The 72,089-nt window shown below is 39.8% G+C and overlaps 1 protein-coding gene across 2 annotated transcripts; it reads right to left on the bottom strand.

Annotated features, from left to right (window-relative positions):
- Positions 1-21,991: 21,991 nt before the first annotated feature.
- Positions 21,992-54,117, bottom strand: FAM204A (family with sequence similarity 204 member A). Of its 2 annotated transcripts, none has more exons than XM_082611838.1 (8): positions 54,057-54,117; positions 47,712-47,953; positions 47,081-47,168; positions 46,919-46,949; positions 46,630-46,729; positions 36,556-36,645; positions 22,497-22,603; positions 21,992-22,193 (listed from the first exon to the last, which is right to left on the bottom strand). In XM_082611838.1, the coding sequence occupies exons 2-8, from the start codon at positions 47,943-47,945 to the stop codon at positions 22,142-22,144; spliced, it is 702 nt and encodes a 233-aa protein (XP_082467964.1). In that variant the 5' UTR covers positions 47,946-47,953; positions 54,057-54,117; the 3' UTR covers positions 21,992-22,141. The 2 variants fall into 2 exon arrangements, with proteins under 2 accessions (XP_082467964.1, XP_082467965.1); XM_082611839.1 differs by having other exon boundaries at positions 47,712-47,950; positions 54,057-54,116.
- Between the last annotated feature and the right edge of the window lie 17,972 nt (positions 54,118-72,089).

The following is a 72,089-nucleotide window of genomic DNA, read 5'->3' on the forward strand; positions in this document are numbered from 1 at the left end:
GAAATATTTCCATAAAATGTTTATTTTCAATGTTAATTACACTTAGGTCACCTGGATAACTCATATGTTTTGTTTCATCTCCCCGTGATGCAGGATACACTGCATCCTGTCGACTATGTCCTACATACAGAGTTATAAATGCACTCAATTATTTACTCAATAGGTAGAACGGCACCTCCGTGTGAAGTGCTGTGAGCCCATGAGAGGTATATAAAGGGTCATGGAGAATTAAAGGAGGGATAGATGGCCAACTTGAATTTCATGAAGGCAATAGCCCATCCTCCATGCTTGTAATAGCTGCAGAGCAACTCATGTACAGTGATGGGTGAGGCTCTCCTGGAAGAATAGGGGGAAGGTCCAGGAGTCCAGAAGTGTGAAGGGGGTTTCCAGATGAGAGTGGGTTTGCTGTGGCCAAAGGAAAGGTGGATTATGAGTGATGTGAAAAGATATGTGAATGTTCTTGGCAATAAAATAATATTGACTTTTAATTATAGACTGTGAGACATCATAAAAGGTATGACAGGATCAGAGTTGTGCCTTGAGAAGAATGTTCTGGAAGCAAAGTGTAGGCTGTACTGGCACAGGGAAAGGTTGGGACAGTAAGATCCAGTATGTGGTTATTGAAATAGTTAAATTAAAAGTGAATGAGGGGTTCCATGCAAAGACTTGTGCACAAATTTCATAGCAGTTTTAGTCACAATAGCCCCAAACTAGAAACAAAGCCCTTCAGCCAGAGAATGGTTAAACAAATTGTGGTATATCCACACAATGGAACACTACTTAGTAATACAAAGGAACAACTGTATGTGCAAAACATTTATGAATCTCAAAATCATTACGCTGAGTAAAAGAAGCCAGACAAAAAGAGTAAATTTTTTTAAAATAAATTTATTTATTTATTTTGGCTGCATTGGGCCTTCATTGCTGCACACGGGCTTCTCATTGTGGTGGCTTCTCTTGTTGCAGAGCACGGGCTCTAGGCACGCAGCCTTCAGTAGTTGTGGCTCGCTGGCTTCAGTAGTTGTGGCTCATGGGCTATAGAGTACAGGCTCAGTAGTTATGGCGCATGGACTTAGTTGCTCTGCAGCATGTGGGATCTTCCCGAACCAGGGATCAAACCCATGTCCCCTGCATTGGCAGGCAGATTCTTAACCATTGCGCCACCAGGGAAGCCCCAAAACAGTAAATATTGTATGATCCCATTTATATAAAATTCTAGAAAATGCAAACTAATTTATAGTGCTAAAAAACAAACTGGTGGTTGTTTGGGATACTAGAAGGAGGCTTGGACTGCAAATGGAGCACAGGGAATATCTGGGGTAATGGAAATGTTTCATACCTTAATTGTGGTAGAGGTTTTACAGGCATATACTTCTGTTAAAACTAATGGATTGCACATTTTAAACGGGTGCAGTTTATTATATATATATATCACATTTCGTGAAGTTGATTTAAAAAACTAAGAGAGATTTCCGGACAAAAATGGTGGATGGAACTTATCTACTTTCATTCCTTCCACCATAATACTAAAACCATCTTTTAAAGGCACATATCTACAAGGACAGTAAATAGAAAAAGAGTCATTAGCAACCAAGTTAATAGAAGCTGGAAACAATGAAGAAACCTGAGATGACTGGATCCTTAGGGGCTGATGGGAAAAGCCAAGACCCACTCACTGCACAAAGGGTAAGAAATTCTAACGGCTCCAGTTACCTCTAGACGTGGGGGTGAAGGGAGGTTGGAAAAGTAAGGAGGATTGATTGAAAATCTGTTTATAAGCATTTGGCTTTTTTTGAGGTACACGGGCCTCTCACTGTTGTGGCCTCTCCTGTTGCGGAGCACAGGCTCCGGACGCGCAGGCTCAGTGGCCATGGCTCACAGGCCCAGCCGCTCCGCGGCATGTGGGATCTTCCCAGACCGAGGCATGAACCCGTGTCCCCTGCATCGGCAGGTGGACTGTCAACCACTGTGCCACCAGGGAAGCCCAAGCATTTGGCTTTTAAGCTGATATCCTTCCCCACCCTCTCCCTGGAGAAGACGAACAGGATGTCTTTGGACTGAGAGATATTAGACATGGTAGAGGGAGGGAAAACATACCAGGCCAGGGTGATAAGGGAAGGTACACATGCTGGAAGTTGAATGCCCACCCATTTACTCATTTAGGTCCCAGAAAGCTGGTAGCCAAGACTTCAACCTTTAAGGAGAAAGTGGTGGCATCTATGGAGAATTTGACTGGTCTGAAAGACCTAAAACACTGTCATTGAAATCACAGCCCAGTTAGGTCATCCTACCATAGATAAGGCTGTGGTGTTTGAGCTCCCCTCATGCTCTCAGAGCTTTAAATCAGCATGTCATCTCTCCACTCTTAAATATAACCAGACAACCAAGGATTATAATGAAAAAGAAGAAAACCAAACAAATGAACATAAATAAGCAATTTGGTGGAAACAGATAATTTGCAATTAGAAGTAAACCTCTGAGACCTAAGATACTGCAACCATAAAACAAAAACAGATTACTATAAAAAGGGAAATTCTGAGAATTGTAAAAAGAGCTCCAAGAATTTTAAATAGAGCAGAAATGAAACCCTCAATTGAAAACTTGGAAGATGTTAATATTATCTTAAAAACAGAATGAAAGCAACAACAAAACAAGAGATTCTAGAAAGAGAGGTGGATTTTTTCTGTAAGAAAGGGAAAAATATCAATAAAATATTTTAAGAAAGTTTCCCATAATTGACAAACATTAGTTGGTAAAATTGAAAGGGCCCAGGACAATGAATAATAAAGACCTTGCAAAGACATATCAACATGAGCTTCCAGAACACAGGAGAAAGAGAGAAGAGATTACAAGCTTCCAGAGAGAATGAAAAAAGAAGAAAAATAAAAGCAGTTCACCCACAAGGAATCAAGAATCATGATGCCTTCAGATTTCTCAACAGCAATACCAGAAGATAGAAAGTAATGGAATAAGGCCTTCAAAATTCAGAAGGAAAATTAATACCAACTTATAATTTCAAATTCAGTCTATTATTCAATTACAGGGTAGAATAAAGCAATTTCATTCAGGCAAGTTCTCAGAAAAATTTTTCTTCCCTGCACCCTTCCTTAGAAATGTCTCGAAGATGAGTGCCACCAAAACAAGAGATTAAGAAAGAGGAAGATGTGGAGTGCAGGTAATAAGAGCTCAACATGGGAGGGAGATAAGGGAAATTCCTAGGATGACGATGTGGGGAGATTTCAGAATGATATCTCTGGTCTGCAATTCATAGTTGTTTTTCCTATTAGGAGCTTACAGCCCAAATGGTATCTCTTGTTTATTAAAAGATTTTTTAAAAGCCCAAAACCAAAATCCTAACCTCTGAGGCATTTTTTGTGCAAAAAAAATTACCCAAGAGCTTATTAGAAATGCAGATTCTGTTGCTTCCATTCCGCTGGGGCACCAGGAAAATGCAGTTTGACCAGTTAACTTCAGTAAAGTACAGATGGTTCATGACCACATCTGCAGAACATTTGTCTAAACAATAACACTAACAGCTGAGTAAATGTAAACATGGTTATGGCCTGCCAGTATATCTACTCTTTTCTAAATTGAGATATAATTCACATAAATGAATTTCACTATTTTAAAGTTTAGATAGAGTTCTGTGGTTTTTAGTGCATCCACAGAGTTGTACAACCATCACCACTGTCTAAATCCAGAACATTGTCATCACCCCCAAAAGAAACCCTGTGTCCCTTAGCAATTACTCCCCATACCCCCTTCCCTCCTTGGCAATTACTAATCTACTCTCTGTCTCCATGGATTTTCCTCTTGTGGATATTTCATATGAATGGAATCATATGTGGCCTTTTGTATCTTGCTCCTTTGACTTAGCATAATGCTTTCAAGGTTCTTCTACATTGTGGCATGTATAAGTACTTAGTTGCTTTTTATGGCTGAATAATATTCCATTGTGTGGATCTATGGCTTTTTGCTTATCCATTCATCAGTTGAGGGACATTTGGGTTGTTTCCATCTTTTGGCTATTGTGAATAATGCTGCAATGAACATTAAATATTGATCTTTAGTGCCAAATTCTCAGGCTGCAAGATGTATTTATTGCCATTCTATTGTTTGGGTTATTATCCCCCTAAAATTACCCTGGTCAAAAATGCTTTATCCTTTCCTAACAAAATATTATTTAATGAGATTATTATGACAATGTATCAAAGTTCTAAAAAACAAAAAAATGACAGGGATTCGTGTTTAAATGTTTTTCATAGCAATGACTTTTTGATTAGAAGTTGAAACCAGAGGAAAATCTCAGCTCTAATGAAATGGCTTGATAGATACCCATGATCTGGGTGGTTTACTGTAGTGACCAAATTAATAATTTTTATATTTGCTGACAAGTGTAATATTATTCTAAAATAATTTTGCTAATGGATCATCAACTGAACCATGCTTATAAAATACTGGGTTGGTCATAAAGTGCCTTCAGTTTTTTATTTTTTTTTAATTTACTTATTTATTTATTTATTTATTTTGGCTGCGTTGGGTCTTCGTTGATGCGTGGAGTCTTCGTTGCTTCTTTGCTTCTCTAGTTGTTGCGAGCAGGGGCTACTCTTCGTTGTGATGCGCAGGCTTCTCATTGCGGTGGCTTCGCTTGTTGAAGAGCATGGGCTCTAGGCACGCAGGCTTCAGTAATTGTGGCTCACAGGCTCTAGAGCACAGGCTCAGTAGTTGTGGCACACGGGCTTAGTTGCTCTGCGGCATGTGGGATCTTCCCGGACCAGGGATTGAACCCACGTCCCCTGCACTGGCAGGCGGATTCTGAACCACTGTGCCACCAGGGAAGTCCCAATGCCTTTGGTTTTTTAAATAAAAATAAAAGACACATTTTTCATTTTCATCAAGAACTTTATTGAATAACGTATTCACCATTTTGTTCCACTATCTTCTGCCATTTTTCAGGCAACTTCTTAATTCCATCTTCCTGAAACTTTTTTATCTTTTTGAGCAAAGAACTGTTCCAGGTGCCTTTTACAGTCTTTCAGGGAATTGAAATTTTTTCAATTAAGAGAATTTTGTAAAGACCGAAATAAATGGAAATCTGAAGGTGCAATGTCTGGTGAATATGGCAGATGAATCAGAACTTCCCAGGCAAGCTGTAACAGTTTTTGCCTGGTCATCAAAGAAACATGCGATCTTGTGTTATCCTGATGGAAGATTATGCGTTTTCTGTTGACTAATTCTGGATGCTTTTTGTAGAGTGCTGCCTCCAGTTGGTCTAATTGGGAGCAGTACCTTTTGGAATTAATTGTTTGGTTTAACGGAAGGAGCTCATAATAGAGGACTCCCTTCCAATCCCACCATATACACAACATCACCTCCTTTCACTGAAGACCGGCCTTTGGTGTGGTTAGTGATGGTTCATTTCGCTTGTCCCACGATCTCTTCTGTTCCACATTATTGTACAGTGTCCACTTTTCATTGCTTGTCACCATTTGTTTTAAAAACAGAAAGTTTTCATTATGTTTCAGTAGAGAATCGCATGTAGAAATACGGTCAAGAAGGTTTTTTTCACTTAACTATGTGGAACCCAAACATCAAAGTGATTCACATAACCAAGGTGGTGCAAATGATTTTCAACGCTTGATTTGGATATTTTGAGTATGTCGGCTATCTCCCGCATGGTATAACATTGATTGTTCTCAATTATTGTTTTGATTTGATCGCTATCAACTTCAACTGGTCTACCCGACCGTGGAGCATCCATCACCCAGCAAGCAATCTCCAGCGCAAAACTTCACAAACCACTTTTGACACGTTCGATCAGTCACAGCACCTTCTCCATACACTGCACAAATCTCTTTTTGCATTTCGGTTGTGTTTTTACCTTTCTGGAAATAATAAAGTATAATACGCTGAAAATGTTGCTTTTTTTCTTCCATCTTCAATATTAAAATGGCTACACAAAAATTCACCAATTTTGATTAAGTCTTTTTTTAAACGCACGCTGATATGACAGCTGTCACATACAATCTAACAAAACTGTCTTGAATGAAGTTAGAGACAACTAAGTGCTACTGGAGCCATCTTACAGAAGAAACCGAACGAACCTTTTGGCCCAGCCAGTAATCACTCAGGAGGTACCTAGAGTACATCCTTTTAAATAACTGATGATCATAAAAACATGTACGTGATGACAGTGCGGGTTATTTTGTAGCATGGTGTTTCCCGGTGCTCTGTTGATGTTCTCCTAAAGTGTGTGTCTGCATGGCACCAAAGGACAAAGAACAATCATCCTCCCAAAGAGCCCAGGAGGAGGGTGGCAAGGCTGTGAGGAGTCCAGTCGTCCTGAGATGGGAAGGGCCAGCTCCTCAGGACGGCCGGGGGTCCAGCTGCTGCATTCCTAAGCATGGTTTTCCCACACACTATAGCTTCTTCCAGAACCATTATCCCCTTTGGGACAATGGGGGATCACAGCAGGTGTAAAAGCACCAAGTAAAACTTCTTCAACCATAGAGGGAAAGGCTATGACTAAGTGAAGCTCCTAAGAGTGGATGATGGATGTGCAGAAAGGCAGAGGGCCACCAGCAATGGTCCCAGAGGCTGAGACCATGGTGGAGGGGGCTGCCGCGGGGAGCAGGGGCAGGCTGGGTCCAGGGGTGGCCCCTGCAGCTGGCAGCCCCTGAGATCCCTGGGCCTCCACAGCAAGTGGGCTCGACCAATGTTAGTGATCGCAGGAGTGCTTGGGTCTTCAACACGCTGTGTGGTTGGCCTGGGCTTATTCTACTCCTGACCTGAAGCTTCGCCCCTGACCTCCCCACTCCTGGATTTCTCTTAAGCCTCTTAAGCCTCTTAAGCCAATCCTCTTAAGCCCTAAGAGTGTCACCTCCCCCTCACCAGAGGACCTTGGGCTGTTTCCCGGTGTGGAGCATGCTTCCACGCTCTCACCTCTTCAGAGCTGAGCTCCACTCTCCTGTCCTCAGGGAAGTCTCCCTGGTCCTCCTGCATCTTGACCCAGTCATGTCCACTTATCGTGGCCTCTCCTGGAATTGAGAACTCCTTTACACCGTTTACCCCAGTTACTTTTATCTATTTGGGTGACTCCAATGACATCTTTCTCCTACATTGGACTTTAAGAGGAAAGTGACTGCAAGAGGGAAACCTACATTCTTTTCTTTTTTTAACGTAAAGACAAATTTTTTAGAGCAGTTTTAGGTTTACAACAAAATTGAGAGGTACAGAGCTACCTCATATACCCTGTTCCCACACAGGCATAGTCTCCTCCCTTATCAATATCACTCACAGAGTGGTACGTTTGTTACCAAGGATGAACTCATATTGTCACATCATAATCACACAAAGTCCACTGTTTACCTTAGGGTTCACTCTCCGTGTTGTACATTCAAATGTATAATGGCATATATCTGTCACTGTAACATCATACAGAGTATGTTCACTGCCCCCCAAATCCTCTGTGCTCCACCTTTTTGTCTCTCCTCTTCCCCCCAGCCCCAGCCCTGGTAACCCTTGATCTTTTTTACTGTCTCCAAAGTTTGGCCTTTTCCAGAAGGTCATATAGTTGGAATTATATGGTGTATATACTCTTTTAGTCCAGTTGGAGTTGCATTTAGAACACTAAATGCAGCCTGGAGGAGTAACAGACATCTGAAAGGGGCAGCGTGAAGCCATGTTTCTCTACTGTAGAGGAACAGTGTTGGTAGTGAGGTGGTGTTAGTAGCAACAAAAAGTAATAATGATAATAATGGTGGCTGCCATTTACCATCCATTATATTGTTTAATTCTCATAACAGCCCTGATGAAGTAGATATTATTGCCCTCACTTACAAACAAAGAACACAGGAAAGTTGCCCAAGGTCACACAACTTGTGAGCAAGAGAACCAGGCTTGGAACCTAGTTATTTGCATATTTGACTCTCCCAGGCCCTACACCCGTTCTCATCTCCTTATCTTGGGGTGTGTATGGAAGTGAGAGAACTAACTTTATATGTGCGGCTTTAAGTGTTTGAGCCCCAGTCCATGGAACCAGCCCATCTTCTTTCCCTGAATCCCTTCCCAGGCAGGTCCCCTGAGCCAGACAGTGAACCCACTGGAATTTAAAAAAAAGACCCTATGTGCGTAGTGCATGGCAGGCTACCAGTAACTCCCCTAATCCTGACTTTATACCCTTTTGCTGGGTACCGCCTCATCCTCTTGTAAAAGTCACAAATGTATCTCTAAAACTTGAAGGCACATGGGTTTCTGAACAAAGACTCATACTGTCTCCTTTCAGGTACTTTTCATTTTTATGTTCCAGAAATTGTTCCTTACATAAACAGGAGGTATTTCCCTGTCCCTGCTCAGATACTGTGAATAATATGCTTTCAGCTGTCTGCAAAGCTGATGAGAGCCAGAACTCCATTTCACCACCTCTAACAACCATTCTTTTCTGGTAGAGAAACTTGCCATAGGACAAGCTCTAGCTTGGGGTAGGTCATAGCAGAGCACCGAGAGGGTTATTCAAACTGGATCAATGTAAAAATGTCTGACCTTAAGTTTTACAACGTTCAGAGATTATTGTTATGTCTCCAGTGTTATTTTTGGCATCGGGAAACATGAGGTCAAGTGACGAAATATTTGGGGGAAGAGGTTTCAGTCAACGGTCACTATTTTTAACATCCCACCCAAGAGTGATCTAACCTTTGCAAAAACCTTTACCTCAAATGCATTTTTATTGTTAGGTCACACTGATAATTCTCTGTTGCATTACCTTTCCTGTTTAAAAAAATAAATTAAAACAATCTAAGAAGGGAGATCATGTTTAATGGAAAAGGGCAGCGATGAGCTAATGGTTGCCTAGCAACTACTAGACATTGTTTTGCTGCTTCACTCTAGAGAAGCCAAAATAGCGGCTATAATCCTTCTCTAGCCCCCTGGACAGTGTAGGTATGAGTGACAGTTCCCTCTGGGCCCAAATCATTTTCTTCTTTGTCTTGGGCAGCAGATCATTCTTTTTTTTAGCTTCCAAAAGGAGAAAACTCGCTGCCTAATTCTTGAGTACGCTAAAGCCTATACTTTCATCTTTGCAGAAAATCTATGCCTGAACTTTTCAGGTTCTTCCTCTGGGCAGTTTTACTTAAGTATTTTCATCCATTCCCCATTTCTCCCTTTGAGTTTCCCTGTCAATCAATTACCAACCCTGGTGAAGTATTTTTTGAGGTCAAACAAGGCACTTGACATGATTTAGTTTTAGAAAGTCTTCTCCTGTCCAGTCCTCCTTTCTGCTGCCAGGAGGGTGTTGACTGCCCAGTTTTCTAGGGCCCAGAGAAGGTTGGTAAATCTTTGACCACTGGGTATTCTCACAACTAGAGAATGGAGGGAGAGCAGAAACATAGTTATAGAAAGTATGTTAAGACTTTTCAGGATGATAAGCATGATCAGTAAGACTGAATGAAACTATTTTTACAATAACATTTCCCTGAGCTTATTCAGAACCCACAGATCTATTTTAAGGAACCCAAAATATCTGAAGTGCTTTAAGGTTTGCTCTTCTAAAACACAAGTAATTGGAAGTAGGTCTTATGTGGCCTTGACTAAAGGGATGAAATAGCCACTGTGTTATAGGTTGTCCATACTAGCTTGCTGATTTGGGACAGACAGAGGGGATGGGATTTCTTGGCCTTCTTATCTTAGTGGGCTGGGTACTCTAGAACAGGAGTTTTAAGTATGGTCCTCTATATAGGAAGTGTTTAGGAGATCCAAGAACCACTGGAATCATATCAGAATACAGTGTATATGTTCACATGTGTGCCTTTTCAGAGAGAGGGTCTGTCTGTGGCCTCCAGAAGTTTAAAAGCCAGTGGCAGAGAGGAAGCTGAGGATCTTTGTCAAAAATCTTTTGGTTTCAGAAAAATATACCGAGGACATTTTAAAGCAAAAATGTCTCCAAGGAAGGGAAAATAAGAATTTATTAATTAGCAGGTACTTCGGTTCATTCAGTCAGTCAAAATTTTTTATTGAACACCTACTATGTGCTAGTCATTGTGAAAAGTCCTAGGGATGCAGTCATGAAAAAGGAATGGTCCATTAAACCATGCTGTTGCAGCCAAGGGGGCTGAATAACATTGGTTGAATATATATTATGTGCTAGGGTTTTATGTACAGTAATAAAATTTTTGCAAACAACCATATAAACTTCAAATTATTATCATATTATATATGAACTCAAATTATATATGAACTGAGAGCTTTCTGACTAAAGTCAGTCCTTTATCCACCCCACCTATAGGAGCTTAATTTGGAGAATTTTGGGGGCAGAATCCAGGAATACACTGAGTTGGGGTTTGGGTAGTTGAAAAGCAGCTTCTGCCTGGAGTACAGTATGGTATTGGGTCTGACTTCCCGAAAGATCAAGGGAGAGGATAGAAAATGCTCTGACCATATTTTACACACAAAATTAATACAGTAATATGAGCCAATGGTAATTGAGTGCTCACTGAATGCCAGGTCTCGGGTTAAACTTTCTACGTGCATTATCTTAATGTCCACAGCAAGTTCACAAGGTAAGCGTTATTACTAATGCCACTTGACAAATAAGATATTGAGGCTTAGAGAGTTCCCATAGAGAGTGAGAGTCCAGAGCCTAGATTCAAACCCATTTTACTGTCTTTCTTGTCATCTTTATACGGATATTTAACCTCTTTGGGTCATTAGGAAGCTCTCTGAAGGCTGGAGTCACCAGTTGTATTTTTGCTTCTTCCAGAAATTTGGCACATGTGGGGAGTAATATCAGTAATACTAACGCACACCCAAACATTCATACAAGTATCATCAAGAACTATGAAGGGGCTGAGATCTCGCCCTACTTAAAGTCAGCAAGTCAGCCTGCCACTGTTTCATGAATGCTGGTAGGGGATACTAGACTCCTGGATCAGAGACAAAGGACAATTTATTACTCACAAGCAGGAGCCATTGTCTCAGCACATTTTGCACTGATTCCAATAGTGTGATACTAAGAGGGCCAGATGACACCTGCTCCAGATCTTTATAATGGGAACAGGCATGGCTGCCTTAGCTCCAAAGGAAGACGTTCTTTATCATACTGGACAGTAAGCATGGCCTTCGATCCAGAGGGAGACACTATCTCAATCTTCCAAGGCTGTTTATACACAAACATCCTCGCAAAGATAGTTTGCAACAAAAGGGTAGTTCTGCCTTGCTTGCAAGATGTGAGTAATGCAAGAAACCCCAGAGAGGGCTTCCCTGGTGGTGCAGTGGTTGAGAGTCCACCTGCCAATGCAGGGGACACGGGTTCGTGCCCCGGTCCGGGAAGATCCCACATGCCGCGGAGCAGCTGGGTCCATGAGCCATGGCCGCTGAGCCTGTGCGTCCGGAACCTGTGCTCCGCAGCAGGAGAGGCCACGACAGTGAGGCTCTGCGTACAGCAAAAAAAAAAAAAAAAAAAAGAAAGAAACCCCAGAGAACTGTCTCCCCATGAGGATATTATTTGCTATGTATCAGGATCTGAGCACTTTCATATTCATCAATTCCTTTCATCCTCACAGCCCTGTTGCATAGGTACTATTAGTAGCTCCATTGTTCAGTAGGAGAACCAAGGTACAGAGAGGTTAAGTGACCTGCTTGAGGTGACACAGTTCATAGTGGTAGTGCTGGCATTTGAATCTGGGCTGCTCCAGAGTCCAGGGTGTCACTGCTTCACTATTTTAACATCTGCTGGTATCAGCAACACCTGCTCTGGACACTGTCTTTTTCTCCATGGCTTCTCCCCACACGAGAGCACAGTGGTTCTCAAACTGTGTGTACGTGAGAGTCACTCACCTGCAGGGTTTGTTATACCAATTTCTGATTCGGGTCTGGCCTAGAACTTGAAAACATGCATTTCTCCATCTCCCAGGTGCTGCTGGTCCAGGATCTCACCTTGGGAACCACGGTGATGTTGTCTAGTTTGTTTATGATCTGTCTTTCCCACTAAAATATGGGCTCCATGAAGCTCAGGATTTTTCTGTTTTGCTCACTGCCATATATCCTCAGTGCTTACAACTGTACCTGGAGTATAACAAGCCCTCAACACATATTTACTGAAAAGACTCAGGAAAGAAAATGCAGGGAAGTCCATTTCTTCCAGATTCTGTCATTTGACCGTAACTGTGGAAAACACTCTAGTGCCATCCTGGAGCAGTCAGTGCTTCCCACCACGAGACTCGAGGCAAAGGAGCCAGGACAGGAATCCTGAAGAGGGCGGCGTGCTCCTGATGCAGCGAGGCCATTTACAAAGCTTTTGACCTCGAGGATTGTTGGAGCCACTTCTAGTAATATGTGAATTTCATAAAAATGTCTTCCAAGCTGCAGAGAAACATCTGAGAACTTTAATTAAGCCTTCCGCCATGGGGAATGGAACTTTTATGCACACAGACTTTGGATTTTCTCCTTTTCTTTTCTTTTTGAGCACTGTTGGTAAGGAAGCGAGTCCCAAGTGAGGATTCCAATCGAGTTCTTTGACACGGAACTTTTCTTTTTCTTTTCCTTTTTTTTTGTTAATGAATATGGTTTATGAGTAGAGCCAGGCTTTTTGGGAATATGAGCATTTATATTAATGGAATTAGACTCAGTATGTATACTGAGGTATCCCTCCCTCCCTATGGTTTGTGATAAGACATGCAAGTTTCACTGGCTTGTTTTTGTCTTTCCCATCCCAGCTTACCTGTGTAGGAAGGAGGTGCTACTCCAAGACAACAATCCTTCAGAATTAATGTGCATTAATCACAGAGGAGCTTATTAAAATGCAGAATCCCAGGCCCCACCCCCAGAGAGGGACCCTGGAGTTCACATTTTTAACAAGTGATTCTTCTGCTTGCTGGTAGTGCATGGATCACACTTTAAGAATCACTGGAAGAGGGGTAAAGAGCAAAGGCCTGGCCTGGGCCCTAACCCCAGCTCTTGTAGGCTAGAGAGAGGGACAGGCTTGGAGTTCTCTCTTAACCTCCGACATCTCAGTTTCCTCATCTATAAAAAAGTATAATATGTGTTGGCTTCCTTAGAGGGATGCTTCCAAGAGTATGGAACGTGTAATGAAAACATTTTAGCTTCTCAACCGGCAAGACTTTTATATGATGTATGTAGAATTAAGGTGTTTCTTTGAGGCAGGAGCATATACAATACTGATTCTCAGCATGTTTAAAAGTTTTTTTTCAGTAGAACAATACCATAGTTCCAACGCTTATATTCTCAATGAGTCATGAATATTTAATACGGACATCAAGATAAGACTTCAAATGGTTCAACTGGAAGGACCAGGTATGTATATATTCACCCATCCACCCATCCATCCATCCACCATCCTTCCATTCACATAAAATGTTGGCCTGTAATCCTGTGCCAGTCTAGCTGCATTAGAATCACTGGAGACCTTGAAAATCAAACAAAACAGTTCCAAACCACATGCTCAGAGATCCAGTAGGTCTGGGTTGAACTCAGAAATCTACATAATATAAGCGTTCAGAGGATGTGATTTCCACACCCTGGGGGGAGATACCAAGGAAAACTTGAGAGAATGAGGATATAAGATGAGCCTCAAATAAAGGATGGATTTGGCTAGACAGGGGGAGGGGAGGGGCTCAGCACAAACACAGAGGGGGAAAGCACAGAGGCCCTTCCCAGACAGGGTTCCCGGAAGCAAAAGCAGTGTTAGATAGTCTAAAATGTTACCATTCTAGATGTTGTACAGTTCGGTTTGTGTTTCCCAGAGCGTTTAAATACGTGGATTCACTCACGTGGATTGTTAATAAGTGGTAGGTGAAAAAGAAAAAAGATCACATTGTTAAACAAACTTGAGAAGCATTGTGATCAACAACAGCAGGAGGTTACTGACTTCTCAGAGGCCTTAATGTGCTGATGATATGCACTGTCAAGGTCACAGTGGTGTTAACATGCAGTGTTTCCCAAATGTATTTAACCACAGAAACCTGTTTTTCTTAATGGGCCAAGATGCCACGGAACTTACTATGGGAGCTCCTCCTCTCTATATGTATCAATATATGTACATACATTTATCTATATACTGATATTTAAGCACATATCTTATAGTAGTAGATGGTTTCAATTTCTACCGTGTACTCACGGTTGCAGGCGCTCACGAGTTTTTTCAATCTTTAAGCAGCTCAGTTTTCATACTATTTCAGGGAGCGTTATTAAGGGGTTTCAGTTATTACTGGAATCAATAATCACAACACCTATGATTTCAAATCCAGCAGGCTTCTTTCTACCCAGCACTATCAGGCATCTCTATTTCTCATGTAATCAAGACATCAGGCAAGGTGGGGATTACTTAAACCCTTCTGACCTCAAGTTTACCACCACCACCACCCCCCGTTTTTCCAAATAATCTCCCCCGATAGAGCTGGGCCCATGCCACGATGAGGACTGTGTGTCCTGTCCCGCACACACATCCACACTCCCCGCATCTCCCTTTACTGGGTGGGCCTATCCATCCCCCAGCTGCTGCTTCAGCTGCTAACCGTGGCCGGCTGTCCCTCTTTGAGAGAACTGCCCTCCACTGAGGGAGGCCACTTTGCCCAGGGAAGTGATGCCCCAGGGAAGGCCCACAGCCACTGGCCGACTGGGATAAGGGCAGGAGAGGCTGTCTCCTTTGCCATAAGGGGCCAAGGCTTAACCAGCTCTTTCCCTTCCTCATCGGCTTCACTCTCTCCCTTACAGGTTTTTCCAGACATGCACACCTTTATACGTCACTTTCAGAAGACATCTGAGACACTGCTTCTCAGAAACCTGATCTGAGGTGCCACTTATTGTGATCCAGATTTAAATCTCTGATTTGGCCAAGACGACCAGGGCCTTCTGAAGCCGCTGTCATCTTACTCGACGGCTCAGCAGTGTTTGCTGCTGTTGACACTCCACCTTTTAAATAAGCCTCCTTCCTTTTAAATAAGTCTCTTTCCTGACTTCTGCAACAACCTTCTCTTCTGACCTTCCAGAAGGAAATTCCACATGAACCTTGCCACAGTGGGTCTAAGTATCACCAGCATTGCTAAATGTCTGATTTCACACGACGAAATATGACTAAATTACTAAATACGACCTACATTTCCTGCTCTCTGCTACCTGCCTCCCTCATCCCACATCACCGTCCATAGGCACCCAACCCTCCCGCACCCCTGTGCAAGTAGTCAGCAAGTCTCATCAAGGCTCCCCCCGAACACCCCCGACATTCATGCTCTCCCCTCCATTCCCACAGCCTTGGTTTAGGTTCCCATCAGTTCTTCCCTGGGCTATTGAAATACCCTAACTGACCTACGTTCAGGTTTGCCTCCCAACCCATTTCTCATTATGCGAACATGCATTTCTTGCTTGCTTAATATGAGTTGATGTGTCCTCGCTCCCTAGAGACACAAGTCCAAACTCCCCCACGCGTCTCACTGTCTGTGCGCAAGGGGGCTCCGGCCACCCTCTCCAGCACCATCGTTCTCCGGCTGGGCCTCCAAACTCCCACACGACCCCACTGCTAAACTCCTGGCTGTGCCTCCAACGTGTCAGGCTGCTCCTCCTGCCTGGGATGATCTTGCTTCAACTGGTCTCCTGTATGAAGTCCCAGTTCTACCCTTTTCGACTTAAACTAAGCATCGCCTCTGCCGTGACCTTGACTGACTTTCCACGGGTGGCAACTACATTCTCATTTGAGTCTTGTTGAAATGTGATTCTACTTCAGCACTTACCATACGTTGTGGGAGATGCTCGGGACCTCTACCATGCACATTACCTGGCAATCTGAGCGGCTATTTTGATCAGCTCTGCCAACACATCCAAGTAAAATGCTTACATCAAACCACAAATAGCAGTTTGTGGTATTCAACATCGTGCCTCAGTAACACCTGGCTACTACAAGTCAAGGGCACATGCGATGGTCACACGTGGCAGACACTGCTAGCTCTTTACTAAATGTATTTCCTCCCCTTCCTGGGAAACAGTCTACATTTCCCAGCCTCCCTTGCAGTTAGGTGAAGTAATGAGGTTCTAGCTGGTACAAAGTGAGCAGAAGTAAAGTATTCCCCTTCCAGGCCAGGCCCATCACCTCCCCTGAGTGCTATTCCATGGTTACTTCCCTACCAGTTGACTGGGATGCTGACCCCCAGGGTTGCTAGGAAGAGAAAGTCAGAGAGCTGCTGTCAGCCTGGATCTCTGAATGAGTGCACGGAGCAGAGCCCTCCGGTGACAGGAACATCCTCCTTCGTCCCATGAGCAGGAAATAAAGTTCTATAGTGTTTGAGTCATTGTAGTTTGGGGACATATTTCTTATAGTAGTTAACAGTTCCCTAACATGGGCAGGCACTGTGGCACAGCCATTGTAGTATAAAGGACGTGTTGGTACAGCCTAAGAAAAACTTTAAGCTTAAAATTAGGGAGTATTGTGCAAAACAGCTGCATTCACCCCCTAGTCTCACCCCATCGGTGACCCTCACCTCTGCATGAGTCTAAGAAATAAGGTGAAAGTCAGGGTGTCAATCCCACTCACTGTGAGGTGAGTGCTAAGCTAGTGAGTGACCGTAAGCAGCTGCCCAGCGAGACTTCACACCCTGGAGAGAACGTATACCCACAAAACTAAAAAGTTTACGTCTAAGTTATTTAAGTTATTACATGTAGATTATTCCTTTGTGTTAATAGCCTACCTAAAAATCAAGTTGTCCAAAACATGCTTTATATATGTTTCCCATATGCTTCCCAATCACACTGTGCTTATTCATTTTTGCATCAGCACGAGTTAGTGTCTAACACTGAGTAGGTGTTCGGTGAATGTCTCTCAGATATCAAGTAGGGAGGAATTCAAAGAAACGCAAGGCTTCATTGTTTCACTACTCCTTGTGACATTCATAATTACTTCTAGTATCACTCACATTACAAATGCAAACACTTTTTATTCTGGGCAGTCATAACTGGATACTATCCATCAAAAAATAAAACGTTTATAGCTGAGGCATATGCAGCCTGAAGATGAAGTGATATATTAACTTCTTGATCAAATGTCAGAACTTACAGATGAATATGAAACAGGTATCAATAATTACAGCTTGTACCACAGGTGTTGGTTTCTAAACGTTTCAGTTCAAAGAACAAGTAATAACTGGACAGACACAGCTTTCAGAAATTAGAAGTGGGAAAAGATTACCTCATTCCATACCCGTCACATAGCTGGCCCCCTGCAGCAATTCAGCAAGAGGCAGCCCATGGGCCCTGGAGGAGATGTGGGCTGGGCCTTCTAGAATGACACCAGTAAGGACACAGGAGGAGCCCCAGGCAGGAGCACCCAGGAGCCGAGGCTTCTCTTGGACACTACCTTCCGTTCCCATCTCAGTCCCTTTTATTCTGTGTTTCCTTAAGAAACCTGGTCTGGATATAAAAGGCATGTACCGAAATTCAATTTTTTTTCTAAATTTCCTCCTACTTGGAAAATTCTTATGTTTTACTTGAATCTAAAAAGGGAGTTACTAATATTAATAAAAAGATAATTATCCCTCAGCTAATTCTTGATTTTACAAGCATATCTAAAAACTCAGCGTATTACACGGCATTTAATAGATAGTCCTACCAAAGGCCTGTAGTCGTGTTCCAGGGATCATGGTCACAAGAGCTAGCGGGGCACCACTGCTGTATCTGAAGAAATTCTAGCAAAATGAACACATATCTCCAGAATACTCACAGGAGAGTAGGAGGAGATGCTGTTGAAGAAACTGCACACTTCATTTTAACACGAGAGCGCAACAGTTTGACTCCTTTCTAAGTTTCTTCATGACATCTAGATCTTTTACAGGCTGCCATGTTCTCGACTGGAGTTGAGAATCCCTTTCCCAGTATGTCTTTGTGCTGATTACAGCTACAACGCTGAATGTGTGTGCACGTGCACGTGTGTGTCTTTTAAGGTGAGTAGAGTGGGGGGAGGATAAAATAATAAAAACTAAAGAATGGGGCTTCCCTGGTGGCACAGTGGTTGAGAGTCCGCCTGCCGATGCAGGGGACGTGGGTTCGTGCCCCGGTCCGGGAAGATCCCACATGACGTGGAGCGGCTGGGCCCGTGAGCCATGGCTGCTGAGCCTGTGCATCCGGAGCCTGTGCTCTGCAACAGGAGAGGCCACAACAGTGAGAGGCTCGCGTACCGCAAAAAAAAAAAAAAAAAAAAAATGCAGCTCTACTCATTTTAACAAAATCTACAGAGCATCCCAACCTCAAAAATGGAAAAATGGATCTCATTGTCTCAGTATGCTACTAAGGTCAAGAATAAACAAATTGATAAAAGAATCTTTTGATAGTTCATTGAAATTTACTCCATATAGATTCTACTTTCTAGCAGAAAGTCTCTCACTAATTTAAATCTGAAAACCTAGAAAGATGTTCTGATTATTTCATAATAAAAATCAATTCCTTGAAATACATGCCCTGGGTTTATAACGACTTAGACTTTTCAAAGCATTTTCAGATCCATTACCATGTCAGAAAGCACTGATGCCACGAACACCAATCTACATTTGGTCTTGGAAAAAGATTTTCGTGCACATATTTTGTCCAAATATTACTATTTGTTTCATGAAAGTCAAGGCTAAGACTTTACTAGAGTGTAAATTTTAAGCCAATGAATAAACAGTTGGCTTCAAAAAACATTAAACTGACATGCAAAGCATTTGTTGCTCTGCCAGATACTAAAAATAAAAGCGACTTCTGCCAACATGGAAAAACTTGAATTATTTTGGTTGGTTCTGAATTTGACTACCAGGTTTCACTAAGTTAATTTTCCAAAATGGGGCCTGATGTTAATATTATACTCGTTTCCTCAAACATTACCTCTTAAAACAAACTACTCACAATTGGCATCTTATTTAAATATTAACCTCATATATTTTTTATAGTTTAGCAGGACATACCTTTCTAAAAATGTGATATCTTTACCTGACAAATGAAAATTTGAACATCTGAAAATCAACCTTCACATTTTAAAAATTAAGTTCAAACCTGTCTTACCAAAGAATAAGCTAAGTTATTAAAATATTTAGATAACATTTTAGACAATAGGTATCAGGGAAATCAGATTTTAAAGGTGAGGTTTTAAGCTGTTAGTCAAGTTCAGGTAACATTTTATTCCTGTCCTTGGTCTGCTCCTCCCTTAGCTGTCTCTCTAAAAAACAATAAGCACGTTTAAAATATGGAGTTTTGAGATTTATGATCAGTTGCAAAAACCTGCTTAACTACTGATTTACAGTTTTGGCCAAGGTATTTAAGTCTGTCATCAGAACTAATTACAGCAAACCTGAGATTATATATTCAAACTCTTCCTTTGGTGAAAGAATAGAATGTTCTGCTGAAAATCAGAAACATCCTGAGGGCTCCCAAAGAAGAATGCACTATCAACTTTACTTCTCAGAACCAGTGCTGCAAAGCTCAAAATTACTGTTCTTTAGTAAAGTGTTTTAGCCTGAAGTACTCAAACAGTAAACTGTAGTTACATTAATGCCATACCCATGGCCTGAAACACATTAATCTCAGTTAACAATACCTGACGTTTACATTACTAATCTAATTCAGTCATTCTGGTGGTAGTAAATGCACATGTTAAAGCTTCAGGAACTGAAGTTATTACTGATCCAAAAAGAATCTTTATTTCACTGTGACCAGACGGAGAGGACAAATGACTACACTTTGGGGGCAACCTGGGTTTTCTAAGAATAATGTCCCCATTTTAATGCTTTCATGAGTAAAATGTCTAATTCAAATTAAAACAGATTAAAAGTAAAGTGTTCCCAAATGACATGCCAGCAGGGTTAACCCAAGAAAACCAGTCCCTTCCTCTCCCTCAAATCCTCTTCCTCTCCCACCCCCTCCTTGGCTGCACTGTTTTAGAGCCTTTCAAAACCCAGGCCCCGAAGAGTGGGGCCTTAGGCGTCATGGCTCCTCTTATCAAATGAATCCCCTGCTACCTGATTCCACCATAATGCCATCTCCTCGGGGAAAACCTTCCATCCACGTGGGACCTCTGAGTGGGGGAAGTGGGCAACCGCTGGCCCCAGAGCAGGCAGAAGAGTCAGGGGAACTCTGGGTTCAGGGGCTCCCAAATCAGACCCTAAGGGAGGCCACTCTGGCAAGGCCTCAGCACGAGCAGAGTGGGGATGTGCCTGCAGGGGTCACTCACTGCTCTAAGGAAGTGGATCCGGGGGAAAGAGGGGCAGAGACTGCAGGGAGATGCCTGTGTTGGGGCCCTAGGCATGAGAATACTCATACTACCTGCCTGCTCAAAGTGAACATTTTTCATGTTTCAGACAAAACCACTGGATTGTGTAGTGGATACTTCCCCCATGAAGGATTTTTTTAGAGGAAAATTTCCTATACTCTAAGTCTGTATTCACCTATAAGGAGTTTGAAATAAGATGCTGTAGCTAAGCAGGGTGTGATTATATCCACAGAACCCAACAGGGAATATTAAATCATAAAATGTTAGATTTTCCAATATTTAGTCTGACTATCTCTCCATTATGAATTCTATAAGAAGGTACACAATCTCCTAAAATCTTGCTTTCTCTATTATACTGGCTTTTGTCACCTAAGTGGAAGCAAGATATTATTTTTGTTCTCGTAAATAGCAATTAGTTGCTCACTTATTCCAGAACACAGAAAAAAAAATGCCACCATAAATAAGTAAAATTTGATTACTGTTTGTAAGTCTAAAAATAACAAAATAGGGCTTCCCTGGCGGCGCAGCGGTTGAGAGTCCGCCTGCCGATGCAGGGGACGCGGGTTTGTGCCCTGGTCCGATCCCACATGCCGCGGAGTGGCTAGGCCCGTGAGCCATGGCCGCTGAGCCTGTGTGTCTGGAGCCTGTGCTCCGCAACAGGACAGGCCACAACAGTGAGAGGCCCGCGTACCGCAAAATAAATAAATAAAATTAAAAAAAATAATAATAATACTAATAATAATATCATCATGACTCATTTTCTATGTTCCTGAATTTATGTTATCAGCCTAGAGAAAGTCTGTATCGGACAGCTAGAAACCTCTGATGAAGGCTGAAGAAGGGAAGAGACCTGATGAAAAGCACAATTAGCAGTTCTTTACCTCCACTGAGCACCAGGAGGAGGTGCCAAAATACCTAGGCCTACCCAGAAAATCACAACATCCAGCTGTGGTCTTGTCCACCAGCTTGTGACAATTTCTCAAAGCCCCTTCTAGTTAGGACTACGAAACACACTTTCAGTGAAAACCACTTCCCAGGGCACCAATCCCCTTTATCCTCATTCATTCACTCAGTCTCTCCAGGAGTAACGGGGAAGAGGAATAAAAATAATCAAACCATGTTTGTTCTTAGAAGGTTCAGAGTTACACTGTCTTGAGTTATAACTGTCTAATACTATTATACCAATTTCTCTCCTAAGAACTATCTCATAATTTAAGGAATGACATGGCTGAGAGAAAGATTTAGGAAGACACTTCCAGGCAGAACACTTGAATTTAAATCATCCTCTAAATACTACATTCTGTCCTTTTTAAAAACTGTGATATTTAATCTGAAGGTACACAAAAATTAATCAATTCCTTTTATTATGTGACTGTGAAATATCAACTCTACTGTCTCCAATAAAGAACCAATAATTACTTTTATAACATTAAGATAAAGTCATTTATAAAGACAGTATCTTTCTTGCACTTATGACTAATCCATTATAAACAAATGCCAATCTTAAAAACACAGCTCCAGAGTAAGTGCAGTTACACTGAGTACAGATAAGAAAGTACAAGGAGCTCATTGGCTATGCTACACCAAGTGGATGAAAAGTAAAATTGATTTTATACTGGAGGTCTATATAAATAAATAAATAAAATCCTATCTTTTTTTTTCCTGTATGTATGCTTAGATTTCTTGTACAAATAACAGAATGCTCCATTTCATTCACTTCAGCAGGATGAGCTCTTTAGAAAAAGACTGAAAAAAAGATTTGATAATCAACTTCCAAATTTTATGCTTATTTTTTTCTATTTCCATCAATTCCCCGACATAGTTAACATGAACAGGAAAATCTTTTCAGTAAATTAAGCAACTGAAGACTCAAGTGAAGTCTCAAAGGTCTTGAAGAACTCTGGCAAGTCACATATATCCCATGTTGCTTTTGGTTTCCCACCTCTTCTTTGCTTCAAACCTAAAATGAAGAATATGAAAATCCCAATTTATTTCTAAATACTTTCCTGAAGTAACATGTTTACTAAGCGCCAAAGTAAAATAAATTTTAAAAAGTTTTCACATACTCCATCAATTACAAAATAAACATCAAACAGGAGGAAGAAATGCCTCCGTATTTATAATCTGATAAACATTCAGCAAAGATACAAAGAATAAAATGAATAACAATTACACACAAACTGGATTCAACAAATATATCACAGGATTTCTGTAATTCCTATGAATTTAGTAGAATTACTAATTTAAAAAATATTGAACTCACCCCCAGGCAAGTTTCTTCTTTTTTCGAGCAACCTGTGAATTTTCAGCATCCTTTTTGGCTTTTACAAAGTTGTGGCAGGCAATCGCTTTGGCAATTTTTACACCAAGCTAAGGGTTACACAGGAGGAAAAGTGAAAATAAATATTCTAGCTGATACAAGAATTACAGTGATACAAATACTCGAGAATTTGTGGGTATGAAACCCATGTCAGCGTTGCTTTAGACATGCTAAGAATAGAAATTCTTATGCTCGGCCCCCAAAACCACCGAATTACAACAAATGCAAAGATGTAGCTAGCCCCTATTCTCCTAACCTCCCACAGACCTTTATCCCAGCTGTACCAGCCTCCCAGTCTCCCAGATGGAACTCCTTCCCACACTAAGGCCCGTCGAGGGTCCACGAGGGCTGTGGATGAAGATCTTGAAGCGCTTTCAGCATTTCAGTAGGCCAGACAGGAATTTACCCCGATAAGGCTGCACAGGCTGACAGAGACATCCAGTTTCTTTGCTCTGGGCTAGAATTACAGAAACTCAGTATGGGTGTACCCATTATCTCACGCTGATCAGAAGCTCAGATTGGCAGTCATAGATGTGATTAATAAAACACAGGAAAGCTAATTACTACTTCATAAACACAGTTTGTGTGATGGGCAATTGCTTGTCACTCACTGATAGAAAAAGGAATACAAGAGGTGCCAAGAGGCAAAAAGGCGGGGCACCAGGACCACAGTACCGAAGTGTTCCCTCTGCCAGTCGCCCGTGCGTGCATGCTCCCCCCTTACACCCATCTGCCCCAGTGCTAGAGGTTGAAGCAGAACAAAGCCTCCTCTCAGCCCCACCCCCGGAAGACTTCTCTAACTCAACCCAACAAAGTCTTTATTTCTGTATTTCTCTAGCCCTTCAGCTTCTGTGCCATAACCTATGGTACAGCTCTCTGGCCACAGAGCTGTTCCTCAGCGAGCGTCTCCAGGACAGGCATGGTAGTCCCCTAGTTTTGGTGGGCTCTGATTTTAAAAACACCCACCTATACAGATGGCTCAAAAGTATCTGTTAAGAACCCAGGTTAAACAACAAAGGCTAAAAATCTCTTCCTGGTATTTCCTTCCTTTTCTCTCTCTGTACACAGCCTACTGCATTTCAGTAGCCAGCAGACTTGTGGACGAGAGGCAAGGTCCCAGAAGCTACTCTCAAGTCAAAGTATTACAGCCCAAGGTTTAGGGACCTGCTGGCCAACAGTGAGGCACGGCAGGCGGTCAGGGGCTTGTGTGTAAGGAGAGAAGCCGACTTAGGAAAGTGAGGTTTGACATGCCCGACACTCCTTTCAGCTCATCTCGCAGAACAGTTTCCTTTAGAATGAAACAAACAAGCAGTCATCAAGCACTGACTGGGGTTTATAAATGAGAACAAAAAGAGATCTGATTTTTCAGTCTAGGAAAGAATACACATAAAGAAGGTAAGTAAATGGAAGCAATATGACAAAATGGAAGCAATATGACCATCAAGCCAGCGTGCTGAGGTAGTCGACACCAAAAGGAAAGCCACTGAAGGAAGGAGGGTCGATTGTGACTGTGAGCCCACCTGGGAAAGCAGACCAACTCGGAGCCTTCCTGACACTCAAGCCAACACTAGCAGCAGAATCTTCTTTCACAAGGACGACATTCATTCAACCAATATCACGCGGGCACAGATGCATTATTTTGCCAGGCACTGTTGCAGGCGCTGCAGATACAGCTGTTAAAAAGAGGGCTTCGGGGGCAGGCGGGGGGGTGGGGGGGTGGGCAGCTGGGGAGAGGGGGTTGCCAGTTACATCTGACCGCTTCAATCCCGGACCTGTTCTTTTGGCTCTCTTTTCATTTCTAGTTCTTTATTACAGAAAAGTTCATATAAGTCAACTAAAAAAAAAGGTTAAGAATCAAAAGGGCTGTAGCATCATCATCTAAGGAGAAAACGAAGCTCTGGAAGAATGCTCTGGAATCATGTATCACGAAGATGGATTTCCTATAGACTGAAACACCATTCATTTGTCATAAACGTAAAAACATCAAGTTATGCCTGTCTGGTTAGGCCAGTCAAAACTGCAGTAACAAACAAACCCCCACATCTCAGTGGCTGAACTTTTATTTCGTGTTTCACTTAATGTCAGCTGTGGACTGGCAGGTCTCTCCATCTTGTGGTGCCAACATCTCAACACGTGGCGTTCAAGGCGCTGTGGCAGAGGAAGAGACGGCCAGAGGGTCTCACGCTGGCTTTTTTTTTTTTTTTTTTTTTTTTTTTTGTGGTTCGCGGGCCTCTCATTGTTGTGGCCTCTCCCGTGGCGGAGCACAGGCTCCGGACGCGCAGGCTCAGCGGCCATGGCTCACGGGCCCAGCCGCTCCGCGGCATGTGGGATCTTCCCGGACTGGGGCACGAACCCGTGTTCCCTGCATCGGCAGGCGGACTCTCAACCATTGCGCCACCAGGGAAGCCCCCTTACACTGGCTCTTTAATGCTTTAGTCCAGAAGCGACAAGACAGCGTTTCTGCTCAAAGCCGTCTGGTCAGAACTACTCACAATTCCACCTGGCTGCGAGGCGGCTGGCCACAGGGGTGCTGGGGGACATCAGGGGAGCACTAAATGCACCTAATGAACTGTCTACTGTCATAACATGCAGCTTGCCGCCTGGGTTTAAGATGTATGCTGGGTCTCTCCACATTCGTGTAGGATATTTAGTCTCTTCTCTGTCCCCCGCCTCCAAAAGATAAAACACAGAACTCAGTATTTGCCTGTCTAATTATATTCCTATGTTTTGGATAGCATACGCAAACTTGAAATATGATATAGTTTTGCCAGGACCACCCCCTAACAAAAGTTCCGCTCAGCTAGTTTATCTTATATTTAAATTGAGCCTATGCTTTTGAGCATGAAACAAAAATGACCTGAACTATATCTGCCATGTACCATTAACCCCATGACAAAATTATTTCCTAAAACTGTTGTAAATTAAGATGCAGCTTACATTTTTAGCTTATTGAAATTTCCCAGTATGGATTTTCTGGTTTGGGGACAGACAAACCAAACAGCGTCTCAGTGTGTCTGGACACTGACCGTGGTCATGTGCTTTAAATGGGGACTCTTCAACATGGTCATATGCCCTTACAATGTAAAAGATTTTAGTTTTCTAGCAACACGAAGGACAGACCCGGCACAGACAGCAACACAGTGAAGAATGAGAGCACATATGCCACGTAAGACATAATATAAACTTGTTAAAAAGAATTCATTACAATGTAAGAAACATGTATTTACATGAGACGGCTCCATCGCTTTGTAGACTAATTCAATATGGTAAACGAGTAGGTACGTAGGCAATACCTGCAAGCAGACCTGTTTGTAGGAAAGGTATATTTGCTAACTGTATTTTGCCTGGGGTTAGGTTCAATGAAATGTTCTTTAACTGATAGACATTAAACAAGCCTGGTCTATGCATTTTACAGAAAGAATCTTTTAGCTTGTAATGATGATGAAAAGTCTTATCAACGTTGTGTCCTTCCCATGCTTAAAATGAATGTTTCACTTATTCCTGTGGAGAAAGTAAAAAGAATGGACATATTTGGAAATATGAAAGGATCATGAGATCTTCTATAGAAGAGACAGTTGAGAAGAAACATGTTTTCTCAGGCAAGATGACCAGCCCAAGTTCCAGAAGATAAAAGAATACCGTGCTACGTTTCCGTATTACAAACAAACAATATAGGCCCACAAGAATCCCCCTTTTGCTTCTCTAAAAAGAAAAATGCATCTTCGTGCCCAATGTAAACATCACAAAAGCTTGGTCAATGGTTTTTATATTAAAGAACGGTTTCAGGTCATCAGATAACTATAGCAACACAATGTGGGAAGAAATTTTTTTAACCGAACAAAAATATATACAGAATTTCTTGTATGTGTAGCCAAAGTATCAGCATTTTCCATATAGAACATCCAATATTTTGCTGCATTTTAATTAAGGTGTCTAAACATTATCACAAAGAACTGAAAATTGGTCAGAGCAAACGGTAAGGAAAATTAAGCTCTAAAGGCTTTTTATCACCATATTTCAGGAACCAAGGGTGTAAAATGTTCTAATTTGGGATATATTAAAAGCCATAAAAGGTCTTTCAAAAAGATTAATGGTACTTTGCTTGGATTTAAGATAAGGGCTTTAGCTGGTTGGAAAAGCAGGGCCCTGGCTGGACCCTTGAGGCATTCATCTTTACAGCCACTTGGAAGATTTGTAAAAGCGTCTGCATAACCTCAAGCAAATGCACCCAGCGACATTTTTTTAATTCCTTTCAATTTTACAGGTTTAGCATGCGTAAATCATATTGGGTTGTAAAATAGATATAATGGCACATCTTGTAACACAGTAGAGATTTTTAAAAGACAAACTTGCAAAATAAAGTTCATTTTTCTCACTAAACCTTGCCCTACTAAAGTATGCCGATAATCACTTGAAGCATCTGATTCAAACAGCTTAATCTAGCATCACTGTAAACTTCTTATCCATTTCATAAAATACTTTACTCATCTTTGAATTACTAGCTTGTAACAGATTTATGAAGTTTTCCTCCCTTCTGAACACTTTCAAGGCACTTATTTAAAAATACCAATTATCATACTTTAACTTTTGATGGAATAATAGGTCTCTATGAAAAAAATATTTACGCCATTCTCTTTTGTTCTTTAATTAAATGAAAACAGATGTTTTCTGAAGTAAAGCAGAACCATTACTGGAGCACTTAAAGTGTTAAGGTCTTTAATTTCTATATCAGTTTGGTCGACAATTCATGATTGTCTTTACTCGAGCTCAACATTAATGTCAAGCAAGTTACCTAGGAGACGAAAGAGATCAAAGAGACAAAAACCCCTCCAATGTCTGATTAATCAAGCCTGCAAACAGCTTATTTCTTTTCGCCTGCATGCAAGTATGAAAATGAGATTCTGGGAGCCGAACACTGTGCAGATTTGTTCATTCTTATCAGAACAAAGCCAGCGGCAGCTTATTTCATGGATCATTGGCACTGTCGTCAGTGCTACACAGAACGGGTGACAGCTCCTCGTTTTGAGGCTTGAACAAAATTAGCAAAAAGTCGGCACAAATTAGCCTCTCATCTTTTTGGTAATATGACATTATTCATTTACTTTTTATCCAATTTTTAATTTTTTCCTTGTCAGCTATCCCTTTCTAGTGTCTCCTGCATGGCATCACAAAATGCCTTCTTAAAAACAAGCAGAGAAATAGCCAAAGTTGAAATAACATGCAAAGTCCAAAAAGCAAAGAAGAAAAAGCACTTCCAAGGACTGATGATGCTTTATTTTTTTTTTAGTAACTTTCAAAACTTTGCAAAAATATTAACAGCTCAGAACACCATGCAGTTAAGGAGTTTTATGAAATCGCTAGTATATTTCAATAAAGAAGATGATGTGGCTAATGTATTTCACTCAAATCACAATTTAACATGGCAGGTGCTATAGTAAATTCAGGATGTCTCCACTCGGAGTGGTACCTTTCTCTCCACAGTCATACCTGAGATGCCAAAGCTCTGAGGACAGCAAATAAGCTCTGCCATATCCAGTCATTTAAACACTGACTGTAAATCAAGTCTTTTTCTCTCTGTTAGAGGAAACAGCCCAATTTCACTGTCATCTTAAAATGTGCACACACAGGTTTGCATGTTTGTGTACTACTTACATCTATGTTGTGTGCACAACTGTACAAACACCTATTATTTATTTTTATACCTACAACTTCATTATCAGTTAAATCCAAATGGTTTTTATTTCAAAGCATAACCCAACAAACCCTGTTTTTAAAATACATTATAAGATATATTTGTATAGACATATTACATGTGTGTGTGTGTGTGTGTGTGTGTGTGTGTGTGTATGATTCACCTTGCAACTTATAAAAAAATTTTGTATTTGGTCCATGAGGTTGAGAAGATAGACTTTGATTCATATCCTCAACTCTGATTTCATAGTGGAATAGTTTATATAACACCTGGTTTAATGATGACTGTTAAGGCTTCAAATTATACGTAGATTACAGTATTCCAAAGGGGGGAGAAAAGATGTTATACTGTTGAAATCACTCCTGGATAGAGACATTTATATTCAAGCAACTTATTCCATTCATAAGGGAAAAAAGCATTAAAAAATTAACCATAAGCTGTTAGATGCTTTACACAGTCCCCATCAGAAAGACAGTTTTTTTAAAGAACTGTAGTACTGTTTTCAGCAATTTCTTTATCTCTGTTCTTCTAAGTAAGAAAGCTTATTAACAAGCTTTGAACTTAAAATCACATTTACAATAATGTGCCATCAACAGTTTTATAAGCTAATTAGAAAAAGATTAATTAATGACTGGCTGCTAATAAAATGGCAATCATGAAGAAAGAAACCATGGGTGCTAAGCTTCAACTACCACCAATTAAGAGCTAATTACAAACAAATTATATATGTGTTTTGCTGTGGGCTTTAATTTACTAAAATGGTTTTAATTAAAAGAGAAAACATGCTGATTAATTGAACTGCAGAAAAAATCTACAGTATAAACTGTGCTTTGTCTGTCTCTTTAATTAGACTTGTAACATCTGAATTTTTTTTAAGGTTTGTTAAAAGCACAGATAAACATAATTAAAAGAGAGCATAAGGAACACCATTCTAGGTGATCACCCAATCATACCCCAGAGGTTAAAAGAAAGTGTCCTCAGTGCAATGAGATCTAAAAAGCACACCTAGAAGCCTGAGAGGAAAACCCATCCCTCAGTACCATTTTTATTTTTCTCTTGAAGTTGGAGCATTTCTAAAATGCTCCAACTTCAAGGCTGTACACCATTTTTTATAGGAAAGAACATATCTTTAGGTTCCACGTAAAGGAATTCAACTAAGCCTTCCCTCACCTGGATAGGCATAGCTTATTTTCCATACGATGTGCTAATTGTTCATCTATATGAAATAACTGAATTACTTTTAAGAACTAAGGAGAACAAGGCTTCAAAGAATTAAAATCTCCATTTAAAGGTCCCGCATACTATGCACAGACTACAAAATGACACACAGAGGAACATCTAAATTAAAAAACCACTGAGAAATAACCAAAGTTAATGAAAGTGAGTCAGTTCTAGATGACCCTAAATGGAAGCACACACCCCTCCCTCCGCGGCAGGCAGAGCGCAGCCGGCTTCCCCAGGTGGCTGGTCACTGCCAACTAGCAAGAGCCTGTTCAGTGAGGGCTTTCTCTCCCTAGTGTCCTAGATTCTCTCCCAGTGCTAATCAGTGAAATATACCACAAAGAAACTGGTCCTACACTCTGCTAACTGGAAAGAGAAAAAGAAAGAAAGAAAGAAAAAGTAAGGGATGGAAGTCAGCGTAGGAAAATTTCAAATAGGGGCATAAAACAAATTTTGCCAGAGTTTGCAGGCATTAGATGACTTTGTATGAAATAAGATATTCTTCATATACACCCCTGGTACTAGCAAAAAAGGAAATCTCCTTTCTGTAAAAATAAAATGTTGAAATGGAGATATTTAATTTTAAATTCTTAATATGTACAAATGAGTACTATTTAATTTATTTTTACTTTGTTCACCTTACCTTCAGTGGCTAGAAAACACAATAATTAAGAAAATAGAAAGTACCTGCCAGCCTTCTTAGAGTCATGGGTTCTAATGATAAATTCTTACCATAGCTAATTGGAATATATGTTCAGCTTCATACCTGAACAAATCGTTTTACCTTTGCAATCATGGCTGTTAAGATAGTTCTAAAAGTAGTCACAAAACCAGGAAGAAAATAATTTTGCTCTCCGGAATACAGAATAAAGAGTTTAGAACCACAAGACTTGCTTCACTATAATATCTTTCAATTTAGCCTTTCTTTTTGTATGTGATGCAAACACCTTTCCTAAAATATCGAAGCTCTGAAAACAGCACTGATGAGAAGTAACTTCAAACTGATCAAGTTTGGCAGCATCTCTATCTCAAAAATGTAAACAAATGTTTCAATTCTGAACTCTAGATATGAGAATGCTCCAGGTACTTTGATGGATAAATCTGTCAAAATTGTACTATTTGGGGCAGGGTTTTTTTGTAGCGGGGGGGCAGTGAATTCAAGCTCTTATTCCATCAGACAACACAGCATGTACATCGACATAAAATAAATAACCAAAATGAAAAGGGTGAATTGTAGCCAGAATCCTCCCAGGGAAGCTAAAGCCTAACAACGAACGGTACTGGGAAAGTTCTGAATGCTAGGGCCAGGTGCTGTAGTATCTGAAATATTTCTGAGAAAGGACCACTTCTCACATGTTAACATAAAATACAGACGCTATTTCCGTGTGTGTGTGTGTGTGTGTGTGTGTGTGTGTGTGTGTGTGTGTGTGTGTGTGTGTGTGTGTGTGTGTGTGTGTGTGTGTGTGTGTGTGTGTGTGTGTGTGTGTGTGTGTGTGTGTGTGTGTGTGTGTGTGTGTGTGTCCCTCTCCAATCAGAATGCCTTCAGATTTTCTAGGAAATGGCTCTAAAAATAGAACTTAGGCAACAAATTAATAATCTGCCCAAATTTAGAGAGTATTTAATGTATTGAGCTAGGAAAGAATACAACTCAATAAATTGAAACATTAGTTTCTAAAAAGGCCATTCCTACCTTTGTTATTTAAATATTAACAAACTATTACTATTTCAACATTATTAAGTTTACCTATGTTTGGAATCCAAAAATCTAGGTACTATATTTAATAAATTTAATAAAGTTAAAATTAAATGCTCAGTTTAATTCATACTGCCAACGTAATATTTATCTATATCTATAAAAAGAATACTATCAAAGTGAGATCCTTTTTTTAAATCATTTTATACTTGTGATACCTTGGTTAGGTTCTAAATAAATACTATACTTAACAGCACTAAAGGCTGAAGTCATTGCCTTGGGTCTCCATTCAGAAGTTGGAGCAAAAGAGCTTTAAAATGTATCATTTTGTATCATTACTCCAAACTGAAAGGTTCTGGCCTTAGCAAAGATGGTAGCAGGTTATAACCAAAATATCTCAGATGTGAATATTAAAACCTTGCAAATTATTTTTTTAAATGACTATTCTAAGTTATACGAAATGGTTATAACATTACAACATGAAGTATGTACCGATGTTTTCAAGGAATTAAGTTTAGCTGGTGCTGCCGAAGTCTGTCCTATTTGAGTCACTTACAGAAAAGGCAACCTTTAAGGGCATGAGGTATACAAAGCGCAAACCAAATTCACAGGCCACCTCCCTTCCCCGCTCATTTCTGCCCTGACATTGTACAGCTATAATTGAAAGCAATATATCTAGCTCACGTAGGTGTGACTCATTCGATGGGAGAAACTCACTGTCTGCTGCCAAACCAAGCTGGTTTTTATCTACAGCAGGCTAACACGAAGACGCCTAGAGAAAAATTCTCTTTCCAAAATGTGAGATTCAGCTGAAGTGCAGCTTACTTTATTAAATCTAGGCTTTAGCACTTAATTTTGAAATACTTGTTTCTCCTGGTTTCTACAAGTTGGTATGATCTGAATTGTAGCAAAGATGGTGTGCCAGAAAAGGCAAGTACCAAAGGATGGCATTTTCGGGGATCACTATCAATGAACGGAATGTCCTTCCAATTCAGGCCTGAGGTTAACAAGCTACAAATGTGCTCAAACACCTGTGTGCATGTACGTGTGTGAATGTACTCGTATGATACACATACACATAAATAGTATTGTTTAAAAAAAGAACTTTGGTTTTCAAATTAGAACAGTTTCATCAGTAGGACACAAACCCAAGTGTACTTTTCCACGTTAGCTCTCCTCCAAGACTGTTAACAACAAAGAAGGATTTCATCAGCAGGAGGGACAGTCCCAGAGCAACCACATTACTACACGGCAAAACCGAACTTGACAGCACAATCTAGGTTCCACCATGTGAACTTGAGCCATCCCCCAAACCAGATGAAGTACGTCTTTAATGTCATCATTAATTTAAGGGAAGATGATCCTGGAAAAACATGTGCTTGCTGTGTCATAATGCTAGTGCACTGACAGCTTTGTTCTGGCATGCCAGTTTGTTCTGTTTTGTTTTGCCCTGTTCTGAGGAACTGTTTTCAAGGCCCATTCTCAGACATGGCTCTTCTTTTGGCTTCATTTTTCTCAATACTGATGCTGCCCTATTGGTTTCACAGGCTTATAAACGTTAAATATCAAAAATTAGTTTCACTTATTATGGTTGGAGAAGGCTTTAAGAACTCTGGGGTCTGTGCCTCTGAGCAACGGCTTTATCAGCAAGTCCCAGTCACTGCTTCTTAAAAAAAACAAAACGGTACTGATTAAAAACCCATATACCTGATTTCCAAAAGGACACCTACCATGCACATATACATTTAATTCATAAAGGGTTTCTGCCCCAAACTCACAATTACTTACTTCGCAAAATCCCATCTTTCATATCCACAGTGATTCGCACCAAGGAGATAAACATGAGAATTTAAACCTCAAACTAAACTATTTATTCAAGAATTCCATCTTGATTACTTTAGTTATTCTTCGCGGGTGTTTAATTAACACGGCATCCGTATCTCTCCAATGTCTGTGTCTGACCAGCAAAAACTTTCCAGATGTTTTTCCACTTATACAAGTAAAATAGGGCCCAAATTATTGTTTTTCCTCTTAATCAGAATTCTTTAACCCCACACTACATAAATTTCTTTTACTAGGACAAAGCATTATACTTGTATGGAAGTAAAAAGAACACTTGGGAAAAATGTTTACTATCCTTACAAGTGCTAAAAATAGTATAAATTTCTAAAGCAATCTCATTCATATGTCATGAAGTGTGACAGGAAATAACTCTTAAAATGGAAAATACCTAGCCAGTATTATGCAATTCCCATTTCTAAAATAGCAGTCTGACAAAACAAAACACAGAAACTTAATATTCTCAAAGGAAACACAGGGCTTCCCTGGTGGTGCAGTGGTTGAGAGTCCGCCTGCCGATGCAGGGGACGCGGGTTCGTGCCCCGGTCCGGGAGGATCCTGCATGCCGCGGAGCGGCTGGGCCTGTGAGCCATGGCCGCTGAGCCTGCGCGTCCGGAGCCTGTGCTCCACAGCAGGAGAGGCCACAACAGTGAGAGGCCCACATACAGCAAAATAAATAAAAATAAAAAATAATTAAAAAAAAAAAAAGGAAACAGATTTCTGAGGCCTCGGAGGCACTACTTCTGTTTCCTCTGACAAGCAGCTTCCTGCAGCAGGGAAAGGAGAGCTCACGCGTGGCCAACTGATGAGGCAGACAAGGAGGGAGTGAACACGCAACCCTGGTGGACACAAGGCCACTGCAACCCCAGCCCTCCCAGCGCATCACTTAGGGAAACTATATCCAATTCCCAATTGACCAGGTTACTGAGAGATTTAATATAGATACATAAAAGATTCTAGAATCTGGTATCTCACTGAAGGCACATTTTAGATCTGATTTGCCAGGTAAAGGTGAAAAGTACAATCAAATAATGTTTTCAAGATCTTACTGCAATAATAATTGTCTTGAGCAGGAAAACAATCAGCAGTGAATACTAAAACTAGCAAGAAAAGAACAGTGAGGAAAAGCATATTAACAGAGTCTCAAATCATCTCCCACCTCTCCATGCGATACTCATTAATTATATAGGGAAGAAGAGTAACGTTATAGAGGGGAAACCTGGAGACACCACCTTACCCAAATAATCAAAGGAACATAAGCAATAAATTGGACAAATAGATATCACATGCCTCCTGATATCTTGCACTGAGAAGGACACGGTATCATTTCTGTGATCTTCCTGCCAAAAAATGCATAACCTGAATCTAATCATGAGGAAGCATCAGACAAACAAAAACTGAGGGGCATCCTACAACATAAGTGGCCTCTACTCTCCAAAAATACTAAGGTCCTGAGAAACAAAGACAGACTGAGGAAACATTCCAGATTAAAGACGACTAAAAAGACATGACCAGAAAAGAGAAAATTTTCTTTTGCTATAAAGGAAATCAGTGACATATTTGGTAAATCTAAATAAGGTACATAAATTAGAAAGAATGGTAAAGCAAATGTTAACTGTTAACGTTTTGCAAATTTTGCAACTTTCTGAAAGTTTGAAATTATTTCAAGATAAAAGATTTTTTTAAAAAAAATCAAAGTGTTCAACTCTTAAAACTTTAGCATTACTAACTTTACCTAAAAGGAACACAGTGCCTGCAGTAAAGTAAATGCTTCTCTCTAAATTCCCCTGGCCTCTGGTATGGGTGCTAAAAAACAGAAAAAAGACAAAAAGAAAAATAGCCAGCCATGGATGGATCACGGGGAGCCCACATTCTAACGTTATAGACCAGGGCTTGCATTACTCTTTCTTCCTTTAGCAAGGCAAAGATCTGAGGAAACTTGGTGACTGAAGAAGCCACTACAATAACCAACAGCTAACACTGAAATCCTACTGAGTTTGTGGTACTATTCAACACACCATCAAATTCACTGCATTCAAATGTAATACCTGAATCTTTCTACTTGGAAAGAGAATAATAAAATGCTATTATACTCAATGAATGCTATAATCAATGAAATCAAAATATGGTTACTTTAAAGATGAAAAGAGCAATTTTCAAACTGAAAGCACAAGAATATCATAGGCTAGGAGGGATGAATGAATCTTACTAAAAAAAAAAAAACCCTTTTTTAAAATCTCACATTTTTGAAAGGCCACATAACTGCCATTTATTCTGCTTCTTACCTAGGTCCCAAACTCAAGCTCACAGCTTCCTAATTTTCTTTAGATTAGCCATTAATAAATGCATATACATATACATAAACATTATAAATGGAAGTATCAATATCTAATGTGACAACTGATTTTAAGGCTTAGGGGGGGAAAAAAGACAACCTGTGAATCCCTAAGCCTTGCTTCTGAACTGGTTTTCTCCCCTACATGAAAGTATAAATCCCATAAGATACTTGTGGCCAGCAACCAAAAAGAGAAAACAAACAAGCCAACAAACAGCCACCAATGGTAAATGGTTTTTTTTTTTTTACGGGCTCATGGTAAATGTTTTGACATCAGAGGATGTAAGAGTGGAATGGTGTTTCCATAGAAGAATTTACTGAAATAGTAATTTCACCACTAGTCTCAGTTTAGAAAAAATGTTCACCAGCAGGTGAATAAGAAAGATCAGTGCACGTGCCAAGAGTTTACACAGGTGACCGATGATGTTCTCTATGTAATTAAACACCATGGAGTAGTTATAGTTTAAGAATGAGGCGAAGAAGGTAGGGATATATTAAAAAAGAAAGCTTTGATAGAGCTTTCTTCCTAGAAACTAGGACAAAAAAGACTTACAAAACAACGACAAAAAAACATATGCCAATTATGAGCTCTTTATGTGTGACTTTACCTAGCGATACCTGGCAGTCATTCCCAGTTGGAGGAATATTCCTCCCAGAGGGTGCAAGTGAGAACCTTCTGATGCTTTGGTACTTGGAAAAAGAATATTCAATATACCTATTAGTTTTATACTATAGACTATAGGTTTAAAAAAAAAAGGCTGAAAATTCTTTAGGGTTGAGGCAACTACTTAGAATATGCAGTAAGAAAGCATTCTGGGGAGCAAGGGTTAGGAACATGTTGAGAGATGTGACATTAGAACACACGGCTGCCCTCAGGGAGAGTTAAACTGAGTTAAAGATGCAAATGGAAAAATAAAGCTAGCCTTTTAATCATAACTGGCAAAAAGCTCTCTGAACTAGATGAAATCTAGGGGTTGAATATTAATCATGGATTATTTCCAGCATAAGATTTAGATCAGAATAATTTAATAACTTTAAAGACAAAAATAAAACCCAGCATTTCGAAATAAAAGGTGGATTTAAGAGAGAAGAAAACGGACAGAAAGGAAAATCTTAGGTCAAATATTTGAATACTGAACTTACTCATGATCACAGAAAGAACATACGCTCATTTTAGAAGATCTGGAAGCACAAAAGAGTGCCACCAGTTGGGCTGACTCACCTCTCGAGTAGCTAGGTGATTGCTGAGTTCCTCAGCCTTCTCAATGTTCCACTCTTCCACAGCCTGGTCTATGCTCTTTTCAAGGCCCGACTAGAAAGAAAAGAAACCTAAAAGTTAGAGGCAAGAAAGAAAGGCAAACATTTGCTAGTAAAGCCTATGTCACAGGACCACACCAAACACATTACATACTTAGACTATTTAATTTTCACGATGATCGTATATGGTAGTTGGTACCACTCCCATTTACTGATGAGAAGGTGGTTCAGAGGTATTAAACGACTTAGCCAAGGTCAGATCACTTCTCGAACTAAGAAAAAGGAGATGCAAATCCAAACTTCTGTGACCCTAAGGACTACGCTTTCCCTTAATAACAATATAATGCTAATGATAATAAGTTAGAAGTTATGGCATGCTTATTATGTGGTACACCCTGTGCTCAGTACTATAAGAAAGCTCATTTAATCCACATAACAACTCAATGAAATTACGCCGTTACCCTGTTTTGAACATGAGGAAACAGAAGCTTAGACTCACTAATTTGGCCAAGGTCACGGCGTCTGTAAATGTTAAAGCCACCATCACATGAATCTAGGTTTGCCCAGAGCCTGTATTCTAAACCACCATTTTCCTCTGCCTCTTTTCACTATGGCCTATTCCTGTAACTTGAGACTTTCATTCAACAGGCCCTCCTAGTCTCTGACGACGGGATGGGTATTCAGTTGGATATTAAACATGGGAAGAAAGTTATATATAAGAATGACTGTACTTTCCTATGGAAATGTTATTTACTAGTTGAAGATACTTCAGGAAATCACAATTAAAATTTTCATGGGATCACCAAACAGACTGTGTAGGATACATCATACTTTATGGAAAGATGCTTCTTAGAGTTAAATAACTGAGTTTTAGCTTATGGAAATAGTTACTAAAGAAAATATAACTTTCTTAAAATAGTCTAATATATGTTTCTTAGAAGAAAATTTTATCCCAACAATGGCTTATCTAGTGTATCTTCCACATTTTCAGTTAATGGACTTCTCCCTCCTTAGCCTAATAAAGGAGTCCAGGGAATGTCTCTTCCATCAGTGTACTGCTTGATTAGACCAGTCAACTGAGAGAAACTTTGCTCCCATGTAGCCTTTATTGAAACAAGATTTTAAAAATGCCCACACAGGGCTTCCCTGGTGGCGCAGTGGTTGAGAGTCCGCCTGCCAATGCAGGGGACACGGGTTCGTGCCCCGGTCTGGGAGGATCCCACATGCCGCGGAGCAGCTGGGCCCGTGAGCCATGGCCGCTGAGCCTGCGCATCCGGAGCCTGTGCTCCGCTATGGGAGAGGCCACGGCAGTGAGAGGCCCGCGTACCGCAAAAAAAAAAAAAAAAAAAAGAAAAGCCCACACAAAATCTGCCTAAAATGATTACGAAACAAAGACCAGCAAGGCTGTCACTGATGTCTGTGTTAAAGTGAAGACTGTTCTTCTCACGAACCCTTATTCGACAACCCAAGGGGCTGGAGGATGATTAGGCTTCTTTTACTTGCTCCCGACTGGAGCCTGAGACTGGCATTCAATAGCCTCTCAGAGCCTCAGAGCCTAGGCCATGCTGCTCTACTGTCCTTTTCCCATTCTGGTCCTGTGATCACCCACCAGTCTTCAGAAATTTCTCTTTTTTGTATTTCTGCAAAATTCTTCTCCTGATAGTCCAAACAACATCCTGGACTCACTCTTCCAACATCCTTCATTTTCAGGGCCTGCTAAATAACACCCCACCCCAGATTCTATACTCAAGGCCAGGGATTCTCCAAGTGTGGTCTGTGTACCAGGTCAGGTCTGCGAGTGATGCCAGTCTAGGAACTGAGCTTGTGCCAGTATGCAAATCAATTACATGACTACGCATAGGTCTGTCTAGCTGACTTTTCTTAGAGGAGGAAGGGTATGGGATGGGGACAACAAGACTTTCTCAAAGAAGGAAGCAGTACACTGAGTTACACTCAGGCACAAGTTCTTTATTTCCTGGAAGCCCAATACTCTGAATACGCTTGCTCTAGGCCATGTAAGAGCTTTACGATCTAGGATTCTCTCTAAACACAAGATTCTGTCCTTCCACTGACCCCAAGTCCCCGAAGCCGGTGAACCGGCCTTGTCTTCGTTTGGAACCCCATGCTCTGTCGCCATCGTATTTGTTCTCACAGTCCTTCAGCCCCTCCTGGAGTCTCCTATCCTGCCTCTCTGGCCTGCAACCCATGAGTGACCTTTCCAAACTAGACTCTAGGCCAAAAGTTCTCAAAGTCTGAGTCTGGACCAGCAGCATCAGCACTACTTGAGAACTTGTTAAAAATGCAAATTTGAATCAGAAACGCTGGGGTTGGGGCCCAGAAATTCATTGATTCTAACCAGGCTCAAGTTTGAGAGCCACCGACCTAAGCAATACCTTAGGCAACTAAGCAACTTTCTCCAACATCACATCTTGTTTTGGTTGCTCCCAACCACTTGTTTCCACTACTTTAACATCTAGGTGTCCCAGCAATGTCAGAGAAACTCAAAGGACTCAATTCACTGGCTTTACTAAATGCTCTTTTTCCAAACTCAGCTGGGTGGGCTCTCAGCTCTGCCCTTGAAAGTTCCCACACTCCTTCAAGAAGTTGTTGCATGTCTTTTCCATTTTTTCAAATACCCTCAACCCTACCTCCTTCCTTTTCAGCAGATTATAACCCTACCCCTACTTCATGAGAGGCTGAGGCGGTGGGAGAGAGGGGAGACGATAACCAAGGGCACGTATGCACTTTCTATAACTTCCTCTCACCCGCTTCTCACTTACTCTGTTCTTCCATCCTTACTGCCTCCAAGAAAGAATCGTCTCTCTTCCCAAGACTTATCCCACCTCCTGTGCTCAGCATAATTCCACCTGCTTACATGTTATCCAGAACCCTTCTCTTTCAATGTTCTCCTCTCTCTCTCTTTTCTCCATCTTTCTCGCATCCTATAAATAAGCCTGTCCTCCCCAATCTGGACCAGGGGCTGGAGGAGACGACACAGCTCACCTCCCTCCAACTGATTTCTTCTCATGTCGGTACTCCATCTCTCTCGAAAGCAGTGTATCAGTCGTCCCGTGTCATCTCCCATCTCCTCCATTCCTCCTGTCCTCATCATTCCTCTGAAACTGCTCCCTCCACAGTCATAAATGATACCATTTGTCCTCCCATCACCTCTTATGTCAACTACATCCTCATTCTCAAAACTCTCTCCCCAAATGTCTAACTTAATTCTCCTTTGATGCCCCTTATCTCCTCCTGTTGTCCCCCAATTATAGCCGTCCTCAAGGTTCTGTGATTGGCCCCCTTTTCTTCTTACTCTTCCCTCTCCTCAGTATTATACTCGATCCTAGGGCTTCAATTATTTCTTATAAGCTGCTTTGTATCTCTAAATAATTCAAAACATCTGACCTCTCCCCTGTACGAAGACCTGTGTCTCCAGCTACTTGCTAGTTACCTTCATGTGGAAGGCCTTGCAGAGGCAGGGTCTTCAATGTTTATCATGTGGAAAAGCAAGCTCATCAGTTCCTGCCCTGACTCTCCTTCAGAGGTGACCACCCCTAGTCACCCCGGAGAGAATCCTCCGTTATATTCAATGCCTCCGATCCTTGGCTCTTATTTTCGCTCTGTTTTTGTAGTGTTTCTCATGTCTCCCTTCTGTGCTTCCTCAGGGCCTCATCATCTCTTGTTTGTAAGATTTAAACCCTCATCAAACTAGTCTTCTGTTTTCCTAAAGCAGATCCCGTGTCATTACCCAGCTCCAAACACAATCACTTCTTTCCTCGTTTTGAATAGCACCCAAATCCCTTCACAACAGGGTCCCCAAATGCTTTCTCAGCCCCATCTTGGGCAAGGCTGTACTTCCTATTCTCTGGCCACATTTACCAGTCTCTTCATACTCCCTGTGCCTCTGGATGAGTTTCTCTTTGAAAAATCTTAACCACCCTTGTAAGTCTCATGTCGAATGTTACCTTCTCTATTTCTGCAGGTTCCCTCATGCCTATACACCCGCTGACCCCACTGCACCCTCCCCGATGCCCAGTACCTAACCGCGCCCTGAGTGCTGCCAGGCCTGCAAGCCACGTCTCTCTCCGGCACTTTCAGCTCAGCAACCTAACAGCATCCATTCTCAAGCCTGTCCTGCTTATTCCACATAATAGCTCTGTTTGTTTCCCTCTAATTATTTAGGCTTCCTGAGATTATTTAGGACCTGGGTGCTGTATGCCTTTACTCCAGGCCCTAGAATAATGCAGATCTCTTTTTATCACCAATGCCCAGGAACTAAACCAGCGGTCTGCTTATTTAGCGAGGCATTTCGCTGCAGCAACTGGCTAACTTAACTCCCTGTGGTTGCCACACAGCCACAGCTTACAGTTAATGTCACAAAGTGGAAAACAAGAACATTCCCCTTTTCTGGAAACTTATATGAACTGCTGGGCTGATAGGTATAATTTTCACTTAAAAATAAATTAACTAAAATTACAAATCTCTCTCTCCACCATCAACTAACTCCCATTCCCCCAGCCATTCCAAGCGGCATCTAATATAGCGGAAAGAGTGCTGGACCAGGAGTCAGAGGACACGGTCACAGCGCCTGGTAAACTCATAAGCCTCAGTTTCTTTAAAGAAAATGAGAGAATCAGCTTGGATGACCAAAATTCTCTCCTAGAAATAAAATCCGAGAATTCCACTTACATGGTCAACTTTGTTTTTAGCTCTTTTAAAAGTTTTTTTTTTATTTCAACAAAGTTTCGCTACGCATGACTGTTTCTTTTTTTTCCTCCTTTTTCTTTCTTTCTTTCTTTTTTCTTTTTTTTAAAGCAATTTATTTAAGTAAAATATAATAGTTCTTTTTGGCTCTGAAAAGTTTCTGGTTCCATAGGCACACCCAAACTCTCTGCTTCTATAAGAAGATACTAACATTCCAAATATTTTCAAAATGCTCACGTTAAAAAAAAAAAAAAAAAAAAAAAAAACCCGAGGTATAACATTTCCATCACCTTAAGACCAAAAGTTAATAATAGTTTAAAAGAACATGGTTGTTGAGGTCAGACCTGGGTTCAAATTATAGCTCCTCTACTTACTGGCCAAGAAACCCTGGGTTTTGTCCCTAAACCTCTATAAGGCTGCAGTTATCTCACCTGTAAAATGAGAATAATGCCACATTCTTTGCAAAGTTATGGTAAAGGTAAAAAAAAAAAAAAAGTAAAATACCTAGCAAAGTTTTTAGATCATAGAAGTCATTCAATAAATAAGCTATTTACATTATGTCTATCAGGATACCATTAAAACAAAAAGAAGGTTCAGCTCTATATTACTACAGACCTCATTATAGTTTGTCAAGGGCTCAGACCCAAGTATAAGACCCAAGATTTCAACTTTGAGTCAGTAAGTAGTCTCATGAAATAAGATTTGAGTATCAAAGCTTTCTAAAAGTCTTAAGTTGGACCCCAGAGTAACCTTTATTGGAATTATCTAGGGCATCTTTCATACCACAGGAGTGGCAGGGGGCACAGAAGCACCGCTGATACTCTGCAGGTCCTCAGCATGCTCCTAAGATGCCTTCTGGCAGGAATCGAAATTTAGCTTAAGATATACCTCAATACAGACAAACTTAGGGATGGCAATTTGGTCCCAGGTGGAAAATCATCTAAGGCCAGTATCTGACAGGTTCCCATGAGGCAATAAGTAAGCCCTAATTAACAGTTTTGTTGCAGATGTCAAGGCAGTACTATAAATATCTAAGAAATTTACGGGTATTAGGTTTAACCTTAAGGACTAACCACCCATATGTGTGTAGTAAAATCTCTTTGAACATACCGATTAAAGCTCTTAACGTCAAACTGGAACAATATATTTCTAGAGAAATTTTGCTACTAAATATTTATTCAGATAATATATTCAATTTTCAAACCTTAATACAAATGAAGTGTCCACTCGTTTGTTGTTCTATGATTAGACCTAAATACCTAGGGGAAACAATCAGGTAATCTCTCCATAAAGGAGGAAGAAAAAAAAGAACTAAGAATTAAGTGCTACTACTTTTACATAAAAATCACGCCTACCTAAATTATTTGAATCAGGTAAGTAAAAAACTAAGTTGGACTGTTACTTCAGAAAAATCTAGATTTGGGACTATTTTACTTTCCAACCTGCTCTGTTTTCTTAGACAAGTCATGCTAGGCTTCAGTTTCTTCATCTGTATTGTGAGAATAATACTGGCCATACTACCCACCCGACGGGGATCACATAAGGATGACAAGAAAATGGTTTCTACCTGATCCCAGGGGAACAACATGGTACCTCTACACCCCACCATCCACCCTACCCATCCGACACCCGCCCACTCAAGGCAACCAGCCTGTGATCTTTGTATTGGCACTCCATGTAAGATTCTAGTAAGAAAGAGTATTCTGCTAAAAAAATAAGTTTGAAAAAAGCTGTACTATACAATAGCAGCTTCCTCTCATAAACAACTAAAAATTATGAAAGACATTGTGCAGTTACTCTCAAAATTATTAAAAGTACCTCTGGTTTTTCTTGCCAAAAAGAATCCATTAAGTATACATAAAACTACTTTCAAAAATGACTGCTGACTAATCAAATTGATTCAACTAAAGAATACTTGAGACATTTATAATGAAATGAATGAGTAAAATTTATTCTAAAGAAATTCCCACATAAACACAAAATAATTGTTGTGATTACAGAATTATTGATAAGTGCCAGGACTGCTGCCAGAAACACAATTATAGCTGTATTTAATACAAAGAACACTTTAAAACAGCTTTGGATGTTAGGAAGATTACATTTTAAAAATATAAGTCTCTCTGCACTGTCAGGGAAGCAAGTGACAGCAGGGCTGTAAATACACATCCTTGGTTGAGCAACGGCTTTGGCTTGGCAGTGAAGAAAGAAAGAGAGAGAGAGACGGTGGGGGGAGAGAGAGAGAGAAGGAAGAAGGAAGGAAGGAAGGAAGGAAGAGAGAGAGAGAAAGAAAGTAAGAGAAAAAGAAAAGAAGGAAAAGAATAAAAAAGAAAAAGGACTACACGACAGACGTAAGAAGTTTGTTTTGTTGTACCATTCTTGAGAGTTGAGTGATTGAGTGAAAAGAGACTAAAAAGGGTCTCTGAGATATAGTAACAGATCAGCCTCTGCTCCAGAGAAGTAAAATAATGCACTAGAAATCCATGCTAGTTTTGTCCATACTGCATCATGGATTTTCATGATCCTCTCTAGATTTCTTGGGCAGTGCTATTATCTGCTGAACTTACATTTATTCTTAGCATTTATCTTGGTGCCCCCAGTGTGGACATTCTTTAATGTCTATTTACTCTGTTGGATTCACAGTAGAGACTTTAGCATGACAGCAAAAGGGGTGCATGTGAAACAGTGATCCCAAACCAAAGAATGAGTGTGAACCTGCTGGCATGCAATTAAGCTGAACTACCAAGAGAATATGAGATAATCTGGCTTCACCAAATCCTTCCTTTCCTCTTATGCTTGCACTTATTTATAGAATATTAAGTGCTGGCAACATCCTGGGCAGATACAAGCCTGGCCAGCAACAGTTTCCTTGTTGAGGTGATGCCATGACTTTCTTGGGCAGATGTCATTCATACAGAGGAATGCCTACCATTTGGAAAAGCCAAACTTATAAAACAGATCAACAGGTGATTATAAAAGGATTTAGAGCGGTCTTCCCTTAAACAGAAATTCCTTTTTAAAATGGTGTTTGACTTATAATTCTTTCTAGAATTCGTCTAATGTACAATGCGAAACAGAACACTAGTTCCTAAAACTGAGTTGTTTAAAAGATTTTGCACATGGAATCCTAGTATCCTTGATTAAAGTTACTCTTCACAAATTCCAAATTTTAGACAAAGAATATAAGTTGCCCTTATCTTGCCAGTATCAAGAAGGTACAATTTCATATATGTAGGGAAATAAAAATATTCTAATACAGATAGATTGTAAAAAAATGCCTTCAAACTTTCTACTTTTTAGAAAGGCTAAAATCTGAATTTCATAGCTTTAACTTCACTAAGAAACAATTCAGACATTCTAAAGTCAATACAGTTATGAGAAAACACAACAAATATTGTAAACAGTTGAAGATCAAAGACCACCTAATTCACAAATAAAATTTTTAAAAATATTTCCTATGAGAACCAACATTTAACCATTTCTTCCCTCAAAAGAACAATCCAGTCAGAGGTTGGGACTCTAAAGCAGGTGGGCCAGAGATGGCCCGTGGACCACTGCCATCAGCATAAGCCTCCTCCGTCATGCTTTGGAACAGGTCTGGTACAGTCAAGATCATCCTCCTCACAAGATCCCTCCTCCCAGCCCACCAGAATCACAGGAGTCAAGAGCACAGCAATCACACTTTAAAATGCTTACCAGCCCCTTGGGCAGTGAAGCTGGAGAACTGAGAATGGTGCAATAAAGCCTGGGTTTTAGTTTCACCTCTACCAGTGCTCTTTCTTTGTAAGAAATTTAGCATTTCTGCACCTGCTTGAACATTTGGAAAAAGGAGATTGCTCAACAGCTCTAATTATTTGCAGCAGCAGGTGATCCTGGTTCCAATTCCGCAGTGTTCTAGGGATTAGGTGACATGAATTCTTGGCAAACTTGGAATCAAAAGGTTTGCATGTAACACTCTGTTGTGTCAGTTTCTTACTGCATGTGCCCTCAATGAGGCAATTCCACCCAATGACGGGTTTAAAAATCAGAGGTTTTTCATAAGAAATATTGATTAACCAGAAAATGGTGATCATCTCTATACACAGTAGTATACAGCAATGATCCTGTCTATACATGCAGGATACAATATCCTTGGGCTTCAACCAGCAGGCCTCTGTGCCTCTATCCCTATGGCCCAGAGCTCAATTCTCATGCTCCTGGAGTCTGTCAACATTCCCCTAAGTGAACGTATAAGTTATTCATTCATTCAAGCCTCTACTAAATATTAACGCCATCTATAGACTGACAACTCCCAAGCATGCATCTCAAGCTCAGACTCTCCTCGAAGCTCCTGCCTCATTTTACCAACAGTCTACTCTATTCCTGTTTGCTGGTATTACCCATGCCCCAAAATTAGCTTTGGATAGGCCCCACTCTAAATCTTCTCCCCTCCAAAGCTTTCCCGTCTTTGTAATTCACATGACTATTCACACCATTGCTTAAGTAAAACCCTGAATGGTTCTCTCCCGTCCTCATAGTCCTAAATCTCCCCACCACCTCATAAGCAATCAGGAGGCAAATACTGTTGACCCTACTTCTACAGTGTACCTCATCTCTATCCACTTTTCTATCTTCAGCAGCGCCATTCTTGTTCAAGCCGCCATCATCTCATGCCTAGAAGAGTCTCTTAACTGTCCTCTTCTCATCTGCTTTTGTTGCCCCAAGGTCCATCTTCCACATAAGATGCAATCTTTTCAAACATAACTTAGATCACATCACTCCCTTAACTTAAAACCCTTGAATGGCTCTCAACTGCACTGTGACTAAAACCCAATTCCTTACCTTGTCCTCTAAGGTCCTACAGAGTTTGGTCCCTGCCTGCCTGCTTGCCTGCTTGCCTGCCTGCCTGCCTGCCTCTCCAATCTTACCTTGGACCACCCACCCTCCTCCTCACTGACACCATCCAGCCAGGCTGACCTTCTTACGGCTGCTCAAATGTTCTATGATGACTCTTCCACCCCTAGGATCTTTACCCAGGTTATCACCTCTACACTAGCATTCCTTATACAGATGGTTCCTTCCCATCCTACGGTCTTAGTGAGATGGCACCCTCTAAGAAAGGCCTTCCCTGACCACTCAGCTAAAGTGGGGCTTCCATTTTAATTTCTTCACTATACCCTGTTCGTTTCTTTCTTAACAGCTTTTTTAACGATTTGTAACTATATATTTACTTGTTTATCTAGCATCTTGCACACATTAACTTCTTCACTGAACGAATTAATGAGGAGAAACACCTTAGGCAAGGTTAATTACAAACATTTCCCACTGGCTAATATAAGATGCAATAAAAAGATCTTACCTTTTCAATTTTTTTCCTTTTAACAGGGGGGTCAAATCTATCGCTGACTCCAAAATACTGAGTAAGCTCCTTCCACTGGGTTTCTCTTGAGGACTGTTCACTGTAAGAAGAGAGACAATAACTTATGTTTTACACAAAATGTACTCATTTGTACATTTACTGTCTTTAACTGGTTACTACAATTATACTACATTTACTAGTCCTTACGTTTCAGAGGTAAGTAGTTCAACTATTTGTACAAGTTCTACAATACTATCTAGGACAGACAGGTATTTTAAATTCCACCTACCTTTGAGATTCTTCTTCATTCTTCAATTTACCTGAAAAAGAATTCACAGTGTCAATACCTAAGTATTCTGTTATTTCAAAATTATGGTTATTAAAAATTGTTGAGCTCAATTGGTCACAATTTAATATTAGCACTATTGACAATTAACCTAAATTAAAACACCTTTTCTGGAGCGTTTTCTTTTTTTCTTTCTGGATCTTGAAGTTGAGGTTTTCTGTTCAGAATGTTTTGTATGCAGTTCTTGAAATTTCTACATAAAAGTAAAAAGAAAGAAAGAGAAGCAAATATGCTTTGAAGCAAAGCATACATCTGAAAAATAACATTTTAAGTAATAAAAAACTATAACATTTATAAAAATATACAAATTTTATGAAACTAGTTCAGTTCTTCTTGAGATACTCTATTGTCTGAGACTTTCACAACCTGAGTTTTTATCTTCATTTATTTCCAAATAAGTCAATCTGATAATCTGAGGGTAAAAGTCAATGGCTCATAGACAGCAAAGAGATTAAGACTGAAACTCCTCATGTATTTTGTTAGACCAAGTAGCTAATCCTACTGTTTTTTTTCCTTCCTCTTTTTATGAAAAACAAAACGAAAATGAACATAAGTATCTGAGTGGCCGGTGAATTGGCCACAGACCCACAGAGTAATAAAAGTATTCTGAGTCAATCTTCCCTACCTATTTACCTCCCAAGAACATATACATTCTGACCACAGCAGAGACACACACAGGACCATGCACAAACACACAGGTATAGGCTTTAATAAGAACACATCAGAGAAAACCTACATTCCACATATTTAAGGGAATTCCAGAGGGACACTCTTCATATGCATTTACATTTGCCTCTGCTTCAGTTTTTGGTCCATCTGTAGGGATATCTGAGACCTCTGTGTTTGTAATGGTCCCATCTTCTTTACCTTCTTGTAAGTTAAGTTCAGAGCTCCCTACTGTGGCTTCATCATCAGAATTCAACTCAACATCACTTTCATTTAGGCCAGGAGGTAGTAGCCCACTCCACATCTTTTCTGCTAAAGGGAAAAAAATGAATTAAGACACAAAGTAGACATGGAAAGAATTTTAAAACCATTAAAAGATACCCCAGGAACCTAATAATTATACCAATGGTTTGGGAACAGTCTATCTAGACTTTTTTTTAAATTGGTATAAAGTGGGATGTACCCTCCATATTAAGATAATTTAAATATTTTGCTTGTATAAATTTTTTAAAAGTGTATTTTCAGCAAGTTTGTTACAAGACACACCTACAGATGAATGACTTAATGACAGCAGAACCTCGATTCTCTAATATATGGATAATCTTGTCCAAAGAAAAGAGGAAATTCAGTAGAAGCATTCACTGCTCAAGAATGTTAAGAGTCTAACAATATACACTGCAGGCAACTTAAGAATTATAATACTATATTTCAAGCTGTAACAGTTAGAGAAGAAAATAAAATTGGATGTTTCGCCTGTATTTGAATGTACGAAACTTCAGGGGACTTATTACCTACAGAGTAGGAAACGTATTACTCAAAGGAAAATTTTTAAGCTATGCAGGTAGTTTGAGAAAAGTATGGTGGTAAAAAGGATGTCCTAGCTTTACATTTTATACTGCTTGCTAAAGTAATACGAAATGGAGTATAAGCCTAACAATTTAACAAAAACATACAGCTTTTAAAAATAATACTGTATTTGGGAAAAAGTTAAAGTTCAGGGTAATTCTTATCATTAGTTATACAGCCCATTGGTAGAGAGAACCATTAACTATTGTTAAGTCTAATAAAAATGATTTTTAAAAATTGAGGTTGTAATCATTTGCTAAAATTATAATTGAGTACATTTTCACTATTAATCTCCATGACACAGTCTATTTTAGCATACGTAATGAACCAAAACCAGTTCATTCAAAAGAGGCATAGAATACAGAAGGTGGCTGTACTGCTCAAGATTTACTACCAACTTAAAGGAATAAAATAGAAAGATGGAAATCTTTTTTGCTAACCTTTCTGCCCCCTATTGCGTTAACCTAGTAAGAAAACCACCAGCATTGTCTCTGAGACAAAGTATCGCGGGATTTTGCATTACTCTGAATAATGGATGCCTGATAACTTTTAAGGACCTCCTCCCAAGTCCAAAGAATCAGCTCTCACTTTTCACAGTTTGCGTCCAGCCTCATAGCGGCTGGCTCTCTGAAACATCCTCACCAAAACATTCTCTTGGCTTTTTAAGAGGAAGGGTTCTAACATCTAATTACTCCAACTGTAATCCTGACTCAACCATATATGAGTGGTATGAGGAAATCATTTTTAACACCTCTGACCCTCAGTTTTTTCATCTGTTTTACAGGAATAACTATATTGCACACAGGGTAATTCTGAGGATGAAACGAGGTACGCTATTGAAACGCTCAACACAGTGTTTAGGAGGTTCTGGGGACTTGGTCAATGCTAAGTCCTTTTCGCCATCATTATTATTACTTCTGTGGCCATGTACGGCATTTTTATCATGTCAGTCATGGGTGGCAGCGTCCATAAGGTAGCTTTGAAGCTTCTAATGTTTAAGGTGCATTCACTTAGCAACTGATGCAAGTCATTTACTTCCTTGATTCCCACAGTCTGACTGAAGTTTCCATTAAAAATGTTGATGGGGGGGGGGCTTCCCTGGTGGCGCAGTGGTTGGGAGTCCGCCTGCCGATGTGGGGGACGCGAGTTCGTGCCCCGGTCCGGGAGGATCCCACATGCCACGGAGCGGCTGGACCCGTGAGCCGTGGCCGCTGAGCCTGCGCGTCCGGAGCCTGTGCTCCGTGGCGGGAGAGGCCGCAGCGGTGAGAGGCCCGCGTACCGCAAAAAAAAAAAAAAAAAAAAAAAGTTGATGTCTTTTTCTGAATGGAGCAATAAAACCAGAAACAAATTACCAGGGAGATAGTGGAACCTAAGCTTCAAGGCTCTTATTTTTCACAGTTCCTCCCAAAGCACTATACCTGATTTTCTATATTTTTAATCTGTATGCCTTTTTTTTAAAGAGGAGACCTCAAATGACATAAGCTCCAAGTCCTATAAACCCTGGATCCATCCCTAAGTCTGGCCTGAGGATTTTAAAAGTTGGAATGGAGGTTGTGTTGAGATATTCTGTTAGCACAAAGGACATAGTATAAAACATGCCAATATTAAAAAACAGGTGTTGTGCTATTAATAAAAATATTTCTACTGTTCTGAGAAGCAGGGGGAGGGGAGTGATAATAAGCTCCATCATGACTTTGCCACTGGCATATAATATACCTTCAGTCTCACTATCCCATTTCAGGACTTAAGGACAGTAACAAGTTTCAGAGCTAGCTTTCTTAGCACCAATTGGGGTTCTACGTTTGAAGCCACTGTTTCTCTTCCTTGTCCATAGCATCTTTCGCATGCCCACTGTGTGCCAGGCACACTTCAAGACATAGGAACAGCAGTATACAAAACAGGCAAAAATACCTAACCTCATGGAACCAACATTCTATACAAATGGCAAGCTTCTGTCCATCAGCAGCCAAGTACCACTCAGCCCAGACTTCAGTTGTGACGCTCAGATGGGCACAGTTCCTCCACTGGGCCACTGCTTCAGTATCTCCACAGGGTGAGTCTGTGCTCTGGGCACCCAAATGGGTTTCTCCTTGGGAAGCAGTGCCAGTTGCCGTGGACAGGGCATGCCTTTCCTCATCAGCCCTTAATCATTTTTTATCACTTTTGGACTTTCTCAAAATCATCTATTTTTAATAAGTTCTTGCTGATGTGGCATTAAGAACCGTCCTCAGGATGCCACTGACGGGTATGATAGTTTCTTGTGTGTGCCCACAGGGGGAAAAAAATTAAAATAACTTTAAAAAGTGGACTCTATGTCCAAATCCATAAAACAAGGCAAAGTTCAAATAAGGTATGTTTCTGAACTTAATTCCTAAGTATCTGTAAAGTGATGTGCCATTCTCCTCTGACCATAAAACACATACACACACACAAATACCAGGGCAACTTGGTGGCCACAGACAAATGCAGATTATTCACTGAGGAGCCTGCAAAGTGAAACTGCCCACCTGAACAGCAGCTTGGCTGCAAATCAGCCAATATGGAGTGGCTGCTTCGTGACTTGTTTTAGGCTTACGTTCCAAAACAGTCTTTCTACTCAAAGCACACACATGTTATTTATACATTTGTAATTGTACTATGGTACCAACTGGTCCTATTAGGCCCCCTGTTACTTCTGTTGGGTTCCTCTGGATTGCGATGCTCTAGTTCTTTGAAGTGTTGCTCACCTCATACCTTTCAGAGTGCATTCCTTCATTTTAAAGCAGATCACGCCAAATTACCCTTCACATGTGGAAATTACTCAGCCATTCTCAAGAGACGTGGCATACCAGAGAACAAGAAACAAGTTTTTAAGTGTAGATTATAGCCAGATCTATATAACAGTCCGTGTATCAATACATAAATTTTCACGTTTTTAGCCTGCACGTCAAATATTTTAGTTTTATCATTTAGCCCCAAAGAAGATGTAAATCATTCAGAATCCCTTTTTTCTCTACGGTTTTGAGTATCAGCCTCTCCGTTTCATACTGGAGAGATTTTTCCAATTCCACAATTATTCTACAAAAAAAATTCTGTGTATGCTATGCAGAACACATCTTTAGTCCAGGGCTGACATGATTTATGATGAACAAAAAATATTTACGTATCATCCTCGTCTCAATGGCTTGGGCTTTCTTTTGCCCGTGGAAACCGAACACAGTCACTACACTTAGCACACCTGGGCAGATGGCAATGCACCTAGAAGAACACGACACAGCTCAGCAGCTCCTCAGCTTAGGTTTTCCCAAAGTTTTATGAAGACCGTAATGGAGGTCTCTAAGCTAATTTCAGTATTCAAAAAGCCCAATATATTTTATTATCCCTCAAACAATATCATCCACCTTTAGGTCAGGAGACTTAAATTCAATGAAACATTATTCTTCACCACACATTCATTCATCAGAGACTCTGATTGGTAGCTACAGACCTGATTTTTATTAAAAAAAAAAAAAACAAGAACAAAAATTAATGAATATAGTTTAGTGGACACAATCTTTCAAAATATAGCATCCATGGAGGTATCAAATTATAATAAAAGGGGTTCTAGGTTGTGAAAGGATTGGGAACCAGTGGTAGAGCAGAGGAAAAAACACTGTTTTGAAAGTCAGAAGATGGGTTCCTGGTCCTGAACAACAAAATTGTGGGGAAGCCACTGCATCTGTCTGGATCTTCATTCTTAAGCTATAACATGAAGGGTGTGATCAGATCTCTGGGATGTCCTGCTGCTCTAAAATGTTTCTTTATGGATCTCAGATGCCCAGAATCACCTCATTCTTTGCTGTAACATTCCATCCTCTCACAGTCAGAACAATACTAATTAAACCTCAGCACCCCAGAAGATAAGGGTTCTCTCCTAACCCAGCCACCACAGGCAAGCCTGCTAGTTTTCAGTAAGACTCTGCACTTCAGAGAGAACACCTAAAAGATGCTCTGCAGAAAGGGAAAGAAACACCAATTGTGACAGAAGAAACAGAAACAAAACGAAAAACAAAGCAGGTCACCGCTATACAGGGCATACAAACAATGTGACAGGCACTGTTTTACCCTTAATCCTCACCAATGACCCTTCCACTAGGAATTATTATCTAAACCTCTTTTACAGATGAGGTAACAGACTCACCTAATGCACTGTAATCCACTTACCTTAGGAAAACAGAACTCTATAGCTTGAAAACTCTATAGAGAACAACAGACTTAAGTAGTAATATATTCTTGGTGACACAGATTAGAAAATGGGTCTGAAGAATGTCTCCAGCCTGTAATTCTGTTAACATTTGATTAAGAAGAATTTTCGTCTCACTTTCTAAGGGCAGAAAGCTATGTAAAATGCTAGGCTAAATCGCATACATCGAAGTCACATTCAGAGGTCTGGGTAATAATGTCACATTTTCTGGAAGTCCAGGCAACTGTGTATAACCAAAACTCAATCTGAGCAGTTTACTGGGTAAATGTCTCCTGCCTGTAATATTCCAGAATTTCAATTCCATTTTTACCAAATGAAGCTGTCTTATTTCCCAGATTTTATATTCAATTAGAAATAAAGAAATCTGAATCTTGTCTGATCTGAATTTAATCTTACTTGTATGACAGTCACAAGCCACCACCCACCAATCTGAAGACTGTGTTAAATAATTTACACAATAATCAGTTTCTGTGACTGGGAATTAGTTACTTGCCTGAAATACTTTTAAGCATGCTGTCATCAACATTAATGTAAATGTCCTATTCATGTTTATGAAATAAATACGCTCCCTTTTCTCAAAAAGGTAGAGAAAGTACAACTGAATCACAGGCCTGACTTCGGATTTAAGTTACCAATCTGATTACCCAGATAAACTATTTAGCAGGATTTTGCATGTATGCATATGTTTTCATCAAAGTGAGTGTTTTGTTTAGCCAACACTTCCCCAGGCTCAAAACGCTACACGGAAGGATTTACAAGTAACCAATAACACTTCGAGGCTCATTTCAAATTGGATGCAGCTGTTAGAATACTTACAAGGTGCAAGACAGCAATAGGGTGGCTCTAGAAAGGTACATCTTTTCCTGTTTGGCTGCACAACCCGTAACTCTGCAGGCTCTCCGGCAGCAGGGTCACACTCCGATCCCCGAGCGGGAAGAATCCCCTCCCAGCACAGAACTAAGCGCTGCAGATTCTGGTGTAGGACGTCTAGCTTGCTGACACTCCCATTGGCTGCAGCTCTCTTCCGGGTACAGCAATTGTAAACCAGAGACTGTTTCCCGGGTCGAAAGTCTGTCTCCTCATCCCCTCTCACTCTGGCTGGGGTGGGACGAAGAAGCCCTCTCCCACCAACAGGACGGGGAAGGCGCTGCGACGCCGGGTCCAAGCAAAGCGGAGGCCTGCTCCGCCGACTCTCCCGTGGGCCCGGCCAAAGGGTTTGAAGGCTCCGCGGAGAGGCTGTGAGGCCACCCACGCTGGCTCCCTCGCTCCCCGCACCCGGCCTTCCCAGGTCCGTCACACCGGAGCCCGGGCCGCCTGGAAGTTAGCCCAGCCACCAGCTCTACTCACCGGTCCGTAGCCTGCCGTCCAGCAGCCATCTTAAGACCCGTCAACATCGCGCCTTCTCATTGGCGCCGGCATCTCAGCCAATAGGCTAAGGCCGTTCTGGCCTGGGGTCGCCATGGAAACCGGCCGCGCTCAGCTGTGCTTTTAAATAGGCAGGAAGGGGTTGATTCCTTTCTTTCTACTTCTTTTCTCCCAACTTTTCTCTCGCCGTTTTCTTCTTTTTTTCTGGACGTTTTTAAAGACTGTTCTTTCTCCATTCCTTCCCGTACTCCGTGGTGAGGAAAGTGCTGGCTTAGACTTTGAACTGAGTTCATTCCCCAATGACGGAAAGTCACTGCAGAAGCTCTCTAGACCCTTCTGTGAACGTTTCCATTCATACACCCTTTTCCCCTCGCTCCCTTCCTTACTTTTTTTTCTTTCTGTACATATTTATTGAGCAGGCACCCTGCCAGCCTATGTTTAGGGCAAAATGATCTCTACTTCTGCTCTAGTGGCGCTTACCGTTTGGTGATCGTGGCAGCTGCTTCACTGACCAGCTGTGTGGCCTTGGCCAAAAGCTCATTGAGCTCCTTTTCCGTGGCAGCCACTGTCTTAAGCTCTGAGAAGGGGCTTAGGGAAGCGTAGAAAATAAGCAAGGGGGGAAAAAAACAGGGGAAAAAAAAAGCTCTATGAGGAAAATTAAACAGCATAATATGACCGTGATGGGAGTGGGGCTATTTTAGAAATGCTTCCATTTTCTGAAATAACGTTCTGTAATAATAAGAAGAATAATACATTCCTATTTTCTAGTGTTGTAACGATTATGTAACAAAATACACATAAACCCCTTAAGGCATTACCTTGCCCACAGTAATTTTCAGTTGGTATTGGCTTAGCCTTATCAATAATGCCTTTCTTTGAAGCATTCTAAAAATGTGAAAGAATTTTGTATTGCACTCAATAACATATCACAATTTAGTATAAACCGATGTTTAAGTGTAATACTTAACTATCAACTACCTCACCCCCATTGTTTTCCAGAACATGTGCCAGGTGTATGGAGTAGTTTTCTATGACCCCAGAATCATAGCAAAACCTGAAATGACAAGTTTGGGTTACTAAAGTCCTTTCTCACATTCACATTCTCTGATGCTCGATTAGAAGCAGGGCTGAGTGGTGTGAGGATCTGTATGAAACTCTCCTGGCCAAATGTGTCCAGCCCCTCAATAGTGTTTTTCCCTGAATCCAATCCATAAAAAGTGGTTAAAGAGAGGATGTGTAGGAAAATGCTGTTGTGACTGTTACCTTGTGCCTCTCAATTGCTATCTTACTCTGCTGGGGCTGCCATAACAAAATGCCACAGACTAAGTAGCTTACGCAACAAAAATTTATTTCTCACAGTTCTGGAGGTTGGGATGCCTAAGATCAAGGTGTCAGCAAAGCAGGTTTCATTCTGAGGCTTCTTCTCTTGGTTTGTAGGCAGCATCCATCTTGCTGTGTGCTCATAAAATCTTTTTTGTGCAGTTGTGTAAGGAGAGAGAGAAGGAGAGAGAGAGAATGGGGTGGGTGGGGGCAGGAAGGGCTCTCTGGTGTTTGTTTCTTCTTCAGAGGACACTAATCCTATTGGATCAGGGCCCTACCCTTATGGCCTCTTTTAACCTTAATTCCTTAAAGGCCCCATTTCCAAATACAGCCACCCGGGGGTTAGGATTTCAACGTATGAATTTTAAGGGTACACGAACATTCAGTCCATAACAAATGCTGATGGTGGAGGTGTAACCAAAATGGGGAAAGAGAGCACAGAGGGGAAGAACTGAGACATGGGGTAGGAAGGAAATATTGTTGGCCTGTTTCAGAACTATCTGGACTGTTTCTACATATGTTCCATCAAAGAATACTCATTGTTTAGTGCATATAAATGTGCAAGGGATAGAGGGGGAATATAATTATAAGTACTCCAAAGACTTACAGCCACCAGATTTCACATCAAAGGTTTCTGGAAAGTCCTACTCCAAAAATACGTAGTTTAAAATGTTCTCAATGTTAACTTGAGAATTCTCAAATATCTGATTGTTTACTCTTATGACATTATTGGATTCCTATAATAAACGTAAATAGCTCAGACCTTTCTTCCAGTTTTGCTTGTAAGACTTTCAGTCTCTGAATATTATTATTTTGCCAGTTTTCTGGAGGAAATGTCAGTCATTTGATTTATTTTAATCAATAAATTTACCTTCCCTCCAGCAAATTCCTGTCCTGGAACTCTGCCAAACCATGCATTTTGTGAATGAAATACTTGTATTTGTGAGATTTCTAGAAACATAGAATTATTGAATATCTTTTACTAAGTCATAGTGAATGTGATGCAGCTAGTGAATTGTGCTTGAATTGTGTTGCATCTGGCACTAATTTCAAACATGTAAGTTTCACTTAAATTTTCAAACATCTTAAAAAGCATAAAGCAGTTTTTCTTTGCCAAGAAATATTATAGTTTATGAATCATTTTTCCTTATATTTAGTAATTTTTATCCTTAGTGTAGAGATTACAAGTCACACTCATATTATAAAAGATTAATTGTGGAGGTCTTTTTGACAGCTGCTAAATCTCTGATTGTTGAAAATTTCCCCAAATATAATGAAATCCCTTAAATATTTCTCAGTTGTAAAAAGTGAATATGACTTTGTTGAACAAACGATAAATGTGCTTCTTGCTGAAACTGAGATAGAGAATAGTTATTTCCATCTGTACAAAATGCCTCATTGAAGAAAAAGTAGTCTAGTGACTTATGCGAAAGAATAGAAACAAGAGAGTTCTGAACTTTAGGAATTGTGTGACAATTTCTCTATCTGAATTCTTTTCTAATTTGAAAATTGAAGCATCGATAACAATGTTAATCTTCCAAGAATATGTTGAATAACTAACACTATGACATCAGCAACTGTTGATATTGGAGGAAACAAAATTTCTGTAATATAGGATGTTGCCAAAGAAAAGTACTTTTTCTTTATTCATCATGTCTGGTACTTTCAAATTCTTCAGGTCCAATAGGTTGTACATAGGAAGATAGGAGAGGAAGCATTTCTGGGTGCTAGGTATTTTGCAACGAATGTCATATAAACCTATGGTGTACTTATTATTGTATCCATTTGACAGACAAGGAAATTAGGGCTTCAAGAGTTTTAAGAAACTTGCCTAATGTCACACAGCTAGTAACATGCAAAACTAAGGTGGGGAATTTCACTGCACTCTGAAGCTCCTGCTCTTTCTGCTGTCACACACTACCCCTTTTACAGTGAAGTTCCTGATAAATCCCAGCATAGTGCAGTTAATAAAGTGTAGACATCATTAATACCCAGTGAGATGTGTACCGGGTGGGAGCTCGTGAAAAGAGAGGCTTCAGGAGCAAAATGTGTCTTCTCTCTCTATCTCTCTTAGTACCTAGTGAGTGATCAAATCCCATCAGAGGCATCCTCTTCAATCATTGCTGGATTGCTGCATTGAAATCTATCTTACTTCTCCCTTTTCCTAACACCTTCATCCTCTGAAACAGCCCATTGCCTGATTAATCTCTCTAAATGAAGGAATACGTGTAAAGCTTTTGACACTCATCCTAGCATGTAGTCAATAGTCAATAAACATTAGTTCCCTTCCCTTACACATAAAAACTGTGTGTGTGTGTGTGTGTGTGTGTGTGTGTGTGTGTGTGTGTTGGGCCAAGGGGAATTGAACAGGCAGAACACAGAGGATTTTTAGGGCAGTGAAAATACTCTGTCTGATACCATGATGATAGATACATTTGTCCAAACTCATAGAGTGTACAACACCAAGAGCAAACAGTAATGCAGACTGTGGACTTTGGGTGATTACGATGTGTCAGTATAGGTTCAGCAGTTGTAAAAAATGTACCATTCTGGTGGGGGATATCAGTCGCGGGGGAGGGGCAATTCATATAGGAAAGAATCGCTATACCTTGCCTTCAGTTTTGCTGTGAACTTTAAACTGCTCTAAAGATAATGTTTTAAAAAATCATAAGATGAGGGCTTCCCTGGTGGCGCAGTGGTTGACAGTCTGCCTGCCGATGCAGGGGACATGGGTTCGTGCCCCGGTCCAGGAAGATCCCACATGCCACGGAGCGGCTAGGCCCGTGAGCCATGGCCGCTGAGCCTGCGCGTCCGGAGCCTCTGCTCCACAACGGGAGAGGCCACAACAGTGAGAGGCCCACGTACCACACACACAAAAAAAAATCATAAGATGAATAATACTTTATTACTTGTGAAAATTAAATGAAATCCAAATTTTATTGTCCAAAAAGTTCTATGGGAACACATACACACAAAAAAACCTGAGTAAATAAATGTTGACAGATTATCAGATTACTCTGTCAACATCTTCGTGGTCTTTACTATGTGCCCAATGCTTAGCACTTTGCTAAGGTTTGAGGAGAATACAAATGAAGTATATGAACTGACATGTCAATAAGTTTGTAGTCCAAGACATATAATGAGGTTATAAATGATATATTTTACACTATAAGTACCAAAATTATGACGTCCATGATGTAAGTAGAAACTACAGAAGTCTCAGAATGGAATTCAGAATGTACTATTTCCTTTGCCTGGAATACCTTTCTCTTTCCTAGCTGTTGAACTTCTTTTCATTCTTTAAAACCTAGATCAAATATTACCTTCTAAGTTAAACCTTTCCTGACTCATACTGTTCATGCCTTTCTTCTCTGTGTGTTCATAACAGTTGATACACAGCAGAACTAGGGCTTCATCACACTGAAATACAATTATTTGTCATAGGTGAGTCTTCCCTGATGGATTGTGAACTCCTTTGAAGGCACAGTACTTGTCCTGCAGTACATGCTCAGTAAATGTTTGTGGAGAGGATGGATGGATGATGGAAGTGGAGATGTCAAGGCATGAGATGAAGAGAAATGGGGACAGAAGAAGAACTAAAATCCTGCAGCCTGTGGAACAAAAACCACATTCACAGAAAGACAGACAAGATGAAAAGGCAAAGGGCTATGTACCAGATGAAGGAACAAGATAAAACCCCAGAAAAACAACTAAATGAAGTGGAGATAGGCAACCTTCCAGAAAAAGAATTCAGAATAATGATAGTGAAGATGATCCAGGACCTCAGAAAAAGAATGGAGGCAAAGATCGAGAAGATGCAAGAAATGTTTAACAAAGACCTAGAAGAATTAAAAAACAAACAAACAGAGATGAACAATACAAAAACTGAAATGAAAAATACACTAGAAGGAATCAATAGCAGAATAACTGAGGCAGAAGAAGGGATAGTGACCTGGAAGACAGAATGGTGGAATTCACTGCTGTGGAACAGAATAAACAAAAAAGAATGAAAAGAAATGAAGACAGCCTAAGAGACCTCTGGGACAACATTAAATCCACCAACATTCGCATTATAGGGGTCCCAGAAGGAGAAGAGAGAGAGAAAGGACCCGAGAAAATATTTGAAGAGATTATAGTCGAAAACTTCCTTAACATGGGAGAGGAAATAGCCACCCGAGTCCAGGAAGCACAGAGAGTCCAATACAGGATAAACCCAAGGAGAAACACACCAAGACACAGAGTAATCAAATTGGCAAAAATTAAAGACAAAGAAACACTGTTGAAAGCAGCAAGGGAAAAATGACAAATAACATACAAGGGAACTCCCATAAGGTTAACACCTGATTTCTCAGCAGAAACTCTACAAACCAGAAAGGAGTGGCATGATATACTTAAAGTGATGAAAGGGAAGAACCTACAACCAAGATTATTCTACCCAGCAGGGATCTCATTCAGATTCGATGGAGAAATCAAAAGCTTTACAGGCAAGCAAAAGCTAACAGAATTCAGCACCACCAAATCAGCTCTACAACAAATGCTAAAGGAATTTCTCTAAGTGGGAAACACAAGAAAAGAAGAGAACCTACAAAAACAAACCCAAAACAATTAAGAAAATGGTCATAGGAGCATACATATCGATAATTACCTTAAACGTGAATGGATTAAATGCTCCAACCAAAAGACACAGGCTTGCTGAATGGATACAAAAACAAGACCCATATATATGCTGTCTACAAGAGATGCACATCAGACCTAGGGACACATACAGACTGAAAGTGAGGGGATGGAAAAAGATATTCCATGCAAATGGAAATCAAAAGAAAGCTGGAATAGCAATACTCATATCAGATAAAATAGACTTTAAAATAAAGAATGTTACAAGAGACAAGGAAGGACACTACATAATGATCAAGGGATCAATCCAAGAAGAAGATATAACAATTATAAATATATATACATCCAACATAGGAGCACCTCAATACATAAGGCAACTGCTAGCAGCTATAAAAGAGGAAATTGACAGTAACACAATAATAGTAGGGGACTTTAACACCTCACTGACACCAATGGACAGATCATCCAAAATGAAAATAAATAAGGGAACAGAAGCTTTAAATGACACAATAGACCAGATAGATTTAATTGATATTTATAGGACATTCCATCCAAAAATAGCAGATTACACTTTCTTCTCAAGTGAGCATGGAACATTCTCCAGGACAGATCACATCTTGGGTCACAAATCAAGCCTCAGTAAATTTAAGAAACTTGAAATCATATCAAGCATCTTTTCTGACCACAACGCTATGAGATTAGAAATGAATTACAGGGAAAAAAATGTAAAAAACACAAACACATGGAGGTTAAACAATATGTTACTAAATAACCAATAGATCACTGAAGAAATCAAAAAGGAAATAAAAAAATACCTAGAGACAAATGACAATGAAAACACGATGATCCAAAACCTATGGGATGCAGCAAAAGCTGTTCTAAGAGGGAATTCTATAGCTATACAAGCCTACTGCAAGAAACAAGAAAAATCTCAAATAAACAATCTAACCTTACACTTAAAGGAACTAGAGAAAGAAGAACAAACAAAACCCAAAGTTAGCAGAAGGAAAGAAATCATAAAGATGAGAGCAGAAATAAATGAAATAGAAACAAAGAAAACAATAGCAAAGATCAATAAAACTAAAAGCTGGTTCTTTGAGAAGATAAACAAAATTGGTAAACCATTAGCCAGACTCATCAAGAAAAAGAGGGAGGGCTTCCCTGGTGGCGCATTTGTTGAGAGTCCACCTGCCGATGCAGGGGACATGGGTTAATGCACTGGTCTGGGAGAATCCCACATGCCGCGGAGCGGCTGGGCCCGTGAGCCATGGCCACTGAGCCTGTGCGTCCAGAGCCTGTGCTCCACAACGGGAGAGGCCACAAGAGTGAGAGGCCCACGTACGGCAAAAAAAAAAGAAGAAAAAGAAAAAGAGGGAGAGGACTCAAATCAATAAAATTAGAAATGAAAAAGGAGAAGTTACAACAGACACCACAGAGATACAAAGCATCCTAAGAGACTACTACAAGCAACTCTATGCCAATAAAATGGACAACCTGGAAGAAATGGACAAATTCTTAGAAAAGTGTAACCTTCCAAGACTGAACCAGGAAGAAATAGAAAATATGAACAGACAAATCACAAGTAATGATATTGAAACTGTGATTAAAAATCTTCCAACAAACAAAAGTCCAGGACCAGATGGCTTCACAGGTGATTTCTATTAAACATTTAGAGAAGAGCTAACACCCATCCTTCTCAAACTCTTCCAAAAACTTGCAGAGGAAGGAACACTCCCAAACTCATCCTATGAGGCCACCATCACCCTGATACCAAAACCAGACAAAGAGACTACAAAAAAAGAAAATTACAGACCAATATCACTGATGAATATAGATGCAAAAATCCTCAACAAAATACTAGCAAACAGAATCCAACAACACATTAAAAGGATCATACACCATGATCAAGTGGGATTTATCCCAGGGATGCAAGGATTCTTCAATATATCAATCAGTGTGATACACCATATTAAAAAATTGAAGAATAAAAACCATATGATCATCTCAATCGAGGCAGAAAAACCTTTTGACAAAATTCAACACCCATTTATGATAAAAACTCTCCAGAAAGTAGGTATAGAGGGAACTTACCTCAACATAATAAAGGCCATATATGACAAAACAACAGCAAACATCATTCTCAATGGTGAAAAACTGAAAGCATTTCCTCTAAGGTCAGGAACAAGACAAGGATGTTCACTCTCACCACTATTATTCAACATAGTTTTGGAAGTCCTAGCCACAGCAATCAGAGAAGAAAAAGAAATAAAAGGAATACAAATTGGAAAAGAAGAAGTAAAACTGTCACTCTCTGCAGATGACATGATACTATACATAGAGAATCCTAAAGATGCCACCAGAAAACTCCTAGAGCTAATCAATGAATTTGGTAAAGTTGCAGGATATGAAATTAATGCACAGAAATCTCTTGCATTCCTATATACTAATGATGAAAAATCTGAAAGAGAAATTAAGGAAACACTCCCATTTACCACTGCAACCAAAAGAATAAAATACCTAGGAATAAACCTACCTAGGGAGACAAAAGACCTGTATGCAGAAAACTATAAGACACTGATGAAAGAAATTAAAGATGATACCAACAGATGGAGAGATATATCTTGTTCTTGGATTGGAAGAATCAATATTGTGAAAATGACTATACTACCCAAAGCAATCTACAGATTCAGTGCAATCCCCATCAAATTACCAATGGCATTTTTTACGGAACTAGAACAAAAAATCTTAAAATTTGTATGGAGACACAAAAGACCCCGAATAGCCAAAGCAGTCTTGAGGGAAAAAAATGGTGCTGGAGGAATCAGACTCCCTGACTTCAGACTATACTACAAAGCTACAGTAATCAAGACAATATGGTACTGGCACAAAAACAGAAACATAGATCAATGGAACAAGATAGAAAGCCCAGAGATAAACCCACACACCTATGGTCAACTAATCTATGACAAAGGAGGCAAGGATATACAATGGAGAAAAGGCAGCCTCTTAAGTAAGTGGTGCTCAGAAAACTGGACAGCTACATGTAAAAGAATGAAATTAGAACACTCCCTAACACTATACACAAAAATAAACTCAAAATGGATTAGAGACCTAAATATAAGACCGGACACTATAAAACTCTTAGAGGAAAACATAGGAAGAACACTCTGACATAAATCACAGCAAGATCTTTTTAGATCCACCTCCTAGAATAATGGAGATAAAAACAAAAATAAACAAATGGGACCTAATGAAACTCAAAGCTTTTGCACAGCAAAGGAAACCATAAACAAGACAAAAAGACAACCCTCAGAATTGGTGAAAATACTTGCAAACGAATCAACGGACAAAGGATTAATCTCCAAAATATATAAACAGCTCATGCAAGAGGGAGGAGATATGGGAATATATGTATATGTATAACTGATTCATTTTGTCACAAAGCAGAAACTAACACATCATTTGTAAGGCAATTATACTCCAATAAATATGTTAAAAATATATATATATATAAACAGCTCATGCAGCTCAATATTAAAAAAATAAACAACCCAATCCAAAAATGGGCAGAAGACCTACATAGACATTTCTCCAAAGAAGACATACAGATGGCCAAGAGGCACATGAAAAGCTGCTCAACATCACTAATCATTAGAGAAATGCAAATCAAAACTACCATGAGGGATCACCTCACACCAGTTAGAATGGGCATCATCAGAAAATCTACAAACAACAAATTCTGGAGAGGGTGTGGAGAAAAGGGAACCCTCTTGCACTGTTGGTGGGAATGTAAATTGATACAGCCACTATGGAGAACAGTATGGAGGTTCCTTAAAAAACTAAAAATAAAATTACCATATGATCCAGCAATCTCACTACTGGGCATATACCCAGAGAACACCATAATTCAAAAAGACACATTTACCCCAATGTTCATTGCAGCGCTATTTACAATAGCCAGGTCATGGAAGCAGTCTAAATGCCCATCAACAGACAAATGGATGAAGAAGATGTGGTACATATATACAATGGAATATTACTCAGCCATAAAAAGGAACGAAACTTGGGTCATTTGTTGAGATGTAGATGGATCTAGAGACTGTCATACAGAGTGAAGTAAGTCAGAAAAAGAAAAACAAATATCGTATATTAACGCATATATGTGGAACCTAGAAAAATGGTACAGGAACCAGTTTGCAGGGCAGAAATTGAGACATAGATGGAGAGAACAAACGTATGGACACCAGGGGGGAAAGCCGTGGGGGGGTGGGGCTGGTGGTGTGATGAATTGGGCGATTGGGATTGACATGTATACACTGATGTGTATAAAATTGATGACTAATAAAAACCTGCTATATAAAAAAATAAATGAAATAAAATTTTAAAAAAATTTTTAAAAAGAAAGTATTTACAAAATGCCAAGATTGTCTTGGTACTATAAGTAAATTCAGTATATAACACTATTGTTATATATGAGAAAGTAGATATAAAACATTGTATAATGTGGCAATCATAATGAATATCAACTTTATTAAGAACATAGAAAATACTAAAAACATGCCCATAATTGTCTATTATCTATATAAAGAAGTCCAAGCTGGACAAATTCTGTTTGCTTGGAATTGATGTTTTGTAATGATTTTATGGCCCTGGCAACAGTGGTTATTCATCCATTCAATAAAAAGTTGTTGAAAACCTACTGCCAAATGCAGATCTGAATGCCACCCTCACGGTATGAGAAAACACATAGTTGGGCAACTTCAGTCCAGTGTGATGAGGACTGTATCAGAGGTAAGCAGGAGTGCTGTGTGAGTATGAGGAAGGAGGACCTCATGTGTGGAGAAGACAAGGCTTTGCTGAAGAGAGAGTGCCATCTCCCGTCCTGACATTTGTGTTTATGTGCTTTTGTGAATTCAGGTGGTCATTATGACTGGATTCCTTCTCTGTAATGACAGGCATAATTTCTTTATGTGGTAGATTTGTGGAACTACAAGTTATTTTCAATGATGTTTTATGAGGAGATAATTATCTGTTGAAAACATTTATAATATAAGATTAAAACAGATTTTTTTAAAAAAAGAGAGAAATGGGGATGGTGGTTTAGGAGTATCACGTCAACAAACGCAGAATGGCAGGAATGCTGTGCTTTAGGTAAGACATAAGAAACCAGCTTGGGTCAGACTCTGGGGGACTTCCCTAAGCCAAACACACAATTTCTACCTTGATACAGTGGAAGGAATGAAAGGCTTCTAATCAGGGAGTAGTTTGAAAAAGCAGGTGCTTCAGGGAGAGTAATGTTATAGCCTTGTGAATATGAACGATGTATTTGGAAGTAGTTGAGCCAACATGAAAGACACCTAGTTAGAAGACCATTATGGAATAAATGATTAGCATCTGGATAAAAGCAGTGGTAATGGAGGATAAGAGATAAATCTGATCGTCAAGTCTAATATTTTCTCCATTCATTCATTCATTCATTTATTCCCTTTCATTCTTGCTTTCATGCCTTTGCTCTTTTATTGCTCCCTGCTTTCTACCCATTCATATTCTGCATTCAGTTTTATGAATTCAACCCAGCCTTTGAGGATGCCCTTCACTAGGAACTCCCTTAATCAAATCTGACTTTCAAATAACCCCCTCAAACAACCTGTTGTATGCCACCTCTCACCTCCCTTCTACCTTCAGCACAACATCCTCAATTTATTCTAAAAAATAGCAAAGTTGTTCCAGATGAGCAGTGGTCATGTAGGTGGCCTCCTGGTGGTCTGCTTGGAGGCTGACTTGACACATTTTCCTCTGGTGCAGAGAACAGAAAAAGTGTCCTCTGCCTCCCCTTTGATTCTTCCAGTTCACAGGATGGAAATTCCATGTCAGCTAATCTCTTCCTCATAGATACAGGTACCCCATCTGGAAACCTCTTTTCCAGTTTTAGCCCAATAACTTTGATGTCTTATTCTTCATCATCTTTTTTGTGTGTGTGTGACACATAAAACACCACTACCCACCACGCTCATCCTGATTGCCAAGCACAAGGTGATGATGTGCTGGCGAAGAAAAAGGAAGCTGGAAGTTTAAAGTGATGTAACTAATTAAAGAACTAGCATCTCACCTTGAATGTGTCCAAAAGAACCCTTCAGAACGTTTTCCAAAGTTTCCACTATTCAAAGTAAGGGAGAATCTTTTGTTATTCAGTATTATTTTTTATTTTGTTTGATTTTTTTATTACCATGTGAAATTATCTTCTATGACCTGGGAATCTAATTGGCATTTAGGATATTGTCTGTCTCTAATGAAACGACTATTCTGAATTTCCTGTAACTATTTGGAAATAAACACTTGAAACCATGTACTTGCTAAATTGAGGTTATCCTGAATGATCTGCCATACCATCTTACCCTTGCTAGGTTGTGTCTTAGGATATTTTTCGAATTGCTTTCTATATAAACTTTGGGTAAATTTACTTATTTAATTCGTTACGAAAAGCACATTTTCAACCTACTATATAGCACAGGGAACTTACTCAATATTTTGCAATAACCTATAAGGGAAAATAATCTGAGAAAGAATATACATATATATGTGTGTGTGTGTATATATATAAATGTACAACTGAATCACTGTGCTGTACACCTGAAGCTAACACGACATTGTAAATCAACTATACTTCAATAAAAAAAAAAAGAAAGAAAAGTACATTTTACTCTGTGGCTATGTTCTCAGTCCAGCCAACCAAATCAGAAACTCAGCCACACAGACCCTGCCATCTTGCCCTCCCAGCTCTGAGCCTTGCCCATTCCTAGAGCAATGTCTTCCCTCTTCCCAAGCACACTTCCTAGGTCCTTTCTGGAATTTCATTTTAATTTATATACTGGCTTTTTCTTTTTACCTCTTTATCTTATATTTTAGTGGTCGCTCTAGGGATTACAATGTTCATCTTTAATTTTTCACAGACGACTTAAAGTTAGTATTTTAACAGTTCATGAAAAATGTAGAAACCTTGCAACTATACAGGTCCATTTACTGTTCTGGACACAACCTTGATATCGTCACATACACTACAGCCACATACATTGTGAATCCCACAATCCGGTATTTGTTTGCTTTGAACCATATATGTATATTAAAGGAATAAAGAGGTGGAATTAGTTTTTGACATCTACTTACATATTTAGTATTTCTGATGCTCTTCATTCCATCCTGTGTATCTGAGTTTATATCTGCTTTCATTGACCTGTGTTCTAAAGAATTTCCTTTAGCATGTCTTGTTAGAGAAGTTTTGCTGGCAATGGATTTTCTTAGTTTTCTTTTATCTGAAAACATCTTTATTTCACCTTCATTCTTTTTTTTCAGTCAAGTTTATTGACGTAGAATTTAAGTACAATAAAATTTACCACTTATAATGTAAGTTCTACGAGACTTGACAAATGAATATAGTCATGTAACCACTATCACAATCAGTACACTGAATTTTGCCATCAGCTCAAGTTCCCTCATGCCTCTTTAAAGTAAACTATTTCTCACCCTCAGCTCCTGGGAACTACTGAGGTTTTTTCTGTCCTCATGGTTTTGCCTTGTCCAGAATGAAGTCATATAAGTGAAACCCAGTTGTGTGTAGTCTTTTGAGTCTGGCCTATTTCACGTAGCCTAGTGCATTTGAGGATCATTCATGTTGAATGTATCAGCAGTTTGTTCCTTTTTATTGTTGGGTAGTGTTTAACTGTGTAGCTATAACAGTTTGTTTATCCATTCACCAGTTGAAGGATATTTGAAATGTTTTTATCTTTACCAATTATGAATTATGAACAAAGAATGCTAAAAACACTCTCATGTAGGTTTTTGTGTGAATGAAGTTTTCACTTCTCTTGAGTCAATACCTAGGAGTAGGATTGCTGGGTTGTATGGTAAGTTTGTGTTTAACTATATAAGTAACTGCCAGTTGTTTTCCAAAGTGGCTGTACCACTTTCCTATCAGCCATGTGCGAAAGTTCCAGTTGCTCCAAACTCTTGGCAAAGACGTTAAAAAGAAATTTACCCACTCAAATAAGTGCTTAGTGGTTTGTGCATTGTGGTATTAATTTTAATTTCCCTAATGACTAATGAGGTCTGTGACATGTCTTTTGATTTGCTTAAGTGTCTTTCAAAGCACAGAAATTTTCAGTTTTAATAAAGTTCAATTTAGTGACATTTTCTTTTATGGTTTGTGCTTTTTGTGTTATGTCTCAGAAATCTTTGTCTTGCCCAAGGTCGCAAAGATAGTTTTCCTCTGATTTATTGTAGACATTTTCACAGTTTTAGATTTTAGAGCTATGATCCACTTTGAGTTAATTTTGTATATGGTACAAAGTATAAGTCAAGGTTTATTTTTTGGCAATTTATTGAAATGCCATCATCCATTGAATTGCCTGAGGCTCTGACCATTTATTACAAATGTTTTTTTTCTGTTCTTTAGATTATATGATTTATAATGATGTATCTTCAAGTTCTCTGAATCTCTTTTTTTGTCACATCCATGCTGCTGTTAAGCCATGAGGTAAATTTTTCACTTTATGTATTTTATTTTTCAGTTCTATAATTTCTATTTAGTCCTTTTTTATAGTTTATATCTCTTGACTGAGATTTCCTATGTTCTCATTCATTAGAGTATAGTATTCTCCTTTCAGTCCTTAACATAACTATTTTTTAACTTCTTATTTTTTGATTCCAACATTGGGGTCATCTCAGAGTTAGTCTCCACTGACTTTCTTTTCTCTTGAACATGTTTCCTATTTTCCTGTCTCTTTATATAATGAAACATTTGGATTTCATCTTTGAAATTGTGAATGCCATGTTGTAGAAACTCTAGATTCTGTTATGTTCCTCCGAAGAACATTTTTCTGTTTGTTTGTTTGTTTTTTAAAGCAGGCAGTTAATTGGCTAAGCCCAAGGTACAAGACCTGTCTCCCAGTTCAAATCTAAGTTCGGTTTGAACTGCTGGGAGTCTGTCTTTCACTCGCATAGTTCAAGGCTCATCCAAAGATTAGGGCATAGTTCATAAGTAGAATTTAGGCTAACCCTCTCTACCTCTCTTCTTTTCAAGACGCCTCTTCACTTTTTAGCAGTTGTGATTGACCCAAACTCTTTCCCCAGTTAGACTGTATTTCCATGCAATTTCTACCCTTCCTACATAATGCTAGTTGTGAACTTCCCTGAGGCTAAGAGCTGGAAAGCAATGATAAAGTCATCCCTTGCAGTCTGCTTCTTCGAAGTATCTGAACTCTCCGGTATCTGACTGCTTTTGTTCACTCTCCAGTGCCTTCAAGAAGCTATTTTGCTTCTTCCAGAGTCTAGAGTTGTCATCAGTAGAAACGTTGGTCAGACAGGAGCTTACTTGGCCATGACTGGAAATGAAAGCATTTCTAATTCAGATAGGTGCGATCTTCTTAAACATCCTTGTGTTTTTCATGGAATCTTATTGTTGTTTGTTGTTGCTGAGTTTATTCATATTTAGGTTATAGTTTTTAAGATCAAGGTTGATCATTTTTATATTCGGCACCACCCAATATCTGCATACTCTATTGTCCTATATGTTAGGCACTCAGTCAATAATTACATGATGAGTAATGAGTTAATGTAGCATAAACTTTTCCTTACCTATACAGAATACATTCTTGTTGAAAATAATTATTCTATACAAGAACACTTAGTTAATAACAGCTATTTTTCATAAAAATTGCTATTAGAACAAAAAAACCCTTAAATTTATTTCAGAAACACAGGAACCTACTTTCTTACACTTTAAGATGAAGCTTTTATGCAATTTATTCAATATTGATTTGATACCTACTAGATACAAGTCACCGTGGGAAACACTGACTATTTTAGGATGAAAGGGAAGGATGATTAAATGAGACAGATAAGACATGGTCCCTGCCACCCAAGAATCCAAAATCTTGTTGGGGAGACAGACAGATATAAATAATCCTGATATAAAGCAGACAATGCTAAATGCTATTTCAAGAAGAGAACAAAGTGTTATGATTGCAGTAAGTAGGAAGCAATGAAATCAGGTTGGAATTCCAGGACAGTTTCTTGGTAAAGGTAGCCTATATATATACTGGCATTAGGAGATGCGAAGAACTTAATAGGTGTATCTGATAGAGAAATTCATTTTAGGAAAATTTGAGACATTATAGGTCATGTTTAGGGAAGAGTAGCATGGCTTAGTGATAAGACCTTGGACTTTGAAGTCACAAGGATACGTATGACTCTGTTCAACTCCTTAAACTTCCCTGAACCTGTTTCATCATCAGAAAAAAAAAAAGGGAAAATAAAGTGGAAATCAAATTGTGGAGAGGCTAAAGGACAGGTTGATAGAGGCGTGTAGATCGTAGTTGGGGAAGCCCGTTAGGAAGCTATAGCAATAATGTAGGTGAAAAGTACTTGCAAGTAGACTGTACCTGAAAAAAAAAGACTGTGTTTTCTGTTTCAACCATAGACTTTGGAAAAAGGCTATGGTTGAAACAGAAAATGAAAATGAGGGTACAAGTATAAACAATCTGGCAACAGATTCTATGGAGGAAAAAAAGAAGTGAAAACTCAGGGAAACTAATGGAAACTGGTAGAACCAGATTGTAGATTACCGTTAGTATGGTATATACCTAGGGTTCCTTTTTGCTGATATAAAGGCAATTATCTGGTGTATATATTAATATAATCATAAACTACCTTTAAATGGTAATGGAACTTTAATGATATTGAGAGAAAGAATAATTTTCAAAGTTTTCTTTCTAATTTTTTAATTAAAAAGAAACTCAAGGAACTTTCTCCACAGTTTTGCTTAATAATAGAATTTCTATATTTTCTCTTCCCTACTTTTTTGTTCATTGAAGTCTTATTAACATAATTACTTAACATAATTAACATTCATACTTTCACAGATGCAAATTTTTTCTTTTTAGTAACAACCCGCTTGCTAGCACCTCCTTAGCACTTCATTAGAATGTTCTCCAAACAATATTATTGTGGTTTTTTTGTTATTGTTTATTTGTTTTGAATCGTGGAAAAATATTTACATAAAGAAATCATATTTATGATTCATAAACCTGGAAACTCCCACTATTTAAATGAAAACAAGCTGACATTCATATTTAGCTAAGTGACTATGAGGCAATTTAATATTTAGAAAACTGTGCTGTTGACCTCAAATACATGTATGTCTTTTGCCTTTATTAGCATCAAAAATAATTCATTAATGTGCACCTGCCAGGTGCAAAACACCTTGCTAAGCATAGCATATGCATTATCTCACTTAATTTTCATGACAACAAGATAAAGTACTTTTATTATCCTTATTTTATAGCAAAGGAAATTACAGCTTAGAAAGGCTATGTACCCACAGTCACATAGCTAGCAAGTGGCAGAATCTAGATCTGAGCCCAGGATCACCTGATTCCCAGTCCCATGAGCTTTCTTGCCTACCCCAGGAAGAAGAGAGGAGGAAGAGGAAGAGGAAGAATATCTACAAAATGCACTGAGTACTTTCTAAATGCCAGCACAATTCCAATTGCTTTTACACATATTAACTAATTAAATCATTACAGCAATCATATGAGAGAGACTTCTTTTTTATCCTCATTTTGTATGTGAGTAAACCATTCCATAAAAGAGAGAATAAGTTGTCACAGACCAGGAAAGGAACCCGGATCTTCCACATGGCATTCAACAATCCTACACCTAAAATATCCCTAATCCCCAAGAACCTGGTTCGAAGTCACATCATTTGATGGTCACTGGGAACATTTACCTGGTGCCTAAATATTTTTTCTCCAGGGTTCGTCCCAATCAAAATGAAGATGATCCTTGGGAGTGAAAACATAGCCAACTGCACAGCATTGTGACTAAATGACCAGCTGATTTCAGGACAGGAGGATTTAACAAAGAGGAAAGAGGACTGGGGACCACAGGGTGCACAGGGAGAAGGGCACGGCCAGGAGAGACGGAGGAAGGGAGGAGACACTTCTGGGGATGGCTGAGGCATAGAATCCCATCCTTGCACACTTCACACTTTTCTGGGCTTGGTCACCATAGAATCAAACCTGCATT

The sequence above is a fragment of the Mesoplodon mirus genome (genome assembly GCF_964341445.2).
Source record: "Mesoplodon mirus genome assembly, chromosome: 2".
NCBI lineage: Eukaryota > Metazoa > Chordata > Mammalia > Artiodactyla > Ziphiidae > Mesoplodon > Mesoplodon mirus.

Excerpts from the sequence above, each read along its gene's own strand:
- FAM204A (XM_082611838.1), bottom strand. The coding sequence starts at position 47,945 with ATGTGGAGTGGGCTACTACCTCCTGGCCTAAATGAAAGTGATGTTGAG. Across the intron at positions 46,730-46,918 it reads AATGAAGAAGAATCTCAAAG|TGAACAGTCCTCAAGAGAAA; the intron begins GTAGGTGGAATT and ends CTCTTCTTACAG. Across the intron at positions 36,646-46,629 it reads AAAGGAAAAAAATTGAAAAG|TCGGGCCTTGAAAAGAGCAT; the intron begins GTAAGATCTTTT and ends TTTTCTTTCTAG.